General features: G+C 39.6%; 1 protein-coding gene across 1 annotated transcript; it reads left to right on the top strand.

Moving 5' to 3' along the window:
* Positions 1 to 56,425: 56,425 nt before the first annotated feature.
* On the top strand, positions 56,426 to 63,728 carry EXOC1L (exocyst complex component 1 like). The gene is made up of 3 exons (XM_062632291.1): positions 56,426 to 56,779; positions 60,491 to 60,621; positions 62,500 to 63,728. The coding sequence occupies exons 1-3, from the start codon at positions 56,659 to 56,661 to the stop codon at positions 62,761 to 62,763; spliced, it is 516 nt and encodes a 171-aa protein (XP_062488275.1). The 5' UTR covers positions 56,426 to 56,658; the 3' UTR covers positions 62,764 to 63,728.
* The last annotated feature ends 3,388 nt before the right edge of the window (positions 63,729 to 67,116 follow it).

Genomic DNA, 67,116 nt, shown 5'->3' with positions numbered 1-67,116 from the left:
CCAGCCCAGTATGGAGGGGAGAAGAGGCATGATTTAAAATGGGGATATGTCACACATATTTCCCCCAACTAGTTGAAGCTGGCAGTAAAAACTCAAGGAGCTTGCATGTGGGAGAAGACATCAGTGGCTGGGCTGTAGGGCTCTGAGGATGTGTCCTGTCTGCCAAATGATGAGTTTTCTGAAGGACCCCCTCCTGCACAGGTGTCACTGATTCCTGACTTTCCCTGTGCCTTAAATACACACAGACAAAATGCCACACCATAAAAGCTAACTCAGAAATATGGTGATATTTGGTGATTAAAATCCCAATGCTATGTTTAGCAAAGGATTGTATTTGAGATACAGCTGCACACCTTGTTCCTGACTGATATTTATGCCTGTAGATAGCCAAAGCAACTAAATTATAAGATGTTCAAGAGCATACACACCCCAAATCTGTAAGGACTCTTAGGCAGCTTAGTCCTAAGAAACACAGCAAGCTCTGACTTACCAGACCTGCTACCCAAGTCTGCCAGTGCCTCTGCTCCCTGAACCAACAGATCCCAGTCCCAGTGGGATGCTGGGCTGGTGCTGCCCTGGTACTCGCACCCAGCCTAGCATCCGGACCTGGCTGTCTCCAAAGGCACTTGTTTGACTGCCTCTGCTCCCTCACCGTTTGCTCCAGGAAGATCCTGCCCAGCTGAGGTGCTGCTCCAACACTGAGATGCATTTCAGGGCAGCATCTCCCAATTTACAGTCTATCTTTATGATTTGTTTTCCCTTCTTTTTCCATTTGCTCCTACTTTTGTTGCTTGGTTGTTTTGTTTTTTTCCTGACTTTGAAAAGAAATGTTACAATGGCACAATATTAGATTGTTATTTTCCAAAACAATGTACAGTTCTTTTTGGCCATTTCAGTGGGTTTTGACTGGGGGGTGAATGTGGGTGGTTCAGTAAAGTTGCCTTGCTGTTGCAAGGGGCTGTTACTACCAAAGGATAACTTGGATTTATAACCACAGCATTGCTGTCTGTTCTTTGCCTTTACCCTTATCAATTGTATATGCTACAAGTTGTGCTTTGCCACTCTCAGCACTTTGACAGGCCATCAATTTTGAAAGCTTTGCTAAGCAGCATACTAAGATGCTATAAAATTCTCTTAGTAATAAAATCTCTTATCAGATTCAGTAGCAAAGCTTTCCTTAATATGACTGGGGACAGAGCTAATCCTTGTGTTGATGGAAAGCCAGTTATCACACCAATACATAAATTAATGAAGCCTGTATTTTGTATATATTATTGTATTTATATTTACCCAGTTAAAAGAATTGTTTTAAACCAATCCAAATGGAGGAACTACATTTGATTCTGGTTTCTGTTAACAAAAACATAACACATTTGTTTAGAAGACATTATCATAAGTGGGAAGTTATCAGCACTGAAAGGTATTGCCCTAATCTATGCGGATTCAAATGCACAAATCAGTGTCCTTGGCCTAAGGAAGGATTTACTTTCTTATGCATTTTAATTATTACCCTCTTGTTAAATATTTAATAGACTATGAAATAAAATAAGTTATAGTCTTTGTTAATTTGAAAGTGAGATATCTGTAAACATTCTGTGCCTGTGGAGTGGTGCCGAGTGTTTTAAGAATAGTAAAAAAAGATGCATCTTGAATTAAACTTTGTTTTCAGTTAAAAGAGTTCTGATTAGCCTAGAAACTCCATTTTTGTGTTTTAATACTGCAGACTGGAAAATGTGTTAAAAGAGATTTTGAAGTTGATGAGAAGCTTTCCAGGTAGAAAAATTCTGGTCTTCTGTATATGAGGGCAAAACCCCCACCATTTAATCCTTCTCTCTATGTTTGGACATGTATTGTTCCATAATATTTCACGTGAAACCTGAATTTTGTTTTCAGCAGATTCCTGTTAATGTGCAAAAGCAGTAGCCACTAAAATTGCAAACCTATCTGCACTGTGAGTTACACTGTCTGAATCCTAGCAGGCTGCAGTCTTCCAGTACTTCCAACCCAGAATGAACTGCATGTCATTTCAGACTGTGCCTTTTTACTGACAGCATCAGTGTAGTTTTGCATTTTTGATATACGGATAAGGTAAACTGATTTGGGCATAACTGTAATACTCCCAGTCATATACTAGAAGAAACTATATAACTTTTAACAGAAGTGTGTATTTGCACTAAACCCAAACTCAAGCTTATACAAAAACAATTTTTCTACCGAAATCTGTGCAGTCTTTGACAGAGCAAATTTCCCAAGCTTGAATCTCAGTTTAAAGGAGGTTTACATAGCTTATGATGGTCACCTTTACATAAGGAACTTGCTGAAATGCAAATGAGCATTCTTGTAAACAGGAGAAAAGAAATACATCTTTCTCTATTGTATCTGTTGTTGTTTGGTTTAATTGCTTGATGAAATTAATGTTACACTATTGCAGGAACAAAGCACATCCTCATTAAACGAATAGCTTGGAGGATGTTTTGGATGCTGTAATTAGCTTCTTTGAAATATTTATGTTCTTCCTAATGTTGCCTGAATAAACGTTAATTATGGTTAGTGGAAAGGAAATCAAACAGCTGAGTATGTGAAAGCATCATCTTCTCAATCTTCAGTGCAGGCAAAGTCAGGAGGTACATCACTGCATCCACTCACTGGCTGTGTACACGCACATACAGCCTGTGAAGAGCTCAAAGCATACCATTTTTTCTATGGCTTTAATTTATTAAGAATTATGAGAAATCATTCCACCTGCATCTGAACTTAAGCACTGTCGTGGTTTAAACCCAGTCAGGTAACTCGTTCACTCACTCCCCCCCTTCTTTCCCTCCCCCTACTCCCAGAGGGACAGAGAGGAGAATCGAAAAGAATGCAACTCCCACAGGTTGAGATAAGAACAGTTTAGTAACTAAGGTATAACACAAATCACTGCTGCTACCACCAATAATAACAGTGATAAAGGAAATAACAAGGGAAGAGAATACATCACCTCATCACCAGCTGACTGATAACTCGCCCCCCCCGCCCCAGACCAACCAAGCACCGACCCATACCTCCTCAAACCCTCCAGTCTCCCAGCCCTTCCGGCTAACTCCCAGTTACATCCTGGGCATGACGTGCTGTGGTATGAAATACCTCTTTGGCTAGCTTGGGTCAGGTGTCCTGTCTCTGCTTCCTCCTGGCTTCCCCTCCTCCCTGGCAGCGCATGAGGCTCACAAAGTCCTTGGCCAAACCAAAACAGCTCTGTTCCCAAGCCAAAAGTCAAAACACTGCCCTGCACCAGCTACCAAGAAGGAGAAAAATGACTGCTACTGCTGAACCCAGGACAAGCACTAAGAGAGCTTTTATCTGTACTGGACTTTCTTCACCAGTACATTCCAGACTTACTGGAATGTGCTTGCAATGGATCAGTGAGAGCAAGAATGCTGATGTCTCTCACAACTTCAGTTGGGTCCATGAATATCTTCCCTCCCTCTGTGCTATGAACAAGTTGTGTGCATGGATTTCCTTCTTACTTGTTTAAGCTCTAGAGAATTAAATTGTGTGGAGGGAAGTCTCAATAATTAATTAATACCTGCTCAGATACTGCACTTCTTCAAGGTATTCTCTCCATCTATCACTGACTAATAATGTACAGGAGGTTGTATCAGAACAGAAAAAAGACCCATGAGTAAAAGTCACTGGAGACTCAATTCAAGATCAGCATCTCTGAATGGGCTTTTATTACAGTGATGACTTAACACAGAAAGATATTCACTCAATAGAAACCTTCAGGGATATCTCCCTACAGATAGCAAGCAAACAGAAAACAAAACCCAACGTCCCATAAAGCCATGATAGACCCTGTATTATCTCAGAATATTCTTTTTTTATATTATCCAAGATAATGCCTCAGCTCTTCCTTTATGAATAAATAAAATATAAATGACCTTAGGAGACTCTAATGAACTAGTGAGGGGAACTTGTCTGAAATACTGGAAGTGAGCACAGAAACACCAGCCCCTGGACAGAGACTCTACTAGGGAATGGTGCTGGGACTGACTGCAGCAAATGTTCAGGGCTCTCTTCAGAAGTCCCAAAATGTTTTGTCTAAACAACCCTTGTGTAAAAGAGAGATGGCTGAGCCCTTTAATGACTAAAGAAATTTGCTCAACAGACACCAGTGACCAAATTCAGCAAAAACCTCACAATCATTAGAAAATGGTGGGCTGAATTTGGTTTACTCTGTATAGTGAGACTGAAGTCTCCTGGTCACAGACAGACAGCATGGGCACAAACTTTAATTCCTCATTCTTCTAGTTTGCAACAAACCTTTAGAGACAGAATAGGAGATCTCTGAGTTTCATATCTTCACTGTTTGTAGTCTCAGCAGAAAGATCCATGTTCTTACACGAAAAGTAGTGCATGTGGAGAAAAATACTGCAATAGGTGGTATACTAGCTACCAGCACATAGAAATGAGCTACCAGAATCACATGGACAACAGCTCACTTCTCAGTGAAGTTTAAAAAAGTGAAATAGGATGTTACGAATCACTAGGAGAGAAATACCATTACTACTCTTAGAAATATAAAGATGTGGGGAAAAAAATAAACCCTCAAGATAAAACCCACTACTCAGCCTTTGCACAAGCCCCTATTGCTTCCACACTGGATTACCACAGTTACAATCCCGTTGTTCCTTCCAGACGAAATTCAGAGAAGTGTAGTGAGTTCAGTGCAAGGTAAGTCTGACAAGACAGGGACTCTTCAGCATGGAAAGCTGAAACTTGGGGAGGGATAAAATGCAGGTCTTTAAATATACATGTAGATATGAACAATGTGGAAAAAGTTGAAGAGCGACTTTTAACTAGTTCTTCTAATAAGAGCTGAAAGCCATGACTCCATATCTCATTTGTTGCGTCCTGAGATGTTTCTGAATCAGTCCCATGGACATGAAATGCTCAGAGTTCCATTAGACATCCTTGATATTTAATCTCTGCCTTTGGAATAAGCAGGTTTCATAAGAAGTATACCCCACAGAAATGTGTAATTTTTATAGACTTGCATTTGGTTTAGAAGTGGAACTGGTCACAGATAGCAAGTCTTTCCTACCACATACATGGACTTGGTATTTAAGGCATTTGACTTCAAAACTCTTTTAATTTACGGCAAGATTCTTGGGTCGAGTATCATTCTTTCATTATATACATGTCTCTCGAGTACAGCATAGTAGCAACCCCATCCTTAGTTATTGTTTTCTTTGCTATACTACACTATTCAATTTTAGTATTTTTTTAGGTTATATATTGCACATTGCACAGATTGGGAAATGTAACAAACTTTAAACTGATTCATTCTTCTTTCATTCTGGAGAACAAGCCCCCAACCAACTTAAGACACCCCATGCTTTTTGACACTGAGAAAGTGTAGCCATATTTCTGGCTCTACTCAATAGCATTGAACCACTATGACTGTCTGAAGGGGCAGAGCTGCTAGATTATCCCCTTACGGAGGTTCTTACACTTTGGAAGGCAAAAGTGACACTTTCTCTGTATAATTAGGTGATACTTCAGCATCCGCATGAATCTACATGCAGATATATACGTAACTGCTTACTGTGTGTGAGTAGTGAGAATGACTCCACAGAGCAAACATCAAACAAAAGCTACACGAACCGCATGTTTAAAATCCTCTTGTTAAAAATCCACCTGCCTGTAGTATGTGGTGGATCTCACAGGTTCCTCCTGGAAAAACAAAAGGTCACTTTCCTTATGAAAAATGCTACTTAGCAGGAAGAAACATGTGAAAATGCTGAATAATACAGGCTATTACTACTACTATGAGTGACAGTTCTTCCCATAGCAGCAAATAAAACCAAACTGTCTGCAGTTTCAGTTTCCTTTTCCGTCACATTAAATAAAATGCATGTTGTGCATACCTTTCTGTCAGAGAACATCCACATACTTGCAGGAGTCACACTATAGAAAAGGAACAGTGTCAGTAACGTACCATCCAGTCTGCATTTATGTCTTCTGGTTGCTGTTGCAGATGTGTTGCAGTGACACTATTTGCATCAGGGACCATACGGTCAGGCAAGTAAGAGTAATGCCATGCATCTGGTTCCAGCTTTTTCAGTCAGTTCTATTAGTTTGCTAGGCTGAGTCCAATTTAGTGAGACGCTGTCTGTCGCCAGCTTTCTTCTCTGGTGTGTAACCAGCTCGTGGAGATAACACCTGTCTGTGCTGCAGCAATGGATGTTGCACATTCCCCGTGCTTAAGTCACCCTCCTTTCTATTTAAGTAAATGGAAGAAGCTGCCACTGGTTAGTTCATTCACAACTGAACCCAGGAAGGGCAGAAGCAGTAGGAGAGGCTCTTGGCAAGTCAATCAAGGCTGCAGGCAGCAGTCTTCCAGCTGGTAGAGAGCTGGATTTGAGGTTATATAGAGTACCATGCTATCAAGTCTAGATACCTGGCAAAGCAAAGGAATGAAATAGAATAATCAGATAAACATATCTTAATAGGTTAAAAATTAACAAAATGTCAGCCAGGAGAAAAGCATGCTTCTCTGGTTTGTTGGTTTGGTTTGGTTTTGGTTGTTTTTTTCGGTTTTGGGGTTCTTTTAAATACACTTAGAAACTTAGGACAAAAATGTTTTAGCTACCAGGAAGAGCATGACAGTGTCATATCCTTCAGAGAAAAATCAATCCAATATACATGAATGAGATTTTACTTCCTAAATTCTTTGACTTCTGATTTTATATTGCTCTCTTCTCAGACTAAAGAACTCCTCAAATACACACATAATCTATGTAAAAAAAACCCTAAACCAGTTATACTGGTGACATGAGATCTATTAGAAGTTATTATTTGTGTCTGATGGTGAATATCAGAAATAAAGACTGCAGAAAGCAAGGGTGTCAGAAGGATGCCCATCAAACTACGAAGTTGAGAGCTCTGAGACAAAAAAACTAATTCAAGAAGTGCATGCTTAAAAATACAGATTTATTTATTTCACATGGGCTGCAAGCTGACCGGAACTCATCAAAAGAAAAATCACCAGCCTAAAGCACAGCAGCTAAAAGGGAAGCAGGCTACAATATTATATAACAGGCTATAATCAATACTAGATTGAACTGTGTCTCTTCTTGAGAAGTCACAATGACATTCACAGCAAGGAGTATTTAACAAATACTACTAGGTAGCAGGTTAAAAGGGCTGTGTAGGGGTTAGAAAGGCTACAGCACACTTTTCTCTCCAGAAGACAGCTTACCACTACTTCACACACTGGCACAAAGGGGAGATGTAAAGGTTATTTTCAGACTTGCCCTGGGCTGAGCATGCTTTTGCAGGAGAACACAATGTAATCTTTCCCAGGTGGAAAGTAAATGCAAAGCACTGCTAAAGCAAACTGGAAACCCTATAAAATTTTTCTTCAATAAGAAAATAGGGACAGAAAACAACCAAATTTTTGAATCAGGCCCAAACCTACTTTCAAATTACTGTGCTATGTGTTTACATTCTGGAGATACCAGCATTAAAAGGACCTTCCCTTGAGATGGAAGTTCTCAGTGTTGCACTTCTGAGTAATAAATAGCCATAGAAAAGACTAAAAATTTTAGTCAGGAAAGTTCAAAATAACACATGCGATATGAAGTTTATTTATACTGCTAAGGAAACAAAAATCTCTTTACAACAATCTTTGACATTTAAAGTTAAAACAAAGCAAAGTTTGTCTGAGTTTGAATCACTGTGTAAATTAATGGGATGCTTGAAAACAGAGGTTCAACTAATAACAACACTTGGTGACATATAATCATGTTTCTTTTGTCCTTTCTGGACAATCTTGTAATAACACAAGAACATGGGCAGCCATCAGCCCCATCAGGAGTGCCCACGAGTCGATGCTTCTGAGCTTTGCTTTTGCTGGGCATGTTTTCATTGGTGGCAGACTTTTACTGGCGGATCAGCTGAACCTCATTACTTCTAGGAGTCATGCTTCAGGAAGTGAACACCTTGAAATGTCGTGACCTTTCCATGACAAGAAGAAATGTCACCAAAGAAAAGGCAATAGGAGTGAAAGAAAGAGACTGGGGATCACAGTTAATGAAAGTATGTTTATTGCACTATAATAGAGTAATATCCTTTTTAATAGAAATGCAATTTCCACTTAAATAGTTGAATCAGTCAGTGCCTGGTGAAAGATTATCTATTGCTCTGTTACTCTGGTTTGACACAGGTGAAGCAGCAAATAATGGAACTGCACTAAACTTAAACTAATAGATGATGAGGCCCAGTCAGTTGTTAACATATTCTGTTCTGGAAGCTTTTGTTTTAAACCTACCACTTCAGCGGATGTCAGGATTGGAGAGCTAACATTTCACTAGACAGACATGACCTGACAGCTCCTGACATCAATCCCCTGTGATGAATGCTACGAATCTAGTGAATTTTGAAAATGTTTAAATGAGAAAAGATTTTCTGGTGCTCTTTTGGCATGAACCACACAGTTATGCTGAGGTGAGGCATAGTGGAGTTATCTGTATTTACACAGCTGAAGTTTTGCTACAGACAAACTTAATGCCTGGTGGCTTAGGGCTGAGCTCTGTATACAATAATCTAGAGGTTTTGTCTATGTTCATATACAATATTCTATGCTGCATATAGAGGTTTTCTCCATTTTCCTCCCAGGTAGCCACAGGAATTCTTGAGCTGATGCAGGAAGGCAAAGGAGCCCCAGCACGGACTTTGCTTAGTAACCAGCACCAGCTCTGGTGTCTCAGGCTTGAATCTGCAGCAGGTGATTCAAAGCTGACCAAGATGCCAGGCAGATAGCCAAGGGCAAGGACAGCTGCAGAGTGGACTGCCCTCTGTTATGAAACCAGCATTTAGTGCAGAATGGTGTATCATTCAACAACCCAAACTTATGAAGATGAAATTGAAAGTATTATTCTTCACCAACAAAAATATCAGTGAAATCCCATAGAATCTGCATGGAAACATTCCCTAGTCTAATTGCCTGGGCAACTATATGCCGTCATTAAATTCTTACTCATTTGTAAATCTAATTTTTTTAATTGAAAAATTACAAATGCAATTAAGACTTAAATAATAGTAATGCCCTGTCTGAAGCAGCTCAAGAGGTATTTACAGGGCTGTGTACCCACAGGTTGGTGTCCAGGTCCAAAGGAGGATGCACAGCAGAAAGTCAGCTGGTTGCCTGTCTCTTGCGTGCTCCTCCAGTGCACTACTGCAGTACAGGGCCATATGCCTCAAATATTCCCAAACTTCCAGCCTCTCACCTGTAATGTGGTGGCACTTTTTCTCCACCCTACAAAGCAGCAGCAGGCCCTTGTTGGAAGTTGCAGGTTTATATCTTCTCTCTTTCCAATGGAGATGTAATTTGTCAAACTCCACCTTTAGCAGTAGAAAGTTGGGATCAGCCTACAAAGAGCGGCCAAGCATGGGGAAAGGTTTTGGGTAATGACAATGGTGTGTGTTTGGGGGAAGACTAAGAGCAGCCCCCTATAAATGAATCACGGTTCTACATTTGGCAGGTTTATAAGCTTTATTAAAATGCGTTACTTAAGTAGCGTTGCTGTTTTAAGCCAAACACTCAAAGAAAGAGTAAGGACACATTGCCATGCCCTGCTTCCTCTTCTGGACTATGTTTTTTCTGAAACTTTGTGTGTATTTTCCAGTCCAACAGACAAACATGTTGGCACAGGATAGCTCTTTTACAGAAACAGATACTTAAAAGGGTTAATTACTCCTAGTCTCCCCTAAGAAGGAAGGTAAGCAGAGTACATATTACCTACTTTTCTCATATATGGAACACAAAGATAGAAATTATTCATCAAAGACCAACAGCCATGTCAGGTTTGAATTCCTTGGCTCTTGTTTCATAACACAAAAGCGTGTACCCTTCCCCTAGCAGACAAAAAGAGAAGATACAAACCATGACATACACTCTACAGTATTTAGCTATAGCTAACAGGCAAACAAAAAAACAGACGAGGGATGAAAAGCTCCTTGCTCCTATTGTTGCAAGGCTCTGTACACAGACAGTCAGGAAGCTCCTACATGGGAAAGTGCAGTGGCCACTTCTTTTTGCTGCTTCCAAGAGGGTTTGAAGGGCAGGCAGCACTTACTGGAAGCTCCGGGTTTCATCAAGTGATTAATATGCCCTGACTGCCTCTGCAAGATGTCTTATCACAGTCATTTGCAATTTTCCCCTTTCGAAGGGCATGATTTCATAACTGTCAGTCTTAATCTTATGGTCTGTTTTGGGGCTGAAGTGCTACTTTTTCTGTGTTTCTTAAGTGTGATTCAGAAGTGGCAGTTGGGATATTATCTTCCACAAGAACTGACACACTCCAGACATTTTGAATTGATTCCTATCACATCGCACCTTTCCCAGTCAAAGTTCTGAAAATCGTAAATGCTTTCATACTTTAGACAGACTTACAATCTTTCCCAGCTGAAGGACACTTAGAGAGTCTCAATGCTCAAATTGGTTTAGTTTCATAAACTGTGCCTGACTCGAACTCCTACTCTTTTTTTTCCATCTGTTAAAATATATGTATTGATAACTGTCGTAAAGCAGCAGCAATATGTATGTTATACCTGTTCAATGAGTACTTAAAACTAGCAATAATAGTTTATTAAACATTCAGTCTTTGAGAATAAAGGTTCCTTACTTAGATATTTTTATTATTATTATTCCCATGTTTTCCCCTAATTAAGTAGCATCTGCTTCTGCAGTCCTAATCATATAAGCCTTTTCTTTGGGTTTCCTTGATATATCCCCAACTACAGTCTTTTGTAATTGCAGACCATTTCCCAAACATTGTAGGCAGTAGCTTTTAGAGATTTGTGCAGCCTCTTTATCTGCTTCAGTTTACAGGTACTGATATGTCCTGAATTACAATACACCCTATTATGCCATCGCATGAAGATTTTCACTGTCTGAAGGCAAACTTTCTTTAGAAAAACAGTCTTAAGAAAAAAGTGTACCCAGGAATCTGAAAAATTAGGTTAGGTTTTCTAACAAGTCTGTTACTTTCTCATCATCTCTAATTACTCAAAAGCATTTCTTGTTCTTGCAGTAGCAACATAAGTACACACCGTCCTTCTTTTGCTACTGCAGACATGTGGGCTGAACAGGTTATCTGTGCATCATCTCCATCCCACCAAAAAGGAGAAAAAAAAAGAAATAGCTTTAAAAATAATGCCCTTGAACTCAGCTGATCCTAGAAGTCAAGCATGAGTTGCTTCTCTGGGCACATCTCAGTCTTTGCAATGCCTTTTATAAGGGCTCCAACCTTTGCCACTATGGCACTTCTTACAGGACTTTGCTTAACGCTCCTTGTGTGGCCAAGGAGACGGAGAGATGTTCTAGACCCAAGGAACTGGAATAGAATCATAGAGTCATAGATTCACAGAATGGTTTGGGTTGGAAAGGACCTTAAGATCATCCAGTTCCAACCCCTCTGCTATGGGCAGGGATGCCTCACACTAGACCCTGTCACCCAAGGCTCTGTCCAACCTGGCCTTGAACTCTGCCAGGGATGGAGCATTTACCACTGTGTTCAAGCCATTTAAAAAGCAAGGTCCACAGGCTTATGATGTGCACTGGGGCACTACATTTAGCTTTTAAGCTTCAGTTCTTTTTCCAGATAGATATGTGATTAATACCTGTGGGGAGAAACAGTTGGAAATTGGCGTTATGTCTATATGCGCTGATACAGTGTTAAAGAAGTGTGATTTCTTTATTTCAGTGTAAAGAATCACTCCACACAAATATTACAAACAAAAAGCTGTTTTCTTTTCATGTTTTCAATATAGTCCTAAGGAAACAGTTCAGTAAGAATGAAGAAAAAGTAATGATGAGGAGGTTTTTTATTGCTAATACCTTAAAAACCAGATTTTACTTTTTTTTTTTCCCAAAAAAGCAAATTAATTAAGAAATGTGAATCACTTTTTTGGGAAGGAAGAAAATGAGGAAAAAAAAACTTTGTTTCTGCAAAATTTGTGGACTTGAATTAATCTTGAATTAATTTTACTGGTTTGTCCGCTGCTCCCTCTAAAATCAGATGGATGCTGGAAAACCTCAGCAGCTTGCCCATCTTTACTGTTGAAATAGCTGATAAATGTTTAAGACATTAAGAAAACTGGTTTTAGGCAGCAATGTTTACAACATCTACACATGAGAATCTCTGACTTCAAAGAGGCTTCAGTATTACTGAAAAGAAAAAATATTATTGAAAAGAAAAGATTATAATACAAAAACCCTTGAGCCATTGGTCTAAATTTATGCATGGGGTAAGTATGGATACCCCAGTATTTGTTTCTACACTTTTATACCAGATCCAAATGTAGTCTATTGTCAAAACAAAAGTTTTCATTTATTAAAACTGCCCTTAATTTTGCATTTTCATAGAAGATCATTTCTAAGGACAGCAACTGATGTGATGCCAGCAATAGGAGCCAATGCTCTGGACTGCAGAAGGTCAGATAAAACAAACTGGAACTGAGCAGCATAAATATTTGCAATCTGGTCTTTACACTGGCATTAGAAATTAGACACAGTGAGAAATGCAACATTCTGCAACTAGAAGACAAAATTTGTTGTTAAATATACATTTCAGTTCAAAATCATGTAAAATCAGCAACTGCTGGTGGCATAGGAAAACAGAGGTAGATGAAGTTGAAGGTGAGCCACTCTCCCTGTCTCTGCTAAGAAATCAAATGTTTTTTACTGGTCACCAGTACTAAACCAACATGCATCAGCTCTGACTATGCAGCAGGGTAGGTTACTGCACTGTTTTTCTGGTACCTTGGTACTGAAGTTACTTCATGTTAATCAGCATGTAAATAGGAGACACTGAAGAGCATCAACTTACACTGCTTATATTGTGCTGACAAAAGGCACCTTAAAGGTGAAAACTCCTTGTTGCTAGGAGAGCTTGCCTTGTTCTCCAGCAAATCCTGCGTTCCCTCTCTTTTGTAAACAAATGTCACAAAGTGTTAAGCTGTGAGCAAGAACTATCCTTACAGGAATTATCCATTTCCAAGGAAAGGAAAGGAAAGGAAAGGTACATGTGCTTTACCTTGCTTAGTTAGGAGAAGATTCACAAAGCAGGTATGGCAGCACAAACACTGAAGTCACTGTCAAGATGGCTGTTTGTGGGATTTGGTAGTACCCAAATGGACCCAAAGAAAAGAAACAAACATTTTCAGGCTCCTTTGAATTCCTTTATTTCATAATATCACCAACGCATTTAAATTTTGGTGATAACGCATTTACATCTTTAAAAATTTAAGCTGATGGAGCTGGAACTGCGGGACACTATCACTATGATTCCCTAGACTGATGTTCTCCCCTTTTATAACACCTAACTAAACTGCTATATTTAACAATATAATGACATGAGTATAAAATGGGTGAATTTAATTCCTCTTCATTTTGGCTAAGATGGCTTTTTTGTTATCCTGTGTGTGTGGCAGTAGCTGTTGTGTATCATTGACAAGAACAGCAGCTAAGTTTGTCTGCATGTCAGTCCAACAGCCAGTTTTCATGCAGCTCTAAAGGCCAGGGCTCTTTCAGGTAGTTTTCTCAAATGGAGAACAACAGATGTCAGGTTGGCTTAAGAACTGTCATTTCCTAGATTTTCTTTGTGATGATTTTTTTTCCTGGCTAGTTAAGTACAATTTAGCTTCAACAACAATTAGACTGTTATAAACCATCTTTCTGCAAGCCGCTGTGCCACAAGCATCTCGCACTCAGGTTTCTAAGATTAGCAAGCACTGAAATTCTGCCTTCCCTAAACTGGCTGTTGCACGCGACTGAGTTTACTAATAAATTACTTCCAGCAGTCTAACTGTGAAGCACTAACACTACAAGTGATGCCTAACAGCTTGAGTGTTCCTTAGATCCTTTCAGAAAAAGCAGTCTTTTGAACCAGCTGTGGTGTAGCTCATCATCTAACATGTGTCATTTGACCTCATACTCCTCTTTCCAAGTAAGAGAACAAATTAAATGCGCTCACCCATAACCCATGCACAGTATTACACAGCTGTGTACAGCAACAAGCCATTTGATCCTAAGGGCTCTGGCATACCTGCAGGTGTGAATGCTCCTCAAGTGATTCTGGCAAGTTTCTCTTTCACATCTTTTCCCCTTTGCCCTGGAGATGTCAAGCAGTTAAAAAGGAATAGAAATTCAGCATTACTTCATTTACAAGAGGAACATAGGGAATTTTCCATCCCACAAATATAATCCCATGCTGGAAGTTGTAAATAAATTATGCCATGTTTAGACATTTTTAAATGATTATAGGAATCTTATAGATGATAAAACCAACTCCAGATTTACACAGAAAGTGTAATAAAGTCTCATACCCCTACAGGCCCGGGAAATATCTGATATACTATGTGAGAAGGTGTTCTGGAGGCAAGCTTTTGTTTACAAACATCCAGAGATGTTTTATAAGGCTTCATCAATTCTACACTTAATGCTTCCACAGTGGCAGTCTGCAATAGATATTAGTTTCCACTAGAATGTCTTTGGTGCAAGGTCACTGTCAGACTGAAAAATTAATCTTAAACCTACTGCCCTAAACTGCCCCTATAACTTACCAGACAGCCTGAGCAAACATGTTTGTAGGAGGGAGAAGGGGTGCTAGCACCTAGGTGGCAGAGAGCAGAGGTCTTTCCTGGACAGAACAATGGGAAACACTGTGCAGCTAATGTGCTGTTAGGGGCAAGAGCCCTGTTAACGGGGAGGTTGTCTTTCATGGTGCACTGCTAAAGATGTCTGTGGGGCTGATGTCTCTTAGAGAGCTTTTGGCTCAGGGCCGAAAGATCCTGAGGCAGGATCCCTGGACAAGTAACTGGATTTGGAGAATTTAGCAAAGCCTGTAGTACTGTTAGGATAGAAATCCTAGATATAAGGACCTGACCAGGGCTCCAGCTTGGAGGATAATCCGCGACTTTCCTAGGATTTTCCTCCTGAGAGTGCCCACACATGTGGCCATGTAGTTAACATGCCACATTTCTCTCTGGAAGAATGCTTTGTGTGTAAAATGAAGTGCCTTGAATGATAAAATACAAAGAGTCAGTTTCTGCTTATTTATGCGTGAACCTCGGGTCTAACGACAGCATGGAGAAGCCAGAGCAAATTGCCTGTCTTTAGTTCAGCCCGTGTTTGGTCTGGTGATTTATGTATTTTTTTTGTTACAGCCAAAAGCAGAACATGGCCCTCAGCCTGCCAAATAACAAACGTCTTAAAGATGACAATGGACAAAACAGTTTGGTTCATGCCAGAGTATGAAAGTTGTTCTGAACTATTTGCCCTTGCAGCTTTTTCTTCCTGGTGTTATTACACTCCTGTGCTCACACTGTCACTTCCAATAAACTTACCTCCAGTAAAAAAGTAAAACATAAAAGATCCACACTCTGTGACACCAGCACTAAAGTGCTCAGGTTCAAAAAGCTTGCACCCACAGTCTGTGTTTCAGTACTTCCCAGCTGCCTGTCTGTTGTTTGGCGATCCCATAGGAGACCTGCTTTACTGCTGCCTTTCCATTTGCCCAGCCTGGGAGAGCTGCTTCTATGCTTTCCCTTACAGTGGGAGCATTTTGCTGGATGGCAGCACCACTGGGAGATGCCAGAAGCGCAGCCCACCATGCTCTACATGGCAGGAGTACAGAACCAGGGCCAGCTGCCCCAGCAGCACCAAGTCTTCCCATGGGGTTGTCTATCATTCCTCACCCTCATCACACCCCAGCTTCAATTAGCTCTGCTGGAGTGAGCTTTTCCTAATTACATGAATACTATTTACAGCACTGCATGCAAAATAATTGAAGTTCCCGTAATGCTTCTCCACTTCTCCAGCTTTGCCCTGGAGCTCAGAAAACCTCATCATGGCAGCTCAATATAGCACAGGTCCTGTGCCTGCCTGCTCAGTGTCCTTCTGGCCCCTAGTAAATTTGGTTTTGCACAATGAACACATTCAAGCACACCCACGGAGCTTCACTTCAACAGGGATTTTTAATGCTTTTTAAAACTTAACTGCTATGCAACCACTATCCTAGGTCAAATCCTAGAGCCCCTATTAGCATTAGCTGAGTCAAAAGGTGCAGGAGAGTTTCCCCAGGTAGAACTTGGGATTTTGACATCTGAACTGGGTAAGCCTGTCTTTATCCCACTGAGCACTGGAGTCCTGGTCCTGGCTACAGGACCCTGAATCTGTGTCGGTCTCCCTGGACAGGCTTCGCTTAGCTCTCAGAAATGAGGATTGGAGCAGGTTTAGCTTTCCTTCTGGATTCATGACACAGCTGAAGTACACGTCTAATTTGGGGAGCTGGGAAGGACTAAAGGCATGAACTTGAAGTATAATTCCCCTCATACTACCATGGCATTACAATAACTGCAGCACAGTAACAAGTACCATATGTAATGGGTAAGCCCCTTCCACGGTACCCTGCACCGCATCTCATTTAAAGATCATCTTCTGCTAATATTCCCTTACTGAAGACAGTCAACTGAAAGGTCTGCATTAAAAGCAGAAACAGGACAATCTGGAGATACGTTACAGGTAATTGGGGATGATGTCCATGAAAACCATACCTGTTATAGAGCCATGTGTGCAGAAGTGCGAAAGATGCAACAATGGAAAGGTACCCTGCTGTTGTATGACACGGTACAGCAAGCACAACCCCAGCTGCTGTGTGTCCCTAGGTACGGCTGCGCTAGTCCCCAGCTGAACAGGAGGACAAGTCACTGATGCACATTGTGATAGAACTTAGAGTAATGCAGGAGGTTGACTGCGGGAGGATGTAGTGCAACAGAAGCAGGAGGTGAAACAGCTTCAACAGCAATGCTAACAAAACTTACATGAACACAAGACACAAATACAGCACAAAACCATCAGGCAGGCTGGGTATGTTAATACAGTTTTCTCTAGTTGTCTTCTCTGTAGACACCTATGGACATTGCACATGCATAGCAAGTGTAGTAGCTATAGCACTAATCAATCAATCTCTCCTCAGTGTTATTCCAGGCATGATCCTGAGGGACATTTTAATAGAATAATTTCCTAAATTATACAAGTCTCAAGAGGCACTTTCTATTCCTAGAGGCACATGGTAAGAGAATCACACTCCTTAAGTCTGTTTCTTCAAGTGCCTCTTTAAAGGCTTCACTGGAAAAAAATTATCTGTCGTTGTTTAGTTCTCTCTCTTTCAGTGGTACTATTATATTTGAGGGCATTGTAGTGGCTCTTGAATGTAGCTTTTCTCCTGCACTAGCTCTGATTGTGAATTTGCCTAAAAAAAATGAAACTGCAGATCAGTATTCTTTGAGTGGGAATCATGAAGGAAGGGAATCTGCATTTCCAGCCTCTATAGTCTCCATTTCATGTCATAAGAGATGACAATAAAGTGGCCGTTAATGGCAACACATTGCTAAGAGGTTCACTCACCTTCCTCAGGGGTGATAGCTTTAGTGACTGATTCACTGTGAAGAAAATGGCATTTTTCTTTTCCAGGGTCTTTTCTGCCTCTCATAAGAAAGCCTTGGTTCCACATGGCTCCTACCTCCAGGATAGCAGTTTATCTCACTCTTTAGAAAACTGGAAGTTGAGTGTCCCTTCCTAGCCCAGGCAGGATCTTTGTGTACATGCCTTTGAGACTCAAGACATAGTACTTGAGGCCATTTTTTATTGAATGCGTTTTAGAAAGGGTGCAATTTTGCAGATGACTTGTAAACATCCTGCCAGGACATGCTTCCAAATTGTGTTGATTTAAAATTAACAACTGAAAAATACCTCTGTTGTCTTTAGTTCTGAAAGGAGACTATTCAGGTTTGAGCATGCCATACATTAAGTCAAATATGATGATCTAGTAACTGCATCTTGGTTCAGCATAAATTGTATTTTATACACATGCACCCAAAGGAGTCCATGGGGTCTGAAAAATTGAGATTATGTTCAAAAAAGCATACGGTATTTGGGCAGTGTATAGAGAACATGCATACAAGCTTTATAAAATATCAGCTTTTGCAAACCATGGAAGAAAGAACTCCATACAGGTTCTTTGCTGATGATTCATGAGGATATATATTCACCTTACTATAAACACAATCTACATATTGCATTAAATATATATGTATAGACAACTGCCAAGCATGGGAACTTTCATAGTCCAAGTTGCTGTAATAGGAAGAACAAGCTGCAGATGGTTTGCTCAAAGAAGACAGTAAAACAAGCAAACACATGCAGTCCATGAAAATAGGATAAATAGACCATAAAATAAGAGTATGCATCAATTTCTAGCGTAGCTAGATTATACAAAACATTCTACTTCATTTGTATGACAGCAGATTTTAATACAGAACTCTGATTTCCTGTTTTGGAAAAGGAGGAATACCTTTTTTTCATTGTTTCCATCTTCCTCACGTCCTTCAGATCTAAGAAAACCAGACTATTTGTTTGTGTTTTGAAACATAATCAAAATAACATTCTGGAAATCTCTTCCTGAGACTAAATAGTGCTGTACCAAGTCCTCCCAATTTACAAATAGAGCATGTATTTGACTTACTCTTTTCTCCCTCTGCAAATTTGAACTGTTTAATTACATACTTCCCAGATACAATGTGCTCAGGAACATGCACCTCAGGGGAAATGGAGGTATAAGTAAGGACAGAAGTTTCCTCCAGAATAAAAACTTGGTTCATGAACAGGAAGACAAACAACTCCATTTAGTTCCTGGAGTTCTTGCATCTCCAATAATGTATCCTGAGAGACACAAAAAAATACTTTGTAGCAAATTAAACAGACAAGTTTTACAAGAAACTGTTGGAAGACAAATACAATTTTGAGAGCTATGCTTGCTATATAATTCCTTAGCAGATCAGTACTTCTATCGACCATGGCTTGGGGCAGAGTTTGGACAGATGCAGTAAAGGATTCAGCCTTCCTCCATGGCTGATCTAAGACAGGCACTCACATTCACCATGATGGACCAGAAACCTCTCCCAACCTGAGCTGGAAGATGCCCAGCCTTACTTAAAGCCAAGCTCTCAAACACAGCTTTAACCTACAGACTGCAGCCAAACCACACACCCATGCAGTGCAAGAAGCCTTTTGCTTGAAAGATGCATTTGCTTGAGCATACACAAGTCCCACATGAATGTGACACATTTTAGCAGACGAAGGGGAAAGCAGGGCCAGGCTTCACTCACAAATAAGCCAAATCCTCTTGATTGCATTTTGTTTCTAGAATTGCCTAGAAGCTCTGGGCTCGGTCAGGTTTTGGAGCAGCATGGTAGAAGGCCAACACTGTAGCCATCAGAAGGTGGTTGTTCAGTACCTTGCTCTGTCATTCTTCAAGCCAATTATAGCAGCCAGCTCTTGGGATACATGACAGTTACATGACATGTGGTAACGGCTGGTGTTTTGCTGTGGTTTTGCTTCTTTTCTTTAAGATCACTTCTTACCTTTTATTGAACTATGTGTTAGTTGTCTACAGTGATCAGCCCTGTGGAGCAGCCTGAGGAGCCAGGACCTGCCTCACAGATTGCCTCTAGGTAGGCCCTTGGCTTACAGGAGAGAAGTGAACATTTCCTCCAACTACAGGATTGTCACAGCTGTGGGAAACAAGTATTCCTGTCCTTGTCCTAAAGGTTTTGGAAATCTTTGTAAGTTTACAAAATCCCTTTTTCTTCACTCCTACTAATCCCTATAGCCTAATCCATGGTGTTAGTACCAAAGAAAGCTGGTACCTGGAACATCTGAGGTGTTAAACCAGTACTGCAAGATACTTTCAAGTAAGTGCTGTAGTTAGGAAGGTATTACAGCTCCCTGCAGAGGTAGGCTTAGCTAATGCTAGATGGAGACAAAGAAAGTGTTGAAGTAGCATGGATCCTAATTTCCCTTCCCATGTTAACTGGATTAGCAGCTATTTATCCACAACACAAAGGAGGAAAAAGGAGCCTCAAAAGTACATAAAGATATCCATACTGGTACAGCAGGAATCCAGAAGTCCGCAAGCCTCCAGACAGACTCACTTGGGCACTTAGGGACTAAAAGCAAGAGTCCAGGCCAGCCTTCCAGTAACTTTTACTCCACCCTGCAACCTCTTTCAGCTGCAAGGGTGGGAGGATTGGAATAGTTTTGTTCTTGGAATTGCTGGTTCCAGAAATCAGTTTTGGCTTTGGTAATTTAGCACAAGTTGTCATAATGATTCATTGAACTGAGATGTAACAGTGCAAGCTTGATGTCAGTGATTTATGTGGTCAATAAGAACCAGAATCAAAAGAGTATTAATCAGGCAGAGTTGGTAAATATATAGAAAATGTGTAAAGCAGGTAAATGGCAGTTGAAATGTTTACAATCTGAAAGGAAGCAGGTTGGGTTTGGGGGCTGGAATACTTATTTTGGTTGGAAAAGGCTGATCTGGTGCAAGTGAAACACTTCCACTGGAGGTGAAAAACTGAAGCAAAACAAAACAGACTTGGGGAGGACAGGGGAGCTAAGATATACTGGTTGACACGGCATTCACATAATATCAGCCTGGCAACAATTTGATTTTTAGACTCCTGTACATGAAATGTGAATAATTTAATGAATATTAATTTTGTTTTCAATTTTTGTCTCTAGTTAAAATGACTGTTCTCCATCATTTCATACTTACTAAAAGAAGGAATATATCAATAGATTCTACTTTAGTCTTCGTACATTGAGCATATTTGTGTGCATGTTTGTGTGTGTCTGAATGCTCTGAAGAGCCTACAGGTTTTCACAGTAAACAGTGAGACCTCAGCCTCTTTTCCTCACTTTCCCACAGAAGTATTAGTCTCTGAAGCAGGATGAAGTGGCCAGAGGTGTACCGAACAGCCAGATTTCCATTTGAAGCCACTGGGGACTGTACATAGGCAGCATCTCTAAAAATCCTGTCCATCAAGCCTGGATTTATTTTTGTCAAAGCAGTGGTGATGACGTGAAAACAAAACATTCCCCACAGTAATGAAAAGCTGAGAACTTAAAAACAATTTTTCCATTCCATTCATGCACAAAGAAGTTTCCAGACTAATTTGCCTAAATGCATGTTGACAGGCTTCAGAGGGAAAAGCGTTGTATTATTTTACTCCTCAATAAAACAAAATTGCCTTCAAACTAAAAATCCCACGATTTCTGGCTTACAGCAGTCTTGGTAACACTCTAGAGGCTTACAAAATGCTGCACAGGGGAATACAGAAAGCGGGGTAGAAACCACTGCTTTCAGGTACAAGTGGCTCAGTGCAGAAATAGCCTGGGATCCACTTTGTAGTTCAAGCTGCAGCAGCAGCGGACATGGAATGCTCCTACAGTTCAAGCCCTAATTCTGCAAGGTTACTCAGGAGCTGCCTCTGCCTCCATATGTATGCAGGGTGCTGGAAGGCTGTCACTGGAAGAGTATGGTCACTGAAAGAGTATGATCACAGCCAGATCAAAGTCTGACAGGGTGTTACTCTTTGTAAGCCATTTTCTTGACTTCTTGATTTAGAGCACAAGGAGACCGGCTACATCTCTGTAACTTCCAGGTTTATCAGACACATCTGAAAGAGTCAAGCTACTTTAATCTGCCAGACATTTCTATGCCCCAGTCATACAGCACAAACAACAAAGTGGCTTCAGATCCCATTCACTATTGCCTCTTATTTATGTAATGAGGATATCCTCCCTGTTGCACCATCCATCTTCTTCCTCCAAGGCTTTCTTGTGAGGTAATGGCAAAATTTTCTGTTGTTTTTTTTTTTTTTATGTGTAACAGCTATACCAATATGTTGTTATTATTATCTTGATAATGAACAGCCTATATTATTCTGTTAGTATAACCCTGTTCTCTAAAACATCCGCTTCCCTATACATTCACACACACAAAATTTTGTGGTGAGATCTCCACCAGCTAAAAAGCATTACAGCCAGTATTGATGAAGACATTTGGACTAAAAGCCTGAAGATGTCAACAAGATGGAAAACATATGGTATAGAAATGATCTCTCAGCTATCCATCTGCAATTTTATCATCAGGCTTAAAATAATACCAACCCTTCCAAGAAATGGTTCAAGCAGCAGTAAGTAATGCCTGTGAGACTGAGGAGAGGTGGGTTGCATGACTCCTTTTTTATTTATCTGGGGGAAGAAGAGTAAGCAAACAAAGGGAATAACAGTGGAATGTGCTTTGAATTATTGTATAAAGGTAATAAAAGGGAAGCCTATTTGTTTTAGTAGTTACATTACACGGCTACAGTGCAAAACTGGGTACGAGATCTTGCCAGTCATGCGTATGTTCGTGTTCATAAAAATGTTTACATTCTATTGAAAATAATCATAGAGAGAGACTCTGAGAGTAAACTCTCCACCTACATTGCTGACTAAACATCCCAAAAGAGACTGTGCAGTTAGACAGGTATAAGGTAATCAAAGAGCATAAGACTGGGCATATAAGACAGATAAGGGGTATCTGTTTCTCATATGAAAACATGTTGGAATTGTCCCTGGCAACAGAACAAGCCCTCTAACAAGAACATTTTTAATAGGTAAGTGGAGAGACGAGACTTTAAGTATTTTCATAGTTTCCTAATTGCCTTTGTTAGTGGACTTGTTTCTGGTCTCTGGCTTCAGCCATGTGCCAGGGATGAGGAAGATCTGCCCTCGCTCAGAAGTTTTGCTTTCACCCTTTGGTTTTGCAACAGAGCTTTCACGTCCAAGCAGGGATGCCTGCTATTAGATGTGCCTGCAGCACCTCATTACTGCTCTGTGCTGGGTCATTGAAGGCTCCTCTGGACAGCTGAGAATGACACGACGCTGCCATTGACTGTTAAAACAATTGGGGAAGATGTTAAAGGAACAAAGTGAAAATACTCATTAGTTTTTAGCAGCACATGTATCTTCTTAATTAGCTGGATCCAATTAACAAGGTTTTAATGACAGTTAGTAAGTGATATGTTAATTAATTTAGGAAATGATTAATTTTCTCTGACCTTTTAAATTCCCTTCTAATAAAATAAATTCTGGCATGAGTTTTTCAATTAGGCATGGTGTCCTTATTTCACATGGTGTAATTCTGCAGCTTGAGCACCAGGATGGGATGAGTACATTTGAGCACAAAATTAGTGTGATTAAATCAAAACAATTTTATGACTTCTGAGGTCATAAAAATTGTGTTTGCTCAGTTTTGCTTACAGATTTATCGGTAACTTCAGCATATTTACAGTTCTTCACTACCAACCTAAAATATGCTCAAGTACCACTTGATTAGTGTTATTTCTTAGTCACTCTCACTATCTGGCCATATACACAACACAAGCCCTCCATGAATCAGCAATACCTGACTGGACCAGCTTCCTGTCCAAATCAATCAACCTGCTCACATTAGTACCAGGGTAGAGCTTAGTAAAACATATTCATTATAATTCTGCATTTTATCAGTATTTATGCAGTAGCATTCGAGAAGGTCAAGCTGGCACTCTGCTGGTAACTTTAAAAACACAGAACTGTCTATCTGTGTTTGAGTCTCCAGACTAAAAGTTTGCATGATACAGTCTGCCCTGTGAGATGTAGGAATTCACATGGTATCTTGCTTCAAGAATATAGATTTTTTTTTCCCAACAAATTAAATGAAGAAGAAAATAAAGGTACAATATTAGTTACAGTGTTAAGATGCGAATACCAGCAACACATTCTGAGGCTGCTCTGATAACCCAGAACATTTATGTCTGTAGAAGATGCTTTCCCTTTCACATGCTCTGGGCTCTTCATCAGCCTTTAATGAAAATATGAAATCTTAGCCATAAATCTCGGCTCTAGAAATCTACTGTGCTTCCCAGATGGCTCTTGAGGTAAAATCAATCATCTTTCAAGCCTTGAAAGACTCTTCATTGTTAACAAACCTTTGATGATTGATTTAACTGGGATGTAAAATCTGCTTCCAGTTTTCAGTGAGTACTTCAAGTGTTAGCAATATGTAGCCACCTACTGACACTTCTTAAGTACCTGTGGTTTTAATTCTGGACAGATGAATGCATCCTGACTGCACAGAGCTATGCAGAGTCTGCTTTATAAGAGGACTCTGCTCTCCTGAGACCTCACCTGGAGTATTGTGTGCAGTTCTGGTGTCCTCAACATAAAAGGGACATGGAACTGCTGGAACAAGTCCAGAGGAGGGCCACGAGGATGATCAAGGGACCGGAGCACCTCCCGTATGAAGACAGGCTGAGAAAGGTGGGGCTGTTCAGGCTGGAGAAGAGAAGGCTGCATGGAGACCTCATAGCAGCCTTCCAGTATCTGAAGGGGGCCTACAGGGATGCTGGGGAGGGACTCTTCATTAGGGACTGTAGTGACAGGACAAGGGGTAACAGGTTAAAACTTAAACAGGGGAAGTTTAGATCGGATATAAGGAGGAAATTCTTTCCTGTTACGGTGGTGAGGCACTGGAATGGGTTGCCCAGGGAGGTTGTGAATGCTTCATCCCTGGCAGTGTTCAAGTCCAGGTTGGACGAAGCCTTGGGTGAGATGGTTTAGTGTGAGGTGTCCCTGCCCATGGCAGGGGTTTGGAACTAGATGATCTTAAGGTCCTTTCCAACCCTAACTATTCTATGATTCTGTGATTCTATATGCTAACCCTAACACGGAAATGGGAGAGATCCTTTCAGCCCAGTCTATGTTATGTGGCTGGAAGGCTCACTTAGATTTTGGTTCCCTGCCGTAACAACAATGCAACAGTTAACTGCACAGGGGAGGGGGAGAGGCAGATGGAAGGGGAATATCCCATCACCATGGAATCATGCACTCTGGACCATAAGTATTCCTCACGCCCACAGGAATTTTAGCTCTATTGTAGAACAAGTCATGTGCACAGCCCAGTTATAGGTGGAATGTTTAAGGGACCTTTCTCTAGTCACTTGGAGCAATGTAGATGAGGAGCAGTTTCGCTGCACTTGAAATGTAAAACCTGCAGTATAAATCCAGGAAAATGCTAGCAATATAATGGTGCCCTATCAAGGAAGATAAACACAGTAATAATGCTGCAAAACAATGATTTTCTGAGCTATTATAACTGGATATATTTGCGCCTTGTTAGTAACAAATTCTGCCTAATGTTTCAAGAAAGAGTATTCTTTTTTAATATTTGGTTATGCTTCATTTTAGTGGCAAGAGTCTGTAATATCTCCACAGGGAGCAGTGAACAAGAAAGCCTTTTTTTGTTTCTGAAAAGGGCACTGCAAAACTCCTGTTCAAAAACACACCAAGGTTTTATGTTTGTTAATAAACCTCCTACTCTGCTCCAGAGCACTTGGATTAAATTATATTTTTGCTAAAGTAAAAGTGAATTACTGGTTTTCATTGGGGATCTTTGGGTCTTTCTTTCCATAATACCCAAAGCAAGTGACAATGACAACTGAGTTTAAAATGCAGAGGCAGTAACATGTTTCTCACCTCACCTTTGGTTTTTGCTCAGAGGTGTGAGAGGTGTTTGCACAGACCTCCAGAGCCCCCTGCTTTGCCCAGACTCATCTCAGCCCACCTGCCTAGCTGCAGCTGCAATTAGCTGATGATCAGGTAAGTATAACCCACTTTGGTTTAGCTGTTGCTTGGCTTTGCATGAGTGTGCAGTGCAACACGTACACATTTCTGTAACTAACGGACAGTGACAAGAGGTTATTCTGTGCAGAGCAAACTGTCTGTGACTGTAGCATAAAAACGCAGCCTGGAGGAGCACAGGTACAGGACACAAAGCACCCAGCTCATAAAACACACCATATAGAGATCATTCAGGTGCACATCAGCCTTGTGAACAGATGAAGAAAGAGTGGAGTGTACAACACGCACAGAAATGATGCCAAGCAGATCCAAAGGGGAGAAAGAAGAACCCCCAGTGACATACTCATCTCCACGCAGGACTGGGAATTCTGCTGCTCCCTGCAGCAGCCCCTGCTTCTGAAATCAGCCCCCTTGGGACAAAGTGGGCAGCGGGAAGGGGAGGCAGAGAAAGGGGGTGACGACAGCAGGAAGTTGGTGTACGCATAACGCAATGCATTCCCCTGCCTGCATTTGCTAAACCTATCTGGTTTAATGCAATTAAAGTTTTATAATGGTGTCACAATAAAATTCTGTATATTGATAATTATATCTATAACAGTTTTCCATGTGATCTACTCTTTCCCAACCAAGCAGCAATTTCTGGAAATTATACTGTCATATGGCAAATTAAAGGAGATCTGCAGAGGAAGGGCCCGTGTACTCATAACATGCCTGATTCAATATTTTTAATAACCAGAAGCCATAAAAAAAATTTAATTTTTTATGGCTTCTGTCCTGAAAAATCCAGACAGTTTTTGTTCTAAATTAAATTGGACCCAGGGAAAGGAAGAAAATCTCCCTTAAAGATTATACAAATATGGAATAACATCAGAAATGACCTGCTAAATGCTTTATGAAGTCTAATTTCATGATACATCTGCTACTTAACTGAAGACTGAATTGCATTACGAAGCGATGACAACTCAATCTGATAAATTTCCTGGTGTTGTTCCTCACAAAGGGCTTCATCCTTGTTAGAGTATGTAAGGGCCTTTAAAACAAAAGGGAATCCACAAAGGTTGATGCCATGGCAATCTCTATTCCATACATAAAGTAAAAAGGGAGACTCTGGAGATTAACAGTGGTGAGTGCAAAAGAGGAGTGAATTTTTTACTTTTTTTAAGATGTCAGCATCAGAAGGTCAGAAATGCTGGTTGAGAAAAGCTCCCATCCCTTCCAGTCACATCTGTTTTCTCCCAGACGAGACATAAAATACAGGGGAGAGTGGGAAAGGACCACAGGAAAGCTTCTTGCTTTGGCATGAAGGGTGGAGAAGGACTTTCAAGTAGCATGCGGAGAGCACCACTTGCAGGCCATGGAGATGGGATGCAGAGCCAGCCATTATGCCTACAAGACTCCTGGACTGAAGCAATTTCATGTTTTGACTTTCATGGCCAATTTGGTAGTAAATGGAACAGGCGAATTTGAAGAATCTGCTGTGAAAGAATAGCTGGAGGCACACCTTTGCTGCGAAATTCATTTTGTTTCTCACACACATACTCAGACACACACTTACAGTTACTTCTGTAATACAGAAGTGAAATAGTACCAGTTTTATTCAGTTAGGTGTTTATTTGCATCTATTTGGAGGTTTGCACATCCTTGATATGTCAGTGTGAGGTTACCCTGGAAGCACTTCCTAACTTCCAACAAGACAACAGAATGCACAAAACTGTGTTTGATCATGCAGCAGGGAGTCTCTGATGTGCATTGATGCCATCAAAACTACAAAGGCCTTCTTCTCATTGTCTTTGAACCCACTGACTTTGTCTAAGTCATAGGAACAAATTCTGTAGGACAAAAGATAGGGGATGGCTTCCATAGTCAAGATTGGGAAGTAGTGTCGTATAATTCCAATCATCAGCTCAACAAGTTTCATATGAATCAAAGCAAAGTCAGATGTTTGGCCACACCTGCAGCTGCTGGAAGGCTGTTCTGGTGCCTGCCTTCTCACTATCCCAGATGAAATCTGTTCAGATGAATGCAACTATTTGCTCTGCCCATGCTTTCAAGCCAGCTGTGTGTGGACTGCAGTCCAGCAGCCATGTAACTACATTAGAACCAACTGTGCCTGCAAAGGAGGAGATGAGGAGGTGTGCACCCAAGCTCAGGGCTATGCTATCACCAACAGCTACCATCCTTCACAGGAAGAATAAGTTAGAGAAATGTGGAGGGTGTGCAGGGTTGAAAGCGCAAGTTCCTCCATTGGTTCTTCTAGACAAACTCTTCTAGACTTAGATGAAACTAAGTTGAAGTGTGCCGCAAGTCATTTTTTTTTCATAAATATAGTTGTTATGAACACTACAAAGGTCTCCACAGTGCATTGAGGTATTGAGATTCTTTCTAGATGAAATGTATTTGGTGGTTATATATTTAACAGGGAATGGTGCTTGGCCTTTATCAGTTTTAATGCACAGCAAGGTTGCTACCTATGCATAGTCAAGGATTTTAAGCATTTCTACACTTACAGTTATTCCATCAGTTTAAATAATAAATCTTGTCTAAATTGGTAAAAATGAATCAACATGACAGAATACAAGAATCATATGAGATATTGGTTTCTTAGTAAAATATTTCTTAAAGTCGTTAAATATGCAATTACGTGAAGCCTTACACTTTAATATATATAAAAAATGCAGTGGAACGAATATAAAAATCTCAGCATAAACACAGTAGAATAAATTTAATGATAAACATATATTGTGTTGAGAACACAATTGTCTACTTTTTGTACTCATTGGTTATATCTATTAAAACAATAATTATACTATTTTCTGAAAACAAAGCTTCTTTCATTTAGAAATGCATTACAGGCCAAGTATTTTAAGTTTTCACATAATCACATGAAATGCTTTTATTGTTTTTCAAGATTAACAAAAGCTTCAATAACAAAACACCTGCACAGAGAAAAGAGGAGAAATTAATTCCTGCTTCAGTTAACACTTAGCTTTAAGAAGAAAAGAAGTCTACCTCTGCTAAAAGTATTTCCACTGGCAGAGAAGCTCAAGAAGGTCATTTCAATGGTCAATAGCAGTCAGTTTTCAGAAACACATCTTATTTTTAATTTCTAGTTTTTAATGTCTAGTTTAAGTTTATGATCACTGGGACATTTCACATGGGCAGCTGCCTGTCATCAGTTTGCCCAGGGGCACATTAACTGCAGCGTGGATGCTGAGGGACCAAACCTGGCTCTGCAGAAAGGCACCCTGAGCCAGACCGCCTGCTCAGACCACTGTTTCAAGGACTCATCTCATTTCTCAATGCGTTTGGGGAATCCTGCTATCCTGTTATCTTTGTACAGGTTTTCCTATTCCTTAACCATTCCTGCAGCTCGTCTTTCAATCTTCCCAATTTTTCTCTTTAATTCAAGTCTAACTTGATATTCCTTTTTTTTTTTAAATACAAATACAGGTCAATATTAGCTCTTGTGGCTACTTGCCAGGTTGCAGTTGGATTTCATGGTCACTTGTCTTCTAATAAAGCTGCAGCACTTCCAGGTTTCCTATTTCCTGGGGTGCTGTGCAATGGCCTTCAAAAATGCCACACCTGTTCTTCATATCTGTTTGTGCACCTATAACAAAAACACAAAAAATTGTACCCAAATCTCTGAGCAACCCAGTTACTATCTGCTTTTTTCTGACATCTTTAAACTTGGTCAGTCACCAGTTGTCCAAAGACCTTGAAAGTGATACAAGACGCCTTGAATGTGATACGAGAGCACATTCTGATTGAAATTCCTCCTAATTGCTCCAAGAACAAAAAATATTTGTGCATCATCACAGAGAACATGATTTCCATTTGCTGAACTCCTCCCCCAAAAGAGAACAGAAATATATAATAACAAATTCTCTTTTCCAGACTGAACTTAAGTATTCCATCAATTGTATCTAAAAGTGGTCCAGTACCACTGTCAGACAATTCAGAGAACTAGATCTCCTTCTGGCCTTTCCAGGTTTGTTCCCTTTGCCTTTTCACCTTTCCAGAAATGTTCCCTAATTTTTCTGATTCTTTCTTGATTCTTACTTTATGACCTCCCACAATGCTTCCAGGGAACTCCTTTATATTTGGATCACTGAACTGGCGGTTTGGCTTCTTGTAAAACGCACTTGAATGGCTCCTAATTACTATTTACATTGTTCTGTTCAAACCTTCTCTCCACCCGAATTTGCTTACAAGTAGTTCTGGGTTTTTGAGTTTTTGGAAACTGCTCCCAAACCACCAAGTACAGCTGCTCTTTGGTATGCTCAGTACAAAGATCATACGAATATAATACACATATGTAGCAGACACCAGGTAATTATGCATCTTGTTTTTCTTCAAAACTTTGGTCTGAGTGTTCAAGATAATTTGCTACAGAAAAGCAGACTGGAGCTTTAGGGTCCACGAGGGAATCGTTTCCTTGCTGGGGCTGGAGTTAAACAGCAACATTTCTTAGCTAGGAAATACTCTAAAAATAGTGAGAGCAATGCTGATCTCTAGTGGTAAAGAATGAAACAGCCACAGAGTGATGAAGGGGAAGCCAAAGGCGCTTTGTAAATTAAAAAAGTGGAGGGAATGTAAGAGCCCAAGGAGAAAGATAACAGCAAACAGTGTGAATAACTCTGTTTCTGGGCTAACTGGCCAAGCAGGACAACATCTCAGAGGAACAAAAACTAAACTGAATCTTTCATTTCAACTTATTTAACGCTATCAGGTTTACTTAAAAATAAGCTGAAATGTGTAATGGCTAAATCACGTGAGAAATTTATGCCAACCTTTAAGAGGCATATTTTCTTGAAACTGTTTCTCACTGAAGCGTGAGTGAAAACTACAGTTATTAGATGTGAGATGTAATCATGAATATTGATTTTTGTGTGTTTATATAAAATGTAAATATCTTCAAAATACACTGCCCTTCGGAGTTTCCATGCTTGTTTACATCTACTTTCATCAGACTTGTGGCAACAGAAAAAACAGAGAAGGTTGAATCATTTGCTTATAAAATACCATAACATTCTACGAAAGAAGCTGTCATTTCAGCAATTATTTCGGTTCCTGCTCCAATTACTTGAGATCTTTCTTATCACTAATCATTTTAAGGGGACTTCCCGTAGTGGTTTGGTTTTTTCTTCGCTGCCTGGGCCCATTCTCTATCAGGCAGCACCACCTGGTGGGCATTTTTCCTCCTACAATATTGGATTGCTTTTCTGAAGTGATTTGACTGCTAGGTGAAGTCAGAGCAGAATTTGCTGAAGTCTGTGTGAAATCAAGGGGTTTCATGGGCTCTAATCTGACCCAATACTAGTTCCCAATGCGTCTCTTGGATAGCTACTTAACTTCTTCACCTCAATGTACATGTTCAAGGTTCGTTGAGTAAAAGCTGATTTTTGTGCAGTTTCACAGTGTTATTTCAAAATAATTCGTTGACTTAAACCAATAGGATTTGCCCTGCTTTCTACAAAGAGGTACAAGCATGCAGAGTGGTATTTAGGTGGTTATCACTATTACAGCGTGATATTTCCTTTGCAGCGTACAAGACATTGCATCTCAAAGTCAGCCACAAAGTTAGATAGAAAATTACCAGAGAACTAACTTTCCAGCCGGAAATGCAGGGCATGGCTACATTCTGTAACATGTAAGCTCCTAGCAGTGATGATTTTCCACATCTACTTGTTAGGAAACAGAAACCAGCTTTCATCTGCCACAGGAAATCCTTTCTGTGAACTTCATACCAGATGTCACCAGCTTCCCAATTAAAAACAGCATCTCTGTGGAAAGAAAACATTCTGCTGGTGGGACCCCTACACATTTTTAGACACAGTAAAGCCTGACCACTACTAAATACTGTTTTGCTACTCACAGAGGGTACATTCAGTGTGCACCAAATCCCTTTTCCAACACTTCAGTCTTTCAATGATATTAAGGAGACTAAACTTAATGTAGTCTAGAAAGGAACAGGATGGGAGACTTGACAACATATTGGAAAAACAGTTAGAAATAGTAAACCAGCAAAAGAGATAATCTATTTATATAAATGAGAAGGAGCCAAAAGTGGCAGGATTCTTCTGTCTGACATACTACACACACTGACAAGGAATACTTTGTCCCCAGACCAGCAATTTAATGGCTTACCAAAGTTCTACTTTAGATCAAACAAGCCAGAAATTATCTCACTTCCCTCTGCTGCTGCTCATTCCTGCACCTACATCAGACCTTCTGCTGGCAAAAGCAGTTATGAGGACAAACTGGTCTGGGGAGCTTATTGCTTCCTGCTGCTGTTGGCTCGTTTTCAACTTGGATTAAGTCCCCAGTTCAGTTTCCTGCACGGCCAACACAAACTTGTGCTGGCATTAGGGAGATTGCAGAGACAGGACAAGCAATTCCCTGCACGTAGATTATATACTGGCAACATGCAAATTAACGTAGGAGATTTGGACAGGATGACATGGATCAGTAATGGTATCAATTGAGTATATCTCTCTCTCTGGTCTCTCCTCTCTCTTCATCACTTATACCAGAAAACCTCAAACCTATTCCAAGTATGAAAGTTAAAAGCTTCTACTTCAAAATTTCACTTCTAATATGAGATGTTTTATTACATAATATACATGAAGCAAAAGTATTATTTGATCAAATCTGTTGCCTTTAAAAAAATAAATTACATAAACAAGTTCAGTCACAAATTGCTGCTAAGAATGGCTGACATATTCCAACCTTCATAAGTAAATGGGAAATATTTAGGAAAAAAGTTAAAACAGAAAAATTCTAAAAATAGGTTTCAACACATCACATTTCTAGAGATAATTCTGGGAAGAGCTCCTTTTTCCTCAGCCAAGGTTGCCGAGTTGTTCTAAAAAGTAAGGCCACATCACGTTTGGGCTTTAACTACAAGTATACATCAGTAATGTACTTAGATCTAAAACCAAAACTAAACAGCAAATGTGGTAATGGAACATTAAGCATTCTAGATGTACATGATTTATGATCCTCAGCAGCCAGGCTTCTATTTGAGGTTGCCGAAAGAAGCCCCAGAACATATTTTTGGACTTCAAGAAGGCTGAAAGAAGGTCAGCCATATAAAAAAGAGAAGGCAGATTCAGAAAAATGAAAATTGCCAGGAACTGGCTCTTGAGCAGTTCTTAATGGTCTCAACACCTTTGGAGATTACACAACTCTTTTCAACTTACAGCATATGCTATAGGATGCAAAAGCATCCTAAGAACTTGCTGGTGCAGTTCCCTAGGTGAGAGAAGGTGCCTGGGGTCCAAACAGGAGCAGCAACCACCTGTAAGAGCTGAAGGCTGGAGAGAGAAGTGAGACCATGGAAGTTGCTCAGGAAATACCTTCCCCACAGTTTCATTAACTTGGTACGTTGTTGCTGGTCTGGCTTTACAGCTCTTGCCATCAGGCTCGCAGTTCAAGGCCCTCACAACAGGGAAAGCAGTGTTTGGGATCAGACTCTTTAGCCACCTGTGGCAGACAGGAAAGACTAGAAAGGTTGACCAGATGGAATAAGAATTTGTAAGCATATAATGAAACACATCATCAATTAGAAAGAATAATTATTAAACCTAGGGCAGCCATGTACTTTTTTGAGATGTGTTGATTTTTCTATAAAGATTTGGAATCCACGTACTTCCTGTAATTTAAAACTCATGCTCCCTAGTTCCAGATTTTTCTGGGCATTTCTGGCTAATGGCACCATCCTTTGCAATGCACCCAAGGGCATGATGAGTCGGAGATCTTAAGTACTGCACTACTTAGAATATTTTGATGTGGTTGAGGTGTAAGAGTAAAAAAGAACACACAGGCCCAGTTAGAAGAACTTAGGGCACTACTGTATCCAGGTAACAGGAAAAAAAAATTCCATAAAATTATTATAAAAATAGGACATACTGTTACTAACTGAGAGTCCCTCATACAACCAGTTAAAGAAAGCAGAGACTTAAATGATGGCAGAAGTCAGAAACCAGGAATTTACAGGATTAATATTAATACAACCAGTTTTGAAGACCTCTGGATATAGATCAGTGCAGACCAGACTGTGTTCTTACATACGGTGTGTGCTCTAAGGAAAATGAAAATTGGGATTTCTATCTGATAAAAATATGAAAAGTGCTCTCTCTTGACAACCTTCATTCCGTTAGAACTGGCTTCTCCTGGTAACTTTGGAGGCATAAGAACATTTTAAAACCCATTAAAGTTCCTCTTCCAATAGTTTGTAACAGTTTAATCAAACTGCAATTAAACCAAATTTTAACTCTGTTTGATGTGACTGACATTTTAAAATTGGACCTAATATACTCATTTTCATTTATTTGTAACCAGGCAGCAGTGGAGTTTATATTACTAACGAACATGCCCCTGGGTGACATGCATTAAGCCTCGGGTCATCGTTATTGTGCGCTTTCAGTTATACCCAAAAGACAACTACCAGGATAACTGATTTAAAAAACCCCACCAGACTGATACAAGTAACAGGGTTGATAGCCAAGCATAACATAAAATTAAGAAACTTCCAGAAAAACCTCCATTATTTTCCCCGTTAAACCTCTCTCTCAAGTTCTGCTGCTACATTTATCATGTAACTGATGCACATTTCACTATCTGCCTTTTATCTCCATTTTCCAAATGGTGCAGATTTCTCATGAAATCAGTAGTGGTTTTAATGCCACAAGTGAATATATTTGCAGCATCTCTACGGAAGTGACACAGTTAAATTAGAGATGAAACTGGTTTATTATACCAATTGGTACAATGAATTGGTTCATTATCAGCACTGTCTAGTTGTCTGTTTGTCATGATCCGATGCAAAACGCCAGAGTCAACCAGAGGACTCCAGTTAATATCAGTAGCATTTAGACATGATTGCCAATGAAGCTAAATAAAATCAAAAGACAATGAACAAAGACAGATAGATTGCTTTATCTTTAATATCTGGAAGTATTATACCCAGGTCTGATTGTCTAATTTTAATCAGTTATTTGAAGAAAACTTTACCTTAGAAAGATGAATATTGTGCAATATTTTTCATATAGCAAATCTGCAAGAATATGATTGAAACCCTGTGGGCAAAATATTTAAAGCTATAGCTCTGGGAAGCAATGCAGAAACAAGGTATAATTAAATCTGATGATAGAAAAGCTGTTGTCGGTTTCCTGGGATGTGTTAATTAGTTTTATTGTTGGTTGTTCAAAGATGATGATACACTAAAACCATAAGGCCAGTTCTTTGACAGTATTTAGGCACCTGAGGATGCAAACGGGTACTTAGAATTTTCAAAATGCATGTTGAAACCCCCAAGGGCTTTCACAGACTTTACCCCTAGATTTGCATGTCAAAATTTCTCTATATGTTTTTACCTTTAGAATAAAACTACACTGAGCTCTGACTGATCTCACACAATAAAATGCACATGTAACTCCATTTCCCTTCACCCCTAAGTGAGAGAGACAGCTTACACACACAAGATTTGGGTTTTCTTTGCCAGGATGCTGCAATCAAAATGTGTGGCTCAGCTTGAACCTTGCTGTGTGGTCATTCGCTCTCAAATCAAAATAAGACCAATTCCAGACAGGAGAGTGTATCTATCCTGACCAGGAGACCACTCTACATTGAGGACTTGATGATCCACATAATAATTAACATGAGTAGGCAGTTAATGCACTGCATGCCTTTAGGCTGGGCTGTGCTTTTCCATTTCCCTTGCTGCAGGACAGCCTCAGTTGTCTTATTGCAACAGTGGAGCCTGTGGGCAGCCCACACTGGATGCTGGCAATTACTTCATCTGCATAGCCTTGCCTTTATCTAAAAGTACAGGAGGAAGTTCTTACCTGAATATCCTTTATGATTAGAGCTGTTTTCTTGTAGGAAAAGTATATAGTAACTCAAATGTCTAGAAAGAAGGAACCTCTCTTCGTGGAGGGGATCTGCGCAACATGCCATGGGAAAGTCCATCTGGAGTCTGTCTGATACTGCACAGCTGCACGGTGCCCAGCATCTGAAGGGAATTTACTCACCATCTACGTTCCACTTTTTATTATGACTCAGTAAAGAGCTATTTTACTAGTCACTTATTGTCAGGCACTTCTTACTGAGACCCAGGAAGAATGCTGCACCATCTCCTTCTCACCTCCCTACTGTTGCTGCTGGTGGAGAACAGAGGATTTACAGATGACTTTGTACTGATTTAAGTATAATTATAAATGAAGACATAACTTTGGTTTCAACTTGTGCCAGGAATCCTTTAACTCAGAATTTACCTCTAAATCTTATATCCAAGTCATTGCACCTTTTACTGCCTATTCTTCTTTAATTCTAATGAAATGAACACCCAGCTACTTGCCTAAAAAGGTACTGTTTAGAAAAATGGTGAAACATACTGAAGGTGCAATGCACTATGACGCACAAGACATTGTCATTGAAAACTCTTGGGACATATATGTCAGTCTGGAAACTGCTGCTCAGCAACCTCATGAAACTACACAGAGAATCATGCTGCCTTCTGAAGCAGCGTCACAGGTTTTGAAGGACCCCTTAAGCCCTTCACACTTGGTTTGCTTCTCCAGTTATGAACATCATCAAAGACAACCTGTCCTAGAGGTCAAAGCACTGCACTGAGTAATTAAAGAACAACAAGTGAGAGACAAAGCCTTAATGTAAAGAGCAAGTGGAAGCTCCCCATTCACCTCTTCCAGGGACATCCAGTGTGCCCAGCAGCAGGGCATGCCTTTAGTGAGGCAGAACCTTTACTTTAAAATGTGCCATCAGGTCTATTAGGGAAAGCATCAATAATTAAAGCTAATGCCTGGAAACTGGCATCAGCTGCGGGCATGATGACTCAACCTCTTGGAGATCCATTCATTACGTTCAACTACAAAAGCTAGAAGTTATAAAAAATGCATGAATAAATTCTTTAAGTATTAACACACTAGTTCTTTAAATGTTTGTTCTGACCCAGGTGGCACTGCTCTGACTTTCTCTGCAACTTCTTTTCACTTAAATGACCTTAGATTATTGTAGCTGTCTCTCAGGATTAAACAAATTACTCTCTTAAAAACATATTATTGAAGGTTCCTACTTTGTAAGAAAGAAAATGCTCTCTGCCATCCTCTCTTCAAACTCATTAAAAAGTGCTAGATTTCACAGCAAAATTTGTAATCTGAAATTTGCCTTTTGAGCTGGATACACCATTTGATAAATTCACTTCTGGACTGGGAAAAATTGAATAAAAGCAGCCTCAGAACTACGGAAGAGATCCCTGCTTTGTGTCTCCAAACCTCACCAAGGTAAAGCAGGTAGACGCAGTTCCACCACATATCACTTTGTCAGAGGTGGTAGCACTCAAGTGTCTTCCACATTAAATCAACAGCAGTAACAAATAAAAACAACTTGATGGAGATTTGAGCACTTCTCATGTGGTAGACTGAAAACACTTTTTGTTCTGTTATTTTGGGGTTTAAATTTCTAGATTGTATTCATTACATTTTCTGCTTAAGTTTTTGTTTTTAGGGTGATTCATTTCAAGATGACTTATTGATGGTTTATTTTTGGTGGGATTTTTTTTCCTCCTAGGTAGGGTTTGGCTAGGGTTTATGAATTCACAGATTCACAGATTATCAGGAATAATTCTTCACTTCCTTCTGCACTTGAACTTTTGTTTCCAGAGCAACATGAGTCAGTAACAGTGCAGATAAAAGAAACATCAGATGTGAATGCTCCATTCACTGGAAGTGTTCAAGGCCAATATGGATGGGACTTTGAGCCACCTGGTCTAGTGGAAGGTGTCCCTGCCCATGGGACGGGGGTTGGAACTAGATGAGATTTAAGGTCTCTTCTAACCCAAACCGTTCTGTTAATCTGTGATTCTATGACCCTATGTTCCAAAGAAAAAGAGGTTGAACTTTGCTGATTCTGGATCTGCAGCCAAATACCCAGAAATCACAAGCTACCTGTCATTCTTTCTCAAAAAGGTAATCTTAAAAAAAACAAAACAAACCAGATTACTTAGCACCTGGGTAAAAAATAACAGAAGCAGTTACAGCTGTGTAATATTACTTAATCCAAGCTGGAAAGCAAAATCTGGATGTTATAGGAAATATATGTCTTGATGTAGAAGGCATACAGTGAAATTTTCAGTTTTTAGAATGATCACCATGTTTAAATACTGCTACCAAGTTTCAAATAGATCCAGTTCTTCAGGTCACATACTGCTGCTGGTGTAAGTTTTGCAGACCACATATCTTCTTTGTCTTAACTGCAGACTTGGCCATTATTGGCCATTATCCTATGAATTAAATGCTACAGCATCTCTTTGTTATCCCTTAGTACATCCACAACTCAATCACTGCTGGTATATGGCAGTAAATATATATTTTTTTCCAAGTATGCATGCAATGGGTTGGATTTTGGGATCCCACGGTTACATCCTTCTCTGCAAAATTGTGGGGGTGAATCCTGTGATAGCTTAAGAAAAGCTTGCCAGCTCTGTAAAACATTGAACCCTCAGTTCCCACTGAAATAATGCTGGTTGAAAAATACAGAGCAGCTCCCTCCCTCCCTCACAGAGTCAGGCCCAGAAGGCAGCACAGGGGGAATTCCTTCTCCGCAAAAAGGCAGCTGAGAATATAACCAAAAGCTTCCTATAATGACTTAACAATTCACTTCTTCTGGTAATAGCAGCAACAATCTCACATGAGAGTTAATTTTGACAAAGGTGAATGGAATAATGTGCTGTCTAACTCAAAACCCCTTGATGAAAGCACATTACCACAGCACTTCCAGCAAGTGGGGAACTGCATAAAATGTGGTTATGGCCAGAAAAGTGGCTATGAAAGAGTGACACCTTCATATCACTGATGTTATGTACTGGTGTAAGCTGCTACGTTGCTTTTGTCTTATCAGTACAAATGCAAAGGCACTGTGTTTTGACTACTTTTAGTACAGTGGAATGAATCCAGTTATAGAGAATATAAAAGATTCCTTGTTGAGTCAACTTATTCATATTTTAAAATAAACTCCAAACACATATTTTTTACCATGAGGTGTGTATGTCTGTAAGATGCATAGCTAGGTATGGGTTATTATCATAGTTATAAATGACATCATTTAACTGGGGGCAGACATATTAACAAAAAAGTCATTTTATATGCAGATTTCCATAAGAACTTTCAAAACTGACAATAACAACTAATATATTTTCATCCGAAATTAAGCTAAATGCTGAAGTTTCTTATCAACACCAAAACTGAGCAGCTAAAATTCCTTATGTAATCTGTTACCTAGTTACTAAAGTAGTCAGTAGATAAGTAACATTCACTGTGTGTAACATGACTGTGGCCCAAGAAAATTATGTTACAACTGAGATTAAAAACTGAGAGTTACAAATTTCATGTTGTAACATGTCTGAAAAACAGTTACATTTTAATTCAGTTTCATTAAATGACAGTTTTATTCGCATAAATCTCTTAAGGCATCTATGATTTTTTTCATTAAATTCCTGAAAATTCACACCAGCAATCTACACAGCTGATCAATAAACTGCTACAACATTTACCTCAGTAACTGTCAATTCAATCTAATTATACTCTGTACTAATTTAAAAGCAATAAGAATGATAATCCAATTGAAGCTACAAAAGACTGGCATTTAGACAGACACTGACCTTCATGTGACTAACTATAGGAGAACCCAGAGCCCAAGCTGGGCACATAATTTCTTTAGATAATATCTGGAGTCAAGATTAAGAAATGTCTTATTTTGACCCCAGAGGGATTTCATATCTGATTTGAAATCCCTTTAGAGGATTGTCCTACACAATTGGCGACTGCTTTGGCCAGGAGTAAAAGGGCTGCCTTTGGGGGTGGGGGTTCTGAAGGGACGTATGGATCAGTACTTTGGTACCTAGAATCATGAAAGGCACAGCACTTCTGGGTATCAGCCCAGAGGGCAGAAAATTATCACGCTGTCACAATGTGGTCAGTACCACAACTCCAACACCAAATTGGTTGCCCATCCTGACAGTTTTGTTTATCTCGTATGAAAAATAATGCAGTGAAAGTGGTTCTAAAATCCTTCCTAGGATCAAGCTCTTGTGCTTCTCTATCTTTATAAGGAGTTTCTGAGATCTAATGAAAACTGTGCTGTGCATTTTATTTTGTCCATTGTAGGCTTTTAAACTTTCTGTGTTGCATTCTCTTCACCTTGAGAAGACAAATTCTTACAGAGTTAAAAAAAAAATAAATAAAAGAACCACTGCTGACTTCATGGCATTAATAATGCATAAAAATGTGGATGGAGACATCTACCACGCGAGTGGGAACATCCTCTCTGTTTTGGAGGGCACTTCTACTGTCAAAATATGTAGAGTGAAATTCCTAAGGAGCAAAAAAAGTAGAAGAAATATCCTTTCAAATGGCTGGGCCGCTCCTGCCCAGCTACGGGCATATTAAACTCTGCAAATGTAACAAACACGTTACTGTAAGAAGTTTTGTTTTTTCTCAGGGACACTTAAACTTTTAAAATGTATCTGTCACCTGATCCGGAGAAAACTCCAGGAACAAACTTGCCAACAAAGTTTTAAGTTGACAAGCAAGTATTCTTTATTCAGACCCTGGGAGACATGGGGGATAGCTCCTCCTAATGTGCGTCCCCGTATTGCTACACAAGCCATCCTTATATAGTCCCTGGGCATGGGCATACATACATATTCATGAGGCTACGTATGGATTACATAATTTTCCAGAAAGTTCCCCCCATGCACACAGAATTGTGGTGGTGGTCTCTGAGGGTCGTTTACTTCTTCCAACAATCTTCATCTCTTCTGGCAGCCTTTGAAGCACACCCAGTAGGTGCTTATACCAGCTTAATTGGTTCGTTAGCACCACAGACATAACAATCCTCCTGTCCCTCTACTTATCAGTTAGTTTAACTGCAGCCCATCCTGGACACCTGCCATTCCCAGATACTCCTTATCCTTGCATCCTGTTCTCCTAGACTGTTTTTCTTAAAACTGTGTCAACTATAACGGTTTATCTTGTACAAGAATTCTCAGTATGTTCTCTAGCTGTACTCTGTGGTTTTGTTTTTTTCTGTGTATCATGCACCTCAGTAATTTTCCATTGCTACTGTTACAAAGCCATCAAACTTAACATTGCTTAAAACTTATTCTAAAGGTTTATATATTCCATTTTGTAATTTCGTGCCCCCCTTGTCTCACATCATAATGGGATTGCAAAGGAGACAGAGGGCTTACCAGTACTGAAATGTACCCAAACAGGCCATTCAAAGCACAGATTATCTTTGGGAGACTGATATGAAATAACTGAATAGGTAGTAGCAGGTGGAGGTATTGAGAAGATGGGTTTCCTCCTGGATATATTGAGTGCAAAACAAAGATCGGCAGACATGAAATTGTACCTGTCTTAATCATAGAATCATAGAATAGTTAGGGTTGGAAAGGACCTTAGGATCATGTAGTTCCAACCCCCCTGCCATGGGCAGGGACACCTCACACTGAACTATATCACCCAAGGCTCTGTCCAACCTGGCCTTGAACACCACCAGGGATGGAGCATTCACAACCTCCCTGGGCAACCTATTCCAGTGCCTCACCACCCTTACAGGAAAGAATTTCCTCCTTATATCCAATCTAAACTTCCCCTGTTTAAGCTTTAACCTGTTACCCCTTGTCCTGTCACTACAGTCCCTAGTGAAGAATCCCTCCCCAGCATCCCTACAGGCCCCCTTCAGATACTGGAAGGCTGCTATGAGGTCTCCACACAGCCTTCTCTTCTCCAGGCTGAACAGCCCCAACTTCCTCAGCTTGTCTTCACACGGGAGGTGCTCCATTCCCCTGATCATCCTCGTGGCCCTTCTCTGGACTTGTTCCAACAGTTCCATGTCCTTTTTATGTTGAGGACACCAGAACTGCACACAATACTCCAGGTGAGGTCTCACAAGAGCAGAGTAGAGGGGCAGGACCACCTTCTTCGACCTGCTGGTCACGCTCCTTTTGATGCAGCTCAGGATACATTTGGTTTCCTGGCTGCGAGTACACACTGCCAGCTCATGTTAAGTTTCTCATCGACCAGCACCCCGAAGTCCTTCTCCACAGGGCTGCTCTGAATCTCTTCTCTGCTCAACCAAATATACAGACTTAGTTTGTCCTTTGTGGAAAGTGATTTACATTTTACACATTTTCAATGTAAACTATGGGGCACTACTCAAGATTAGATGTTTACTTACCCTTTTCATCTGCAAAGGATGTGCAAGTACTTTCATCTTCTGGATTAGCTTCTCCCTTACTACCCAGTTTTCCAGGGTATATAAGATGTTTCTTTCCATGGCTGATCACACAGAGATTTTGGCATTCAGGTCATAGAATCAGAAATGCTTCCTGCCTTTAAAACAGATAATAAGGGATTGATCAATAAAAATATAATCTTTTGTCTCAGGATACAGGGTGCTCTTGCATGGTCATTCCTAACACATGATGAAATGGAATGATTCTCACCCTCTGCTCTTTAAGCAGCTTTGTCTCAAATAGCCCTTTCAAATCAGATTAATCCAAAAACTTTGAATCTTAGAGGAAAATTTTTTTCCCAACCCTAACTATTCTATGATTCTAAGATTCTAAAATACTGAAAAAAAAAAAAAACAAAAAACCCAACTTCTGGTTTAATAAGTATGATAGTCTCCAAAATGCAAATGCATTTCCTTTTAAGAAAAGAGGGAGGAGGAAAAAGACAATCTGCTTGCTTCATGCCTCAAGGTCTTCACTAAATTTTTGTGATTTCTTTTGGGTTTTCCTCAGCCTCTTCCACTCCCTGAATGTAGCTTACTTTTTAGCTTCTCCATCTGCTTGTTTCTTTCCTTCCCATACATATTCACACAAACTAACAACACTGAAAGATGTGAATTCTACTGCTGAGTAAGATAAAGAGTGAAAACAGAAGAAACACTGATACATTGAGAGGCTATATGATCCATTACTTACTAGGTATAATATAAAGACTCCCATGTTAAAAAAAAAAAAAAAACAAAAAAAATTATGTGGGGTACTAACTCTTTGTGCCTGCACATGCCCATTCAAACTCAGTGAAAATCTCTTGATAAGGCTAAGTAGTAACACTCTGGAAAATCACATACAGAGTCCACATCAACACCATTGCATTCATTGTCTTCACTGGTAGTTGATTATTCTTTTTAGTGAAGTCAGTGTGTGAATTGTGCACCCTCTCTCTGTTCATCTCTACAGTACTTACATATGGAACAGCACCACTTATACATAATTTTGTTAGCAGGGGATTCTGCAGCACAGGATATTATTTTATCACACTTACTACTTTCACAGTTTTGGGAAGAGCAAGAAACTAGATTTTGATATTTTGGCTAAGTTGGGTTTTTTTTAAACCCACAAACCCATGACCACCATGAACAACTAAACTTGGTTAAACATACAGAATGTTTCCTTTGACATTTTCAAATTGAGTTGCATTACTGTAATGTAGCTTGGCCATTATTTGAAACTTGATTTCTCTGCAAATATTGACTTTTATTTGCTTAGTATTGACAAAGAGTCTGATTAAAACTACTTAACCTTTTATACCCATCTAGAACCATTATTTGCTTCCATTAAATAATTCTGTGAAATCTCTCCCATCTTTCCTGTGTATGTCAGTGAACAAACCAATAACCAAAAGCACTTCTGGCCTATCACTGAAGACCACAAAGTATCCTACAGATACACTGCAGTGTTCTAATAGGGTCAGTAAGTTCCCCCAGTTCTCCATTCTCAACAGAGACGAATCAAGTTTCTTACTTCAAAGTTCCCTACAGAGAACATAACCAATTAACTCCAGTACCTGGCACATCATTATATAAAATCTACTGCTTTAATTAGAACAGAAATACGCTGGGTAAATAGCATTAGAAAACTACTCAGAGAGGCTTCCAGCCTTAGGGACTCATCTTTTTCATGAAGATTAGGTCATTTAAATTGCCTTTACTAAATAGTTTAGAAATATAAAAAGAATCCTCAAATGGGCAATGAAAATTTTTCCTTATTTGTAATCTTAAAAAAAAAAAGATCTTTGGCTTTATCTCCAAAGTGACTTCTATGTCAGACTAGCGCAGCTGACATATAAGTTAGATCTTGTGTGCTATAACATCAGTTATTTATATACTACCTCATCCTGTCACGGGAAAAACTCAAAACTTCTTTTCCGTGTACAGAGTCTGCCCCAGCTGGCCTTTTCTTCTTGTACAGATGTTCTTTCTGTAGGTCTAGATCAAAAGTTGCTATCCCAGAGGTAGTAATGTAATCTCCATGAGTTTTCCCATTTATCACAATAATATAAGATGCACACAACAAAATCCTCAGACGCTGCTCATTATCATTCATCATCGGTATGCACTCCTGTACAAAAGTGTAGATTTCACTGTTTTGACATGATAAATATTATTCAAGATAACAAATAAATTGTCAAAGCACTGGCCTTCCTTCTTTATGTTTGAATGTCAGAAAAATACTCGTCAGTGTTTTATTTTGTAAGATCAAGGGTTTGAGGTATGACTAACATGTTTTGATGACACTTCGGTTTTAGTTTTATTTGAAAACACTACTTGTTTGAAGCACAGTACAACATTCTTGCCTCTAACTTTTGACAAACTACAGTTGGACAAAGTTGGAGATGTGTTTTACTAGATAAATACTGAAATGTTCTGTTCTTCAGAAGTATTTGTGTCTTAGATGGGGGGGGGGGGGGATTACTAATAAAAGGCTCATGGAAGCTGAGAGAACACACAAGAGACACCTGAAGGTGCACTGTGGTGAAGGTGAAGTTGAACATTGCTGTAAACCACTCACTGGCAAAAAAGTTCATGAACAATGCTTTTATTTGCTTAGTCACAGCAGCACTTGATTTCCACTGCAAAGATAATGCTGGTTTTGTTTGTCTAGTTCTGTCAAGCCACATCCTTATGCATACTACCCCCTGTATATCCTATTCCATTTTGTCTTCCAATGAAATTATTTGCCTCAGAACATCCTTGATTCAGGACCCCATGGAAGTGGGACAAGTTGTATCAGCTGCTGCCATGCTCACTACATTACCATCTGTCCCACAGTTTGCTATCCCTTATCAATGTGCATGAAGGACTATCCTATCTCACCACCTTCTGACAAAAGGGGAGGGTTGCAACCTTCATATTATCTAAGCAGAGGAACAAGAGGTGACGCCAGCCATACCTGCCTCTTGGAAGAAGAAAGCCTTTCCAAGTTCTGAGGCAGAAACTGGCAGGGGTGCTACTATGGGAGTGAAGACATATGTCAGTAAAGGTTATTGGTGACAGACACTGACAGTAAAGAGGTCAGAAGAGTGGATTTGGGTTCAAAAGCCTAAATAGCTCCTAAAGCAACTTACCACGAACAGTCCAAGACCTGAACTGGAAATTACCTCATCAGTGTGAACCAGAAGGCTTTGCCTCATTAACAGATCTGCCAAATTAAGAAATGTGTGGCAGAACAGAGCACTGGTTATACTGTCAACTCTGTGAACTGACAAAAAAATGGCTTGCAAAATTTGTAACCTGAAAGCATTACAGAAGTGATATCTAGTTTACCAGCCACCTTCCTGATAAATGAAACAGCCAATGCTGCAGCCTGGTAAAGGTGGCAAGATTTGCCAATATTTGCCAAATGCTATAGACCAAGCTTCATGCTTACAGAAAAGGTTTGTCCTACCACTACAACTAAACAAAACCCTATTAATCCTAAAAAGTCTCTTAATTTTGTATCCACTAAAGTAATGGAATCTAAATTTCTTTGCTCATTTTTGTATATATAAGGATTACTCTATTTACATAAGGGTATTTAAAGTGCAGAAAAACTTGTCCATGTCCTTGTCCTGCTTATCTGTGAGAAAAAACCCTCAATAACCCTATTTTGTCTTTGAGCTAGTTTGAAAGTCTAAAAAAACCCCATCTATTCAGAAATAAATCTTCTATCTTGCATATTCATTGCGTTGGTATCAAAGAGCTGCTTTTATGCATCCTCAATTACCTCATTTCACCCTTGCTCTTGCTCTTTCCCTCTGCAGAATGTTTTCCCAAGTAAAGTAACAGCAAAGACTCAACCCAAATTGCTGCTTGAATATGAAAAATAGACACTTCTCTCAATGTACCAGCATATTTTAGAACTGTAGTATTATTCCTAATAATATATACTGAAGGGCCAAGTTTCCCCAGAGTATATATGTTGCCAGTGCTCAATACTGCTCTTCTTTCACACCACAGCAAAGACTGCTAAGTGCAGGTCCCTCAAGATCAGGAAACTGATATCATCTAGATTAGCACTCTCATACTCAACGCAAGGATGACATCTTCAAGTGAGATAGTCTAAAATGTCATAACCATCAATAATGTTGCACATTTCAAGCAAGTGCTCTTTCTCCTTCTAAATGATATTTGCATAAATGCAATGGTTATATATACAGGGCACCAGTATTACTAGATTAATTATTTATCAGCAGAAATCTATTTTACTTACCTGCCTGCAGTCTTGCTGCTTCTTTGCTCAGAGGAGCTATTCAGTAAATACTTAAGCTGTTCAAAATCTTTGTTCTGAAACAAGGGGAATATACAAATATTGGTCTATAGTTACGTGGATTGTATCCCACCTTTCCCCATGGACACTTAACATATTTTAATTATTAACATTTCTACAGTAGCCATGGGGAAACATCTGAGATATGATTTTATATTTCTTCAGAAAAAAAGTACTGAAGTACATCTTAATTTACAAAACAGTTTCTTTATAAAATACAATAATGTACAGGTTGTGAAATACTTAACAGAATATAGTTTTACTTGAATGCTTTCTACTACACAAATAAAAACTCAGCCCACATCTATAACCTTCTATTTTTCAGCTTTGCACAGTAGCTAATTTGTTACCTCCTTGTTCCACTATGGAGTCCATGTCTGAAAGGTGTTGAGCTTTCTAGTCTGATTTATTTTCTTACTGCTGCTTCAAGAAGATAGTAAAAGGTAGAAAGCATGTTTTGTGATCTGTCCAGGTGAATCTTTGCATCTGGTCAAGTCTTCTATAAGTGAAGAAGGCTTTATATATACATAGTGTCAATACACATAGGCAAACTACATCAAAGTTAAGGACTGAATGGGTAAAATGAAGAGTAAGTCTCTTTGAGCAGACAACCTCCTGATACCACTTTGCATCAGACATTTCATACCCCAGAAACTGGTAGGAATTGCGCTATTCAACTGGATAAAAAATAACACATGCGAAACAACCTAGTGGGGAAGAAAACATATACTTTGCAGAAGTTAGTCATGGTTGTACATGTATTAAGCTGTCCAAAAGAGCTGACAACCGTATTGATGCTTTTTCCAGCTGATGGATCATGAACAGACTTGGAAGAGATTTCTACAAGCTCTCACCAAAGCCTCTCAAGGGAACTAGAAACAGACTGACATAGCGAAGGCTGGCGAAGGCTGATACAGGGTTAAAAAGAAATTCCTTCCATGAAAAAAATAAAAAAAAGGTGTATAAAAAGTTATTGCTTGAATGAAAGAAAAATTCTTCAAAATGGCTTCAACATTTATGTATGTGTTTTGTTTTAACAGAGAACCGGTATTCCAACCAGATTATTAATTTGCTTCAAGGGTAAACAGCTGGAAAGGAGCAAAGGAAAGCAATGAAAAAATAGCGTACACCAAGGAAACAATGACAAACATGTTGCTATGTGTATATTATTTAAGACGTGAACTTATAATTTAAAGCATCATAATCACCTGCAACATTCTAGCCTAGAAAACCTGGCATCCACTATTATACAAAATGCTCACATGCAAGTGTATGCAATCACTATCACCATGCGCCAAAATTTTCCATCTCTTGGTTAATGTTATTGACAGACATTGCAAATCTACACAAGAGAGAGCACCCCCAGACCAGTAATTGCTTCAGCTGGAGTGTGTACTCCATCAGAGCACCCACTCCAGAAGAAAGTGAAATTGAGGTGATGTGGATTCTCTGGTGTCCAATAAGAGGTTAATTATGACAAAAACATTTCTTGTGGTTAGGACATTCACAGCAGCTCTCACCACCTTGGTCTGATGTCTAAGCTGCCACAAAGACAGAGTGCAACTGTGCTACAAAATCAACCAGCTACCAGGCAGAAGTTCTTTGGAAACCAATTTTAATTAGTTCCAGAATAAATTAATTAATTAGTTCAACAGAAAGGCTTAATTCTGTTTGGTAGACACAATAAAGCTTCACTGTCCTGTTGCAATATGTTCAAATCATTATGTGTGTGGTGAGGGGATGGGGAGGGATATATTTGGAACTTTTACTCAGTAGTGTTTCTAGGCTATGGGAAAAACTTACCAAAAAAAGAGAAAAAATTGCAGTCTTCAGCTTGGATTGACTGAACAGTCAACCTGTGCTGCCAGAATGAACAGAACAGAACCTTCCCATAAAAATGACAATTTTCTGGGTATTTTATAGTCTATGACCAATGTAAGTGACACTTTTTTCATTACGACTGCTTCTGTTCACTAAAGACTGCAAATACCATGAAGTACTGGAATGAAAGATGCTGTTTGCTCTTTCTATTCAGTTATGCTTTGGTGAAAACATTTTAAAGGTGACAAATCTAAACAGTTTTGAGTCCCAAGAGACAAAGTAGCAGAAAACTTTTGCTTATATGCCTAATGCATTGTGGGTATAAGTTTTGCCAGGCCGTGAGTGTACTGTTGACTGATTTCATTCAGTACTATCAGCAGTGTCTACTCATGGGTAGAAATCAGCCATGCCACACCAGGTACAGGGTCCTGGTCTATAATTCCATGGGACAAAGATCTTTGTCTTCACGGTTCTTTACTAATGGGAAGGAAAACAATTAATCAGTATATGTCTGTCTACAGGAGAGAAAGGGAGGCTATGAAATGTAATTATAGGAAAATGCTAACCATACATTTAAGTTATATTAGCTGGCTGAAAAACATTGCTCCAACAGTCAAGATCTCTCACTACCGTGAGAAGGCAATAGCAAACAGATGATGCAAATGTAATCTACATTATGAATTGAAGCCTGGCAGAGACAAAAAGAGGTTGACCCACACTTTTTCCAGCTTTGTGCAATATTCTCTAGTTCTGACTTAAAATTTAGGCAAGAAAAAAAAAAAGAAGCACCTTGTAGTTTTATTTTATTGAACTTTCACTAATATGTAATATGGTTCAGGGTCTTTTTTCAGCTATGGGTTGAAAATGTAAGAATTGAATAAAGACCAAGAAAAAAAACATAACGAATCCAAGTTTTTCTCAGAAAATGTTAAGGGTTTTCCAAGCCAAAAAAGCAGAAGTTTGCCTGGACACCTGCTCTGTTATTCAAATGCCCTGCATCAAATCAAGTTAATTTTATGCACCCAGAGAGCCCTAAGGATGTCAGGTGAGGAATGCAAACAGGGAGGTATTAGTTTTTTAAGTGCTGTGGTTTGTATGCAAGACACAAGACTTGATGACCACTATAGGAGTTGTGGCTCTGATTAAGAGTAGACCAGGCAAATGAACTAGATTGCGTTGATCCTGCCTTGAGAAAGATGAATGACCTACTAGTTTTGTGAGTAGTTTCAGCTCTGAGCAGTTTCTTCTGTGTCCAGGACTCTAACTAAACTGGACAATGCAGAATGGCCATTCGCCTTCATTACAACAAACCCTACTCCATGAAGAGGAAGACAGAAACTAGTTTAAGATCAGATCACATAATCTGCAAAGGCTAGGTCATTACATTTCAGGTAATTATTCTTATACTGAATATAAACGTATTTTATAATTGACTAGATTTACTCTTTGACAATGCCAGCAACCTTTGAAAGTATTTGAAGATGTGTCCACCAGTCCCTTACTGTCTTCCCATGACGAATTAAATCCACTCTCAAAATTTTTATATTTTATTTCTTCTCTAAATGTATTTGACATTAACCTTTTTGAGTAACTGACAGAACAAGAACTTACAAAGATCTATATGAAATAAAACATATTTTAAGCCTCACAACTGTCAACTATGTGCTCATCCCCTAAATACAAAATCCATACATATTATGCAGTCGTATAGATTCCCGAGTCTTTATGAATTTTTAAAAAATGGATTAGATATCCAGCAGAAGTTTGTAGTGTTTTAAGAGTGCTTTGCATCATGTTGATGTATTGATTTTAAATATAAATCCACATTAATCTGAAGTAATTGACTATCTACATTAATAATAATGTTCAATTTTCATGGGGGAAGAGAAGAGTTCTTGTGCCAAGACAAATGAAATTTATTACTAGAGATTATAGAAGTAGAGATGAAAATAATTATTAAAAAGCATGAAGAGGCTCTTGACAGAGAATCTGTTAAAGTTGCCTGGGGTAACTCTTGAAAAAAACCTGCATTTATTCAAAAAATTTATGAGCAAATGGGAACACAGAAAGGGCAGTTTTACTGAAATCACAACCTAATCTGCTTCAAATGTGATTATCAAGGTACTTCTTGACTTCTTGGCCAATGCAACTCTCCACTGTGCTTTTTTTCCCCTGTATTTTTATAAAACACAACACCAAGAGTTATTGTTTTAAACACAGCTGTCAGAATCCTGAGCTAAGCTTTCAAAAGCTTCCAGCTGTTGGGAGATTAACAGTAATCTGTATGCCTAGAAAGTCACTTGGTTTTTTTTAACTTCCAATTTTACTACTTTTTTTTTTTACCTTACTACTGTCTTTAGGGTTTTGACTCCACAAAGAAAATTGTGCAACATTGAATGGGTTATGTTTGAATAACAAAGTGCTGAATCCACCATTCCAGGATTTTACGCTGCTAATTAAATGTGGGTCCAATTCATCAATGCATTATTATGAGCTTTGCTAAACAGGAACCTAAACTCTTATTATATTCTTTTCTTCTTTTTTTTTTTTTTTGCTAAGGCACATGAAAATCAACAAGGTGCTTGGGGACAGCCAGCACGGCTTCACTAAGGGGAAATCCTGCCTGACCAATTTGGTGGCCTTCTATGATGGGGCTACAGAACTGATGGACAGGGGTAGAGCAGCTGATGTCATCTACCTGGACTTGTGCAAAGTGTTCGACACTGTCCCACATGACGTCCTTGTCTCTAAATTGGAGCGACATCAATTTGATGGGTGGACCACTCGGTGGATAAAGAACTGGCTGGATGGCTGCACACAAAGAGTTGTGGTCAATGGCTCAATGTCCGGCTGGAGACCAGTAACTAGTGGTGTCCCTCAGGGATTGGTGTTGGGACCACTCTTGTTTAACATCTTTGTCGCTGACATGGACAGTGGGATTGAGTGCGCCCTCAGCAAGTTTGCCGATGACACCAAGCTGTGTGGTTCGGTTGATACCCTGGAGGGAAGGAATGCCATCCAGAGGGACCTTGACACATGAGGTTTAACCATGCCAAGTGCAAGATCCTACACCTGGGTCAGAGCAATCCCAGGCACAGCTACAGGTTAGGCAGAGAAGAGATTCAGAGCAGCCCTGCTGAGAAGGACTTGGGGGTGCTGGTCGATGAGAAAAAGAACATGAGCTGGCAGTGTGCACTTGCAGCCCAGAAAGCCAACCGTATCCTGGGCCGCATCAAAAGGAGCGTGACCAGCAGGTTGAAGGAGGTGATCCTGCCCCTCTACTCTGCTCTTGTGAGACCTCACTTGGAGTATTGTGTGCAGTTCTGGTGTCCTCAACATAAAAAGGACATGGAACTGTTGGAACAAGTCCAGAGAAGGGCCACAAGGATGATCAGGGGACTGGAGCACCTCCCGTGTGAAGACAGGCTGAGAAAGTTGGAACTGTTCAGCCTGGAGAAGAGAAGGCTGCGTGGAGACCTCATAGCAGCCTTCCAGTATCTGAAGGGGGCCTATAGGGATGCTGGGGAGGGACTCTTCACTAGGGACTGTAGTGACAGGACAAGGAGTAACGGGTTAAAACTTAAACAGGGGAATATAGGTTGGATATAAGAAGGAAATTCTTTTCTGTTAGGTTGGTGAGGCACTGGAATGGGTTTTCCAGGGACCTTGTGAATGCTCCGTCCCTGGCAGTGTTCAAGGCCAGGTTGGATGAGGCCTTGGGTGATATGATTTAGTGTGAGGTGTCCCGGCCCACGGCAGTTGGGTTGGAACTAGGTGATCTTAAGGTCCTTTCCAACCCTAACGATTCTATGATTCTCTGATTCTATGATATAAGTAAACTTACTTAACGCCCTAATTTTCAGCTCAGACATGTGTAAAACTCAACACATGTACCTTCTTCACAGGAGAATTAGATACTTCTCACTTGTGTGTTATGTTTCAAAATATGCTTCTGAATTTCATCCATAAACCAGTATCTGGTTACTATTCTACAAAGAACAAGTACGTATTTTCTGTGGAAAGGAAAGCTTTGGATGGGATGTTGGCACGGTGTGGCATCATTTATGCCAGTGATGGTCATGTTTATATTTTGAAAACAATATACCAGTATATACTCAATATAAACTAGACAAATTTGAGCTTCAGTTAAATAAAATCTCAAATAAACTCTTTTGTCTTCTTTCATCCAAGAAAACAGAAAAGTACTACTCTTTTTTAACTGAGCAATTACATCATACCATTAGAGAAAACACTTATATCTGGGTTTCAGTGTTCTTTACCAAAACTGACGAGATCTTGAGTCATCATCTGTTTGAGCACCCATGCATTCTAAGGGTGATACAAGATTTTTAATGGCATCTCAGAAGGAATTTATGAGAAAAGTAGTGCTACAAAAACATTTTAATCAACTGATGTCTTCCTCAGCATGTATTTCTATGCTTCTATTTTAACACTGAGTGACTCAAGCTGTACCTCACTGAATAGCACTTCTGCACAAAACACTGGTATCTCTGCTGCTTCTGACAGTTTTCAGTAAAACTTAACTAGATTTTTAACAGGGATCTAATTCTATTGTCATAGCTATCAAAATATGAATAACTAGCCATATCTAGGAGTCAGATCAGCTATAATGTTAGTGGGAAAATGTTAGTGGCCCAGTAAGGAAAACTGTATTTGGACATGCAAAAAGTTTGCAGAGTAAAGACAAGGTATAAAAAAGAAGTAACTAATATTTAGAAGAAAATTCTAAGACACTCACCTGGTGACTAGTTCATGTTGTAGACCTTTGATCTTCCTTTCTAGGCTGCTGTGATCCTGAATTAGGGGTTGTGCAACTTTCACAATCATCTGTAACTCATCTATGTGGACATTTACAGGTAAATACTATATAATTTGGATTTAAATTTGTTTGTGGCCGTGGTAGCCAGGAGTTTAGTTTGTTCTGGTTTATGTCTATACAACCCAAATCCATGGGCAGGAGTAGCTGAGGTAGGGACAGTTGGCCGGGGTGCTGGATGCTAGAATACGAAGTTGATCCCAGTCCACAGTGTGTCCTTGCTGTCTGGACAACTGCCCAACTGTTGCCTTTGGGCTTGCAGTATCACAGCTAAGGTGGATCTGCAATTGCACTGCTCAAGACATCCATTCAGCTTCTAGGAAACTGTTTTTTTTTCTGTTCAGCAATAATAATGCCAGCAAAAAGAATCATATAATCTTAGAATGATTTCAGTTGGAAAAGACATTTAAGATCATCCAATCCAACTGTTAAGTTAGCACTTATAAATCCACCACTAAGCCATATTCCTGAATGCCACATTTACAGGTCTCTCAAGTGTCTCCAGGGATGGTGATTCCACCACTTCCCTGGGCAGCCTGTTCCAGTTCTAGACAATCCTTTATTCCAGCCTTATTTCCAGTCCACCCAAGTCAGAAAAATAGTAGAGAAATAGAGAAGAAAATTATTTTTTGAGTCACCTCCAAAGTGGAATGTTCATATCTCCCCACTGAAACCTAGTAGGGGAGAAAAGACTATGAAGAATAGGGTAGACACAGAGAAAAAAATGTTTATGTGCATTATCCAAAACACTGCAGGTATCCTGATTATCCTGATACCAGGTGCAACAAAACTGTCCTGATGCTTTCTAACAGAGGATGGGTGAATAAAGAATCAAAACAAACAAGAGCAGTAGTCAATGATGATTTTCTGTTTCTTATTAAAACATTCAGTGTTAAAATCACCACTGTACCTTTCCACATATATACCTAGAGTGGTTGTTTAATGTAGCATTTGAGAATGCATTAAAGGATATTGCACAAGTAATTTAATCGATATAATACTTTTTGAAATATAATTTGATTTGAGAGGTGGTATGAAGAAAACAGTTCCATCACAGAATAGGATCCTCTGAGTAAGTCTGCATACACAACAGCTCAGAAATTAATCCAGAGGCATCTTTTGCCGAAGTCTATACAGCAGGGTTTTGGTTTTGAGGGGTTTTGAGGTTTGGGGTTTTGTTTTGTTGGGGTTTTTTTGATAGCTTCATCTAACAAGTAGAAATATTTAATATTTAAGTGTTTAGAAATTTTAAAATTATTATACAATTACCAAAAACTTTTGCCCCATTTTCAAGATTTCCAAATGTGATAACTGCAATGTATCTGTGTCTGTGCTTTAAGAGTACATGGTTTGGGACATATTACACAGATATTTATAAATGTGTTTTCCATGAGCCTCACAGTTATCCAGCATTGGTTTAGTGTGAGGTGTCCCTGCCCATGGCAGGGGGTTGGAACTTGATAATCTTAAGGTCCTTTCCAACCCTAACTATTCTATGATTCTATGATTCAGCATGTACAACAGGTGCTCATGGCAGTGTGCAGGCTATGCTCTTTCCATATCTATGTAGGCACGGACAGAAGGCAGGAGGTAGAGGAGCAGCAGAACTTTCACCACTCCTGGTCAGAGAGCAGCTACATAGCCCTAATGCTCCACCTAAAGCCCAGACATGGTTTTCAGTGTAAAGTTCTGTTAATGTACAAATTTCTACTAGCCATGTACTGCTGACCAGAGTGGCACAATATTAATATGCAAGAATATAAAAAAAGACAAAAAGTCTAAGAGTATTAATAAATCAAAACTCTCTCTTGTGAAACCTGAAGTAGGATGACTTACAGTTTGATCAAACTATGAAAAATAGAAATCTAAACCAAGAAAGACCAGAGCTGTGCACCACTCTTAGCTCCACCACTTCCAAGACATCAGTGATGCTTTACTCACCAGGTAGGCAATTTCTCCAGTACCAGCCAAATCTTTCAGAAGGGAAAAACTGAGCCGAAGGTCTTTTTCTGATGCAACATGAGCTACAAACTGGCTGAGTCAGAATCGGCTCCCTCATGAGGATTCTGGCACTGAAACCTCCAACCATGACACTATTAACAGTGGTGGTGACAAACTGAAGTCTGGGGCAAGGTTGCCAGTAAAAGAGGGACTGTGATCTGCATCAGTCCCATATTGAAGGCATTGGCAGGTTACTAAGGTTGTGGGCAGGGGTGTGGGCATCCCTGAGCCTCAGCTCTCCAGTGGAAGGTATTCATACCAAGGCTCTTTCTTAGCGTGCAGTTGTCTCAGTTTGGACCTAAGTATCATGCTTGTTTCCTAAAATGAGCCTTTAAAGGTAAGAGAAGAAATTTGTCCTTAGAGAAATACGTCCAAAACCTGGAATTTAGAGTAACTTTACTTTCCCAAAGCAGGATTACAACTGTGTTTCCAAACACTGGAGACCAAAGTGAAGGTGAATAAGCCAAACCCTTCTGGTTTCTTTTCAGTCCCTTTCCCACTCATCTAGCTAGTATCTACCTAGGGGAAAAAAGACCATGAAGAATAGGGTAGACCCTTTCCCACTCATCTAGCTAGTATCTAGCTAGTATCCTCAGTCCTCTATGAAGAGGACTATCCTCCCAAATTCTACATCTACATCATTCTACTTGATTCCATTTTGCTTCACAACAGCAAAAGCATCATGTAGACCTATGGCACTAAATTAGTCTAATAATATCGTAAAGCAAAACCCCAAAACAATTTGGTGTTTTAGATACTCAGATTTTTACCTCTTGTAAATCTTCACTTCAGCACTCAATTTCATTTTAAGGTTAGATTCCTTTCTAAGTTACATCAAGACTGTAAGAATGAAAAACTCAATAGGGTGTTTAGACATCTTAAGCTGGAGCATGAGAATTAGAAGAGAACATCCAACTGCTATAAGCAGTCAGAAATGAGTCCGAAGGGAAAAGACACGCACATTTGCAGAGTGGCAGGAGCAACCAAAGTTTCTGCAAATATCCTAATGTCTGCTGTAAAAGGCCCCTCACATATATCGACATGCTAAGTATGGTGGTTTCCTCTGGTCCCCTGGCCACATTGTCTCTCTGAGGGCTCCTGTTGTGTGGAGGTGAGTTTATTTGCTGTTTATAAGGAGTGGCATAAAGTAATTTTCCCCTTAACACTATTAATAGCCATAAAGCTGTTAGCGTGGTTAACACCAGTAACCACCATACGGTTGTCTAATGCCTTTTATAAACTCTATTCACTCTTTTACTTACTGATGGAAAGAATTGCACTAATTGTCAACTGTTTTCTCTGCAAACTGCCTTCAGTGCCATTGCCTCGTGTTTTTCCCTGCTCGTTCTCCCCCCTCAGCAGGGACCTGGCCCAGCCCCAACGGCAGTACCTCCCGCCGCGGTCGTCCGAACTCCTTCCTCAGTCCCCCTGCGGTCCCGGTACCTACGGGGCAGCCGAGGCAGCTCCGTCCCCCTGTACGGGGTGCGCCTCGCCGGGGCAGTCCTTCCTGCACGGGGAGGCGGGGGAACACGCGTGGGGCGGGGAGATCCGCCGCCCTGCCTTTCCCCCCGCCGGCGAGCGGAGCCTTAACGGCGGCTGTCCCCGGCGGCGGAGAGGGCTGGCAGGGAGGGAGCGGGTGGACCCGCCGGGGCCGCAGCTGGCGATGCCTCCCCTGCGGCCGGGGGCCCCGCGCGGCCCACGGGCAGCCTCCGCCGTGGTGCCCCGCCGGCTCCCGGTGCTGGCCGGCGGCTGCGGGGAGCGGGGGGCCGGTACTCGCCGCTAAGCCGCTACATCGGGAAGGGAAGAGAAAGGGGAGCGATGTCCTCACTGGTGAAGGAGGACCTGGCGAAGAGACTGTTCGGGCCCCGGCGGCGGCGGCTGCAGGAATTCATCGAGGTGGAGGGCACGGGAGCCGGGCGCTGCTACCTGTGCGCCGCAGGTACCGGGGCGGCGGGGCAAGGGTGCCCCGCGAGAACCAGCGGGTTTGCGACAGGAGGGTGCAGCGGCAGGTGTGCGGGTTGTGAGAGGATGCGCGGTCTGCTGCTGCACGAGCAAGCCATTCCTATAGTTCTGATTAGGCGTTCCATGAGAAATCATAACCATGCATTAACATTGCGGAAAACATTTGTGACTTCTAGAGCTTCTGCATCATTCCTTGTCTTGGTCTATTGTCCCACATATTGTCCCAGTTAGTCCGGGAACAATAAATTAGGCTCGTGGTTTAAATAAATACACATCTGAATTAGTAATTGGCACGAGCTGTGAGTGAAACAAGATAAACCTACTTATCTGTCTACTTACATTTAATTTCAAATATATCTCTTTCAAAACGTTTTTGGAACAAAGTTTTAGAAAAGCTTAGTTGTCTTTGTTTTTACTTCACAACACTGAAAGATGCTAAAAAAGAGAGGTGCTCTCATCCCTAAGTAGATAGGTTGATGCAAATGCTTCTTTCCAGTCTGTTTCCCCTTCAGGTTCAAAATATATATAACAGATAGAAATAACTTATGCACTTGAGACATAGATTGGGTTAAAATCCAATATGGGATGATGTCAACTGTATTATGTTATCATTATCTTTCTAAACGCCTGAAGTCTTCAGAAAGTTTAAATTGTTTCACAGATTACTGGAAATTCCGAGCAAGCCATGTTCCCTGCACACATGTAATTTTAATAGGCTTTGTATTTTAGAACTGTTAGAAATTGGTTCCTGAATGTCATAAAGCTTCTAAATGTACAGAAACACCAACCTGGTTCATAGTTTTTAAAACTATCTGGTAGAAGTATATTTAGTTGCATATGGTAGATAGCCTTTTCACTATTATCAAGCACCCAAAGAGGAGAAATAACATTACACACCTTTAAAAACTTTACTAAAAACTCTTACTAAGGTAGAGTAGAACAAGTCATTAAAGAGAGCTCTTAATCAGATCAACTGATTGGAAGTCCCTGAAACATGAAGGAATATTTCTATAGAGTATTAAGAGTGGGACGTTTCCAGTATCCAGTATCAAACTCTCTTAATACATTCAGGCGTAGTCAAGTAAGTGGTGACTAGAGTGGAAATTTGATTCTGAAAGGTGGGTTGCATCCGGCTGCCAGCTAGCTGCTGCAGTCTGCTGTGATTCTGTAGGAGCAAAACGCATTATCTAAAATCTTATCCCTGCAATGCAACCTCAGTCTATGCTTCTTGAGTTCAAATTACCATATAAAAAAAAATAAATTAGAAAAGCAGTCAAACTATAGGCAAAATTAGAAGTCTGTGCCTTTTGAAATCTATGTTACAACAGAATCTTACTATGGATAATTGAACAATCTTATTTTTGTGCAAGATTATTTTTGTCCAAGATTATGTCCCCTCCTTTTCACAATAGCAAGTCCCAGTTCTTTCATGAAGACTTTCTTTAAACGCTTTTATAAACACTGGAAGAATTTAAAATGGAAATGCAACCACATTCTGTGATTTTCACAACCCATTATTGGTGTGCCTGAGAAGAATGATAAGGTTAACATCATGTTGTCCAAAAGAGACCCTGAAAAAGGTGTTCAGTCCATGGAAGATGTTAAGAAATGTTAGTGCTCTATGAAGGCATTTCAATACCTTTCCCAACCCTCCCCAAACAAAAGTTTTCAGAGTTTAATAGAACTGACTCAGCTGATCTCAGCTTATGTTCTATGAAAAAATTACATTGTCTTTAATTCTATTAACTGAGTGAAGAACAAGCAATATATAAAATGCAGGGAAAGTAAGAAATATTTTGTTGCTGTTGTTGTTAAGAATAGTCCACCCAAGTTTCACCACTGGGCAGGACACACTCCTGGTTTCACTGCTGCTAACACATCTGCGCTCTGTCCTTCTGTCATACAATTTCTGGTGCTGGCTGAGGGGTAGATAAGTGGCAGCATGTGGGAACTGGGGGCCACTAGGACATCCCCTTGTATTTACAGCAGGAGTCGGGGCTCTTGGGCTTGCTTCCTTTTGCTTTAACTCTGAGGGAGACAACATATTCCTTCACAAGCAAGCAAACAAGATGGCAGAAACTAAAACTATGAAGAGAACTTTCTAATATTACCCTACTAGATTTGCTGGCAAATAGAAACCATTGTAACTTCTTCACAGAAGACAACACAGTGGTGATCCTCAGGTTAAAAATCATTGAGCACCTATGTCTGATAGGACCAGGAGAAAAAGTGACAGTGATTTGTATTTCCCAGGCAGGGAAGCTATAGGCTGAGAGAAATTATAATAAATTCATATATTTTCCACTGTTTTTCTTTGCAATGGAAAGAAGGCATCTCTCCAACATGTACCTTTTGTTTGTCTTTATTTAATAACAACTTTCTTATAAACAGGTAAGAGACGTTTTAACAGGAATAAGATAAAATTAGTTATGTTTCACAGTAGTTTTTAAAAAAATTCAGGAAGTATTTGAAAATAGAAGAATTTTGCTCCTGTATCTGTACCCTCGTGCTGTGATGTTGAAACGATCCTGCCAGGCATAGGTGACATCTTGCCCTTACTTTAAGCTATTGGATGGCTGGGGGGAAGTGGCCTGCCCTCCAGCCGTCATGCTGGATGTGCAGGAGATTGTTCAGACTCCGGTGCTTTTCACTCTCATTATCATGTATTACAGAAATCCAGTCTTCTACACAGTACTCAGTGTAATCAATTAATAATGGTAGTTATTGCAAAGAGTGTCTTTGTGCTCTTTTTACTCTCATGTCCTGCCTAAGTCAGAAAATAGTGAATTCTGCAAAGACAACACTGGACAACTCAAAGCTTTAAGGAATGTTTTTGATGTTGTTTTTCTTAAATGGCCTACTTACGTATTTTATAGGGAAATGAAACTTTTGCTTTGAAAAAGTAATGGCTTTTTCAAAAAAGTAAGAGAACTTCATCCATGGAATGAAAAGTATAGCACAAGTCATGTAAATACAGAGCCCTGGTAGCAGTTCTACAATTTTTTGGTTTGAGTCCAGCATCCCAAAAGATTGCCCTTGAAGTAAGTAGAAGTGGATTATCCATACTGATCCAGGGCCAGAATTAGGCTGTCATTGGGCTGCTTGTGAATTCAGATGAAAGGCTTTTGCACAGACAAAATTCTCTTTTCACAGACACTCTTCATCAGAGACTATAGTGATAGGACAAGGGGTAATGGCTTTAAACTTAAACAGGGGAAGTTCAGGTTATATATAAGGAGAAGTTCTTTATTGTGAGGGTGGTGAGGCACTGGAATGGGTTGCCCAAAGAAGTGGTAAATGCTTCATCCCTGGCAGTGTTCAAGGCCAGGTTTTACAGAGCCTTGGGCAACATGGTCTAGGGTGAGGCATCTCTATGCATGGCAAGGGGGTTGGAACCAGATGATCTTAAGGTCCTTTCAAACCCAAGCTATTCTATGATTCAATCTATGATTCTATGATGAGCAAGTAAATCCTGAACCTACTAAAAGCTGTCAGGTTTCACATACTGAGAAAGTGGTGCTTTTCCTACTACTTGGGCAAAATAAAACTGCTAAATCCAGATTAACCCTAGGCAGAACTGTACATCGTTATTTAAGTTATTATCTAAAATGTAGCCTGATTGAGTCTTTTCTTACCAGAACCTTTTGGAAGTACTTGGTTGCATATCTAAACTATTTTTTTCTTTTAGTGACTAAAAGTGAAGAAGTAGAAATATGTATGGTTAAACACTTGCGAGTGGATCTAGAGGAGAAATATGAAATACTTGAAAAATGGTTTTTGAAAGATCTGGAGATGATTGATGGAAAAGAAGCAGACACTGTAAGTGTTATGTATTATTAAATACATGTAATAATGTATACTTTTCTTGTGTTGCAATTTGGGATACAATATTAAAATGCAATTAAAATGCATTATATGAAAAAGTTATGTATAAACCAAAATAAATCAAACCTTCACAGAACTTCGGCTTTATTGCCTATGAGAGGCTCCACATTGCATTTGCACTGTTGTGGGGAAAGAGGAAGGAGAGATTTTCTTGTCTGTTGTAATCTTCTTCATCTTTCCAGTTGAGATCTGAGGGAGGGAGAAGCTGGGTGTTTTCTAATTTGTTCATCATAACTGGGAATAAAAATTCTTCACCTGCAGCTCCCAGTGTAAATTGGAGTTAATCCCATAGATCTTAATGTGTGCTTGAAAACAAAGCTTTGTTAAATATTTTTATGAAGATTATTATCCTGTCATTTGACGGTATGAATCTCTTCTCTGTGTGACAAAGTCAACATCACAAAAGTGCACTGTTTGGTGTAGCAGTGCATGAAATGGTGCCTCTTTCACATAGCTTAATCTCACAATACTTGGATCAATTAAATATTTGTATATTTGTGTGTGTAAATATAAACCTGCTTTGGCTAGATGGGGCTGAACTTACTGCTAAAAAAGTCCTCATCTCTCAGATACAAGTTCAGAAAGGAAAAATGGGGATGCAGTAGTATATTACAGAACACCAAAAGTAGAATTAAATCCTATTTTACAAAAGATAGAAGAATACGCTGAGGAGAATATCTTACTGCATGTATAAGAAGTCATTTTAATGGTTGTCCATGCATAATAAATGTAGACCAGGAAAAAAAAAAATTACCTTTTTCCCTTTCAAAGTGCTTTCAAACAAACATAAAATAGAAGTTAGGTTAAATGATGCTAGTGAAAGAGAAACCAAGAGCCCCCAAGAGAGGTTTCAGAGCCTTGTTCCAAGGAGAATGACAAACTGTGGTTATTCTTATTCTGCCTTATGCACAATACACACATCGCTCTCAAGCCTAAAACTAGGAACCTGGGAGATGGAGGATGTGAGCTCAGCTTCAGAGTATCCCTGCATCCTGTGAGCTCTTTGTAGTTTAAGCCAAGGTTGGGGGGAAGCCAAAACTAATAATACTTCACATCCCTTCTCCAAGTTATCTTGCTTCTGGATATGTTGCCATCCCTTGCCCAGCCAAGGCAGCCAGAGGGTTTCCTTATCACTTGCTTGCATGAATTTACTTTATCTTTTTTTTCTGAAGTGTTGTGCTAAAATATCCTTCAGAGATGAATCAGCCTCCCTCAACTGGTATGATCAAAATCTGTCTCATTTCTAGTTAAAGAAAAGCATAAATGAACCTCAAACTCATAATTATGTGGTGATTAACTCTGCTATAAATATTCATAATAGTTTTTCATATCCATAGAGTTTAACAGAAGTGAGCTGCTGCTAGGATTAATTGTGCCAAAGAGCCAGAAAGGACAGAGAATTACTATTTAGGCAGGAAGGGCAATCAATATTCTTCTTCTGATAGGCAGATGTTGTTATAGTCCAAGGCAAGTGCTTTTCATATAGTGTGTTTTAGGCAACATGACAAATTGGTTCATTTCAAAACAAGATTTTATAATCCAAATAAAGTGAAGCATACTGCTTGGCGAAACTCTGAAAGTTCTACTCAGGCAAAACTACTAATGGCAAATAATTGCAGCTAATTATAAATTGCACTCTGTGAAGTTTTAAATGATCCTTTAGTATCAATAGGACAAGTAGGCAAAGTCCTTTTCAAATGGAGAAAATCAAAAGGAGAAAAAGCCCTGAAGGTAGCAGGCCAGAGAACAACAGATTGCCATTCTAACACCTGTAAAGCATGTAATAATTTCGTTCTGTCTCCATTTCTTTAGGATAATCCGTATTTTGATATGCACTTCCACAAAGTCTACAACCTGGAAGCATATAGCTGTGCATCTAAATATACCTTTGCTCGAACGCTGAACAAACTCAATGAAATCTACCTTAAGAAGGACTTGAAGATTGTGAACTTTGATGACACCTACCTAAATGATGATTCAATCTGGTCATCCAACAATAGGGATTGCTTGGTACTTATGAGGATATGCTTCTATGCTTCCAACCTTTTGTGTCTCTCCCTGTGTCCTTTGTCCTAAAGATGCATTTTCTAATATTAAGGCAACTGGTTGACTTTCACAAACCAGCATTTCATAAATCATCTGATCAAAAAGATAGTGATATGCAGTATCTGCTTTTTAATTTAACATATAAGTAACAATTGGAACATACTTTTTACATAAATGATTGACCATTCATTTATATATATTAGGAGGGCCTTGCTCTGGCAAATACTTACAAGTATATGAGACTTTCAACATAGAACCAGTAACTCTCATAGTCAGTGGTGATTGCTCATGTAAGTAGAATTCAGCATTTTCTCATATGTTCATGGAGGTATAAACTATCTTTCATTAATAGCCTGAAATATTTTTAAAGCATTAAGAGCATTAACAGTTAATTTATGTTGTGGAAGTAGATATAACAAAGCAACCAAATTAGTCCTGTATAAGAATGCTGCACATTTCCATTTTCAAATGGAATATAAATGTAGATATATATTTAAGATATAAATATAGAACTCTGTTAAAGGGGTCACACCTGCATCAATACAAGAATCAAACCCTCACTCTGATGAATTGCAGTTTTGTATTCAGGTATCATGGGACCAACTTCTCACCTGTGCACTTACGTTATTTTCCCTCAACATTAAGTACTCTCTTTGGTCTTCCCATTACTTACGATACTGTCTTAGAAACAGACAGTATTCTCCTTCTTAAGGAGAATTGCTTTATTTGTCAGACCTTTCAAAACTTCTTTTCTTTTGTATCATTAACATCTTTCTTGCACTTTATTGCTTATGTATATGAACAGGCTGGGTTAGAGAACAGAAATTGTTATGTCTCTACTTCTGGACAAAGAGTTAACAAAATACTATGTAAACAGTAGTTGTTGATTACTACAATTACTTTGTAAGCAAGTGATAGAGTTTTAAAAATTCATAAAATTGAGAGTAATTTTGTCCAGCTTCTAGCTATGTGTTAGCGTATTCAGTGTACTACATACATGTAGTACATATTAGTACTGAAGAGTTACATTTAATACGGGGTGGAGCCTACTGAGTGGTTTGGAATGTCTCACCCTTAACAAAAAATGAGGGCTGGACTTGTGACAGTATATCACAGTAGAAACAGGATGAATTAAAGCTGTATAGAGCAAGAGCTGAAGAGGAGCAATTTTGACAGTAAGAAGCACAAATATACTGCCGAGAGTCAGTCAGCTAAGCTAGTTGCCTGCTCTTTGCATACTCAATAAAGAAATGCCAACCCAGAAGGTCATTCAGAGAAGCTTCTGGTTAGAACATACTGCAGGAGAAAATTTGATTTCCCTTTCAGCAGCAAAGAGAATAGGAAGGCTAGCTGTGGTGTAAACTAGCTACATACCTAAAGCTGACTAGGAAGTCTCAAGCTGGTTAATGTCCTTGCTCAGTACTTGCCACCTGTAAAATGGGACAGGCGCACAAGGGTACTGTGACTTGTATTTCACTGTTGTCTTCCATATGAACTCCCTCCTTTGAAAACATTTGCATAAATGGATTCAAAATTGAAATAATCTCAAGTAACTGAGAATATATTTGAAAAGCTGTATAAAATGTACAGCTTTTTACTTTAATTTTTAAATGTTATCTTATTGCTTATATATAGGAAAGGACATACCTTTGATTAGCTGATCTTCAGAAACTATAGGTTTACTCTAGGCATAGGTTGTAAATTACATTTGTTCTAACCCAAATCTGAGTAATCATGTACATCTTGACAATTGCAAGGGCAGTTTATGTGGGTAACGCATATATTCTGTTTTTTGTAAAGACTGAAGTCTTATATTTGCCACCTAAATACCGTTAGAGAAAAGGACTGTATTTATAGTAATTGTTTATTTAATGCAGTTGCTCTTTATGGCATGTCTGTGGGATAATACAGCACAAGTATCTGTGTTGTGACATTTGACCCGTAACTATAAGAAGTATTTGCCCAACAACCAGGTTCCACAAAACCATCTTCAATAGCAAGTATAATTTAGACTACTGTTATCTATTATACATAGTTCTGTTTGGGTGGTGTACTAACGGTAGAGGTCATGATGTTTTCTGTAATGTGCTTAATAGTCACAAGGAAATAGTTTCTGTGTGGAAGAGCTTTTATTGTTCATCTTGAAATAAAAGCACAGACATTCTAATGATAAGCACTTCAGAGCATTCTTTTGAAGTAGAGTACAGGTACAGTGAATTCCTGACCACAAATTCAGCTCTGATAACCTGAAAATGGCTATAACATTAAACCCTATTTAATAGACTTGTATCAGTAGTTTGTATATTTCTACTGTTTTATTGTATAAACATTAAACTGACTGTATTAGAAGATAAATAATCCTGCATTTTATGTGGAATAATACACAATTAAAACCTGTTTGGCATTTATTCTGCCTGATAACATAACATTTCAGACATTCGTCACTAAGTGCTTAGACTAAACAAAAGGAAAGGAGAAAAAGGGACATTGTCCAGGTGAATTATTTAAGTTATTATCAGAAGAAGAAATACTTTAAAGGATCTTCGTGGACCTAATCTAGGGCCTTCTTACATTTACACAGCTCTTTGTAAGATGTCACATACCAAGACACTGAGTAATTGCTGACTGGTCTGACTGCGCTATGGAAAGTCTTTGTCCTGAGGTGCAGTAGACTCACATCATTCAGTGCAAGGGCAGCCCAGGACATGGAGATTACACTAAATTACAAACGGGAAAAGACCTGACAGGCTAAATAGCCCATCTTTCAATTAATGCAGAATTGTTTTCTACATCACATTTCCTGACACTGGATATACAGAATGTAGTTTGAAATACAGTATATGGGAATTCATTTGCTGCTCCTGGAAGACTTCTCCAAAACCGAACAGGAGGAAACTTACAGAAGTAAAGGATTATCACAAATGCATTTGTAGCAATCTTACAGAAAGTTTCAACTAAATGATGGCATGAACAGATACTTGAGATTGTGGATATAATGGGGACTTTCTTCAGAAGTCAGAAATTTTTATCAGCTATATCTGTTCCATAGAAAAGTAAAAATAGGCACCCTTCAAATGAGGAAGAGTGATAATGAGCAAACAGAACTGTCCTGGGTTCAGCAGTAGCAGTCATGTTTCTCCTTCTTGCTAGCTGGTGCAGTGCTGTGTTTTGACTTTCGGCTTGGGAACAGAGCTGATAACAATGATGTTTTGGCTTGGCCAAGGACTTTGTGAGCCTCATGCTCTGCCAGGGAGGAGGGGAAGCTGGGAGGAAACAGAGACAGGACACCTGACCCAAACTGACCAAAGAGGTATTCCATACCACAGCACGTCATGCCCAGGATGTAACTGAGAGTTATCCGGAAGGGCTGGGAGACTGTGGCGTTGGAGGAGGTATCGGTCGGTGCTTAATTGGGCTGGGGGGGCGAGTTATCAGTCAGCTGGTGGTGAGATGTTGTATTCTCTTCCCTTGTTATTTCCTTTATCATTGTTATTATTGGTGGTAGCAGTAGTGATTTGTGTTATACCTTAGTTACTAAACTGTTCTTATCTCAACCCCGGGGGAGTTGCATTCTTTTCGATTCTCCTCTCCGTCCCTCTGGGAGTAGGGGGAGAGCAAGAAGGGGGGGAGTGAGTGAATGAGTTACCTGACTGGTTTTAAACCATGACAAGAACTCTGTGCTCACTCATTTAAGAGGCAGAAAGAGACTAGTAGCTGTCATAAAAGACTGATGATGTTTGTTTTCCTAAGTGTATTTTTTTAAAAAAAGCTTTAACCAACATCAGAATTAAGAACATGGGGAAACTTATGACAAAAGAATTTGAGAATATTTTGTATGTAGCATCTATCAATACTGTATTTGTCTTACTCTATACTTAAACACATCAGTTTGCTGTAGCTCCATGCTATATAAACCATTTAACATCATTACTCAGACAAGAGATTCCCATATCCATAAAAAATACACTGGTGACATTCCATTGGAATTCATGGATTTAAGATAATTTTCACCACCTAAGACTCATGATCTTATATTTAAACCAGAAGGACTCTTTTCTTGTGTTTATCATTTATGGATAACCAGTCTTTTCCTGCATCTTAAATTAAGCAAATACAGATCAATGCAGAATTTTAAAAACAATTTTGGAAGCGAAACAGAGCAGGGAGGCTTTTCTGGACTGTACCTGCTGATTAGTTCTGATTTTTCTCCTTTGTTTTTCACAGTCACACATACAGTAACCCACCTCTTCCAGTGAAAACCTATACCACTTTTTCTGTCATTTACCTGTCATTACCTGCTCCCCAATACTTTCAGTCACTTTCAACATATAAATCTATCTTCTTCCAGTAAAGCTGAGGATTATATTGCATTATTTGTAATAC

This window comes from Pezoporus occidentalis, unplaced genomic scaffold (assembly GCF_034315485.1).
Source record: "Pezoporus occidentalis ecotype Australia unplaced genomic scaffold, CSIRO_AGI_Poc_V1 ctg1, whole genome shotgun sequence".
In the NCBI taxonomy this organism is placed as follows: domain Eukaryota; kingdom Metazoa; phylum Chordata; class Aves; order Psittaciformes; family Psittacidae; genus Pezoporus; species Pezoporus occidentalis.
Note: the sequence above shows the minus strand (reverse complement) of the source record. Positions and strands in the feature narration are given on the sequence as shown.

Bases quoted from the DNA above. Each gene is read 5' to 3' on its own strand.
- EXOC1L (XM_062632291.1), top strand. From the start codon at position 56,659: ATGTCCTCACTGGTGAAGGAGGACCTGGCGAAGAGACTGTTCGGGCCC. The intron at 56,780-60,490 runs GTACCGGGGCGG...TTTTTCTTTTAG, and splicing joins CTGCTACCTGTGCGCCGCAG to TGACTAAAAGTGAAGAAGTA. The intron at 60,622-62,499 runs GTAAGTGTTATG...CCATTTCTTTAG, and splicing joins ATGGAAAAGAAGCAGACACT to GATAATCCGTATTTTGATAT.